Genomic DNA, 71,827 nt, shown 5'->3' on the forward strand with positions numbered 1-71,827 from the left:
GGGAGCTGCAGAGAGCAAGAGAAGAGCATGCTGGGAAGCGGCCGGCAGGGCAGCCCAAGCTTGAGGACGCGCCCCGTGCGGCCAGCGGTGCAGAGGAGGGTCCGGGGCTGCGCTGATTGAAGGGGATGAAGAAAGGCATCATCTAGGCGCTGGGTAACTGGGCATCAACTCCTGGATGAAGCCGTTCTCACCCCCCACTTATGGACGGTGGCCGCGACCCTCCTCCAGGAAGTGCAGTGCAAGCAGAGGGACGGCAGGTGGGACACCCGCTGCTAGCGTTAGAGCAGCCACAGCAAGAGACAGCCAGCCCAGGATCACAGCCTGCTCTAGGGAACACGTGGTGGGGGAGGAGCTCAATGAGACACTAGGGTGGGAGCAGAACGCAGTGCGACACCCCGGTGAGACGCCCAGGGAGGCTCAGCTACAAGGGGTGGAGGAAGAGCCTGACGGGGGATGGGAGGGAGTGCAGCTCAGGAGAGGGGGAGGGGCTCAGGGTGACGCGTGAGTGGGGAGGGGCTTGCTGTGACACAGGAGTGGGGGGTTCGGTGTGACACAGGAGTGGGGGGTCCAGTGTGACACAGGAGTGGGGGGTTCGGTTGACACGTGGGTGGGGAAGAGGCTCTATATGACACAGAAGTGAGCAGGGGCCTTGGTATGACATATATGCTAAAGGACTTGGATGACACATGAGTGGGGGGGACTCAGGATGACACATGGGTGAAGGAAGGAATCTGTGACATGAGTGGAGGATCTAGAGTTACACACGGGTAGAGGGTGTGCTGTATGTGACTCATGAATGAGAGGGGAGCTCTCTGTGACACGAGGGGGGAGAAGCTTACTGCAGCAGGTGAGTTGGAGAGAAGCTGAGTGAGACACATGAGTGGGGGGAGAGGCTCAGTGTGACACATTGAGTGGGGAAGAGGCTCAGTGTGACACATGAGTGGGGGAAGAGGTTCAGTGTGACACATGAGTGGGGGGAGAAGCTCAGTGTGACACGAGTGGGGGAAGAGGCTCATTGTGACACATGAGTGGGGGAAAAGGTTCAGTGTGACACATGAGTAAGGGCAGAAACGAGAGTGACACATGAGTAGGGGTAGAGGCTCAGTGTGACACTTGGGTAGAAAGGGGAGTGCATGAGCCACGTGAGTGTGAGACATGGATGACGCAGGCTCCACGTGACACATGACAAGGGGAAGACCTTATCACGTATCACTCAGGTAGAAAATGAGTTCCGTGAGACAAAAAAGTGGCGCAGGAATTGAATGTGACGTGAGGGTGAACGGTAACTTAGTGTGACACATGACTATTACAGGGGCTCAGTGTGACACGGGAATAAAAGAGAAGCTAGGTGTGACACATTCGTGTGACAGGTCCTCAGACAGACACATGATAGGGGAGGGATTTGGTATGACAAATGCTCGTTATAGAGGCACAGGGACACACCTTAGTTCAACAACAAGAGTCTGTGTTATAAAAGAGTGTGAAAGAGGCCCTGGCTGCTGTGGCCCACCGGATTGAGCGTGGGCTATGAACCAAAAGCCTCCAGTTCGATTCTCAGGGCACACGCCTGGGTTGCAGGTCCCCAGTGTGGGGCACACGTGAGAAGCAACCACATACGGATGTTTCTCCCCCTCTCTTTTGCCCCGTCTTTCTCTCGCTCTAGGAATAAACAAATAAAATCTTTTTTAAAAAGAGTGTGAAAGAGACCGTCTATGACACAGGAGTCAGTGAAGTACTCAGTGTGACTCACAGGTGTTCAGCAGGACAGGTTGACAGATGAGTAAGCAAGGGGGTCACTGTGACACAGGATAAGGGAGGGGCTCGGTGTGACACATAAGTGACTGAGGGGCTTAGTGTGAACATGAGTGAGGGAGGGGCTCAGTGTGACCCGTGAGTGAGTGAGGGGTTCAGTGTGACCCGTGAGTGAGTGAGGGGTTTCATGTGAACATGAGTGAGGGAGAATTTCAGTGTGACGGAAGAGTAAGGGATAGGCTCAGTGTGACACAGGAGAGAGGAAGGGGATCACTGGGACACACAAGTAAAGGAGGGGTTCGGTGTGACACACGTGTAAAGAAGGACCTCAGAGGAACACATGAGTGGGGGTTGGGCTCAGACTGACACACATGGGAGGAGGGGCTGAGTGTGACACACGTGCAGGGGAGGGAGGTGCTAAGTGTGACCCATGAGTGACAAAGGGGCTAAGTGTGAACATGAAAACAGAGGGACTCAGTGTGACCCATGAGTGAGGGAGAGGCTTGGTGTGACACATGGGTGAAAGACGGGCTCAGTGTGACCCATGAGTGACAAAGGGGCTAAGTGTGAACATGAAAACAGAGGGGCTCAGTGTGACCCATGAGCGAGGGAGGGAATCACTGTGACACACAAGGAAGGGAGGGGTTCGGTGCGAGACACGGGTTAGCGTGGGGCTCCATGTGACATCGTTTTGTGACAGTCATTCTGTGTGACATATGAGAGGAGGCTCAGCCAGAGTGTCATCAGAATGTTGGACGAGCTCACTGTGATCCATGAGTGGAGGAAGGGCTTCGTGTGACCCACTTGAAGGAGGAGCTTAGTTACTGCAGGGGCCTGAGAGTGACCTTTACCCTCGGGGACATTCCAGAGCTGCCGGCCCCCCCCACACAGGGCAACGTCCATGCTGGTGTGAAGCTGGGACACCAAGGGGGCCACCTCGTCCCTCCGGTCCCGAGGCAGTCTGCACACACCACGCAAACCCTGATGCATCATCACTGGACAGGCCCGGCTACTCCCCAGCCCTAAATGTCACCAAGTCCCGTCTGCCGAAGGTGGCATTCCAAATACACAGTCCTGAAACATCCCGAGAAACCAAGGTCCCTAAAATGGAGTCCACCCCAATCCTTGAAGGGACCTTTAAAGTCATCTGGGCCATCACCATACTCCGCAAGCTCATGTCCCCGGCCCCCTAGAACACCCACAGGGTCTCATGGACACCAGGGGTCCCGCACTCTAGCTCTCCGGGACCTACAGATTCCAAACTAGACACTCGCCAACCAACTCTCAGCCAAGCAATGACCTTAAAATAACAGTCCCAACACCATCACAACCACCACCATTTTAGAGAGCTGTAGCAGCCCAAAAGAGCAAGAACGTCCCTCAGGATTTACGAAGGAATCGATCAATCCTGCTTTTGGCACAGCATTCCCTGCCTCCTCCACCATTCTCTGACTGTACCCCAAAGCAGGCCCAGCTCCATCCCAGCGCAGCCCACCCCCACTCCTCTGTAACTCCCCCGCCTCCACCCCACACTCCTGCTCTCAAACCCTGCCTTAAACACCCCCTCCAGGGCGATGCCAGGAGAAGCGAAGGCCTACCTCTCCCACAACTTCCTTATTCATTCATTCATTTGTCTGTTCATTCATCTCAACTTTGGTGAAAAGAACACAAAATCTGGCCCTTAACCCATCTGAGCACCAGTTTTACCATCTGACAAAGGAAAGACGTGACCCATATCCAAGGGTCCAGGTAGGATGAGGTGACCTCTAACCAAGGGACAAGAAGGAGGCTGGCCCAGACAATAGGGTGCAGAGTGGGCAGAGCCAGGGCTCAGGGAGGGGCAGGAACTGTGCCAGGGGCCTGGGAGAGGGGACCCCATGAGAAAGCGGGGAGAGACTAGACTCCTGGCACGGTTTCGGAGGTGTCAGCCACTAGTGGGAAAGAGCCGAGACACCTCTTCTTCCAGGTGGAAGAACCTCTTCTTCCGGGCCCCCCTCAGAAGGACTTGGGCAGAGCCCCCCAGCCCCCCCAAAGCAATCCAATTCCCCGTCTCTGCCCCGCCTCCCAGGCCGCCCCCCTGGCCCAGGCTCTCTGCCATCCGCCGTCTCGTGTCCGTCTCCCCGAAGCGTGCAATTTTGAGGGCCGCGTCCGCTTCCTCGATGCCTGGCGCAGGGCCTGGCACACAGTAGACCTTCACCGGATGTGCAAACGAATGAATGAAAGCCTACCATGTACAAGGCCCTGGAGGCCAGAGGAGCCTGAAGCGAGGATGATGGAGGTGAGGCAGATGATGCCTGGGTGATGGCCAGGTCCACAGAGATGGAGATGAGATGCTGTGCCCGGGATGACAGAGGCCAGGTGGGGGGAGGGGAGCCCGAGCTGACCCACCCACAGGAAAGGATGGGCCAGTCCCTGGGACATGGTGGTTGCAGGTGACAGAAAGCAGTGCTGGGTGATGGGAGCCATGAGGATGGAGGCCGTGGTGAGCGACATGCGTGAAATGGACCCCCCAAGACTAGAGCGGAAGGAGGAGGAACCCAGGACCCACGAGCAGGACCTGGAAATCTCTGAGAGTGAGGGCGGGACACATGAAGGCCCTTGAAGGTCACGGCCCAGCCCCACGTCCCATCCAACACCCCTGCCCCATCTCCTTGCATTTTCAGAACACCCATCATGCAGGCAACGTGGAGAACAACACCGAGCCCAAGAACACTGTCACCCAGGAATGGTGGCTGCCGTAGAACGGGGTCCACAAAACTTCTTTCTTGCATGCCCCCTAAAGCAGCTTTGGGAAGCCACCTACCACCCTCCCCAACAGCCCACTTTTCAGTTAGCAACAGAATGTTCACACCAAGCTCAAAGAGTTGTAAGGATGTAACCAGCACACCAAATAACATGTATGTGACATGCCCACACATTTGTCACAGACGCTTGTCAACCACAGCTGCAAATGAAGCTCACTCTGAATGCACTGGCAAACCCACCAGGCAGAAAGTCTGATGTCATTTTGGGCACTTTTCAATCCAAGTCACCGTGTGCCTACGCATCCATTGTGAGGACAAACATCACCCTCTGGATTCTGAATCTCAGGTAGACGGTCACCTGGGTGATAAAGGGGGCAGGACACCATAGGACGCAGTGGGGACTGACCTGCATGGTGCAGCACGCGGGTCCAACACACAGCCGTCCTCCAGTCTGAGGCTCCATCCAGGGCGTGGCACAGCAGCCAGGGTCTGGTCCTGAGGTCCCCGGACAGCGCCACCCGGTGGCAGGCACCAAGGGCAGCGTCTGGGGAGGCTGGGGAGGCTGGGCACCCAGCCACACCAAGCTCAACCCACTCTTGTCCCTCCTCCATGAGGTGGCTCATTATCTGCCCAGAAGCTAAAGGCTGGGGAATAGGGGATGGGCCAAAACCCCAGGCAAGGGGATAGGAGCTGGGGGGTTGGGGAGCTGGTCAAAATCCCAGGCAAGGGGCTAGGAGTTGGGGGGTTGGGAGGCTGGTCAACACCTCAGGCAAGGGGGTAGGAGATTGGGGGCTAGGGTCGGGGAAGGCTCCACTCCAGGACACAGGAGGGAGAAACTGACTGGGTAGAGTGGGCTGAGCTGATGAAGGAGTGTCAGCAGCTCCAGAGGGCAAGGTCCCCATCTGGGGCAGCAACGCCAAGAATCGGCAATGATGGGGACAGTGAAGGGGAGGGGCTTGTGGCTAAGGCTGCTGCTCTCCTGCCCACTGTGGCAGAATTAGACCCGCAAATGGGCTCGTGGCCAAAACTCTGAGGGTCTGTGACAGGGGCGCCCGTGGGCAGTGAGAAGTGGATGTGAAATCCACAGTAGGGCATCTGGGGTTAGGGAGAGACCACTGTCTCTCACCTCCATTCACTCACCAACATGTCTTCCTCACACGCCCAGGCCAGCACCCACACAGGCACAGGCCAGAACACGCATGTCCACTCACACGACACACGCACACATGCATACGCCAAGGCACACACTCACAGGTACACACACGTGCACATATATTCACACACACACAAGCCCCACATGCACATGCACGCACACAGGCCGCATGGGCATGCACACTCACATGCATGTGCACACGCACACACAAGCACGTGCAGGCAGTCACAGGCACGCATTGCCCCCAAGCCAGGGTCCCTGCACACTGAGCCCTCCCTGGGCTGTGCTAACACCTGAGCTTAGCCTGGGGACATCCCTGAGCACCAACACTGGGTGCCTAGCTGGTGACAGGGTGCCAACTAAATCCCCGGACCAGGCTCCCGGGTGGCAGAGACCCCCAGGAAGCAGCACGCTGGCAGGTGATGAGCGCAGGCTGCCTGGGGGGGTTGGGTTAAGGCCTGGCCCTTGGGGTCACAGTCCATTCTAAGTATCTAGAAGGAAGCAAGCTCCAGCCTGGACAACAATCCCAGAGGGCCAGGTCGGGGATCCCCGCGCTGCCAGGCTCTCCTCCTAGCTGTGTGGTATCCCAACCCTGGGCACTGAGGCCCCAGCCATGGCATCACAGCAAAGGCGCCTCTGACCCCAGAGGGCGGACGCCAGGCCTCATGGACCCGTGAGTACACCCAAAACAGCCTCTGCCCCTTGCAAGCCCAGCCCGACCCCGACCTGGGGGCACCAACACATACCCAGCCTCACCGCCAGGCACACTGACACTCACTCCTTCCACCACCAGCCAACACCAAGCAAACAGATAAAGTGCTTTGTAAAGTGCAGGTATATAGGTAGTATTCCGCAACACCCCGCTAGCCCCCGCCCCAGCCCACCCAGCCCACCCAGCCCACCCGGCCCACCCGGCCCACCCGGCCCACCCGGCCCACCCCAGGGTGCTTTGGGAGCCACTCGGCGGCAGGAAAGCCAATGGGCACCACTATAGGCACTATGCTGAGTCCACAGTGGCAGCCCCGGGAATTGGGTATTTCCCACTACCCAGGTAGCCTAACAAATGTCTCCCAGGGGTGGGAGGGTCCCCCTGCTCTGCCAAGGAATCTAGTGACACCTGGCTTGCATTGGGCTGCCCTCTCAGTGCCGGTTGGCTGCTGTCCTGCTCCCACTGCACTGCCTGTCCCCCACCCCCCACAGCCCGCCCAGGGTGGGCCCAGCCTCAGCAGACAGACTGCCCTCCTGGGAGGCCCTACCTGAGAGCTGGGTGCCCTGGGAGGGCACTACTGGGGCACAGCCCCCCGGGACGCTGAGAGCTGCCTTCCACGTGAGGAGGCCACTTCCATCTCCGCCAGGAGGCCACTTCCATCTCCGCCAGGAGGCCACTGGTGAGGAGAGGGGAGAGTTACTGTAGTCTGGGAGGACACAGAAGCCTGGGTGTCTCCATCCCCTGCTTCCTCTCCAGGCTAAGCTCGGGGTGTCAGTGAACTTTGGAGTCTCACTACTCCCTCCTGGGAAGGAGGGAGGCTAGGACCTCCTCTCCCTAGGTAACCCCCACCGCCCTGCCACTGGTCCATTTTGCCCAGTGGGCACAACTCACACATCTTGAGTAGTGACTCCCCCGAAAGAACGACCCTCCAACAAACAGGAGGACAACGTACATGGCAGGGAAGCGAAGCCTCTGAGAGGTGAGTTGGACACAAACGGTGGCTGGGCCTGGTCCCCTGGCTTGCCAGACAAGGTTCCTCAAGGAGCATCCTTCTGGTCCTCTGGTCGGGTCTCCTGGTGTGACTCCAGGGCCAGGCTCCTGGCTCCTGGCCAACAGGTAGCAGCAGTGATCCTGCCCACAGGGGCGGGGGGGGTCTGGAGTGAAGACGTCCCATTGCCGCTCTCGTGATGAGTGACTGCAGGCAATTGCCTCAGCCTGCTGGGCTCTCCCCGCAGCTCAGTAAGATCAGAGGCGGTCTCTGTGACAGGGCCTAGCTAGTGGCATGGCCTCCAGGGAGAGGTCGGGGCCCAAGCACATGAGGAGCCAATCCTTCTCTCAGCCTCAGTGTCCTCGTCTGTCCACTGGGGGAGCTGATGAGGGGGCCACCATGGGCCCCCACTGGAACCTCAGGAGCACCATTTGGAACTTGGGGGGCAAGTGCTGAAACGCCTTCTCTGTCCCCAGAGCCCCAGCACAATGCCAGCCACACTCCAGCGACATCTTAGAGCTCAGTGACCTTCCTGAGATGGGCCGAGTGATACCCTCTGAGTGACCTTATTCAAGTCGGGGGCAGTGCCCAGTGCTCTAGAAACGCTGTCCGTCCCTCCTGCCACCACTGTGCGCCCACTCGGAGCCCGTCTGCCGGCCCTAGGGAGCCTCTTTCAGTGCTCTTCACCAACATGACAAGCCTGGCTCATCCGTTTTGCATTTGGCTTCAGATTTCGTTGTCGGGATTTCTAGGAAATCAGTAATGAGTGATTCTAGTAATTGTTTGTTCTTGGAACGCTCCTAAAAATAACTTGGTCAAATGAGGGCAGGGTTGGGCTGGGACAGCTCTCTAAAACACTGCTCCTCCATTCCATCCGAGGCCTCAAGTTCCAATTACTCATGAAAGAAGTTTGTGTGTGCACAGTCCCAAATTCTAATGAGTTTCCAGGAAATATCATCAAAATGATGTTGGCATCGACGAGACATGTTTTTTCAAAAACTCTTGCAAGCTGCTCCCTTCCCCTGCAGACTCCAATTGCAAGAACTATGTCAGTTTCTGGGATGCATTGTAGCTGTGTCCACGTGCCACAGCTGAGGGTATCAGAGTCCGGAACCGCCGAGTCGAGCGAGTTTGAGTCAGCACACCCAGAATAATGCTCAGCAGTCTCTCCTCCCACACTCAGAACTTTTCACAGCTTCGCCTCTATCGACCCAAGACATCCTCAGGGTTTCTGAGCCACTCAATATTAGTGGCCTTATTTCTTTGTCACCCCCTCTCTCCAGCTTAGTCAAGAGTCTGGTGCCAATCAAGTTCCTGAAGGACCACAGCTATACTCGAGGTGCCCAGGGTCCCAGCATATGATGCAGCTGTATCTGGAAAGTGGTCACCTGGTCCCATGTGTCAGGGGTGAGGGGCCTCCTCCGCCGCCCATCTCATCTCTGTGCCCATCATGATGGTCCAGCCCTGTCCCAGTCCCAAGCTCAATGACCTTCCGTTGCTGGAAAGAGGCAACCAGATCTGACCAGCCTCAAGGCTGCAGCTTCACACCAGGCTGGCTAGTGGGCGTTTAACACCTTTCCCTGGCAGAGAGGCTAAGCCGCAGAAATGAGCTTGGGTTACATTCCAGCATCCAGCCAACTTGGCAGCCCCATGGGTCAAGGCTGGTGTACAGCCAGACGTGAGTCCAGTACAACTAAAGGCATAAAACAGTGCTTTGCCGCAGTGGCACACACTCACGGGCAGGCTTTGTCAACGGAGCCTCACCCACAGTCCGTGACTTCTGCTACCAAGCTCTTCCTGACACCCTCTCCTGATAGCAGTCCCCACTTCCCATCTCCTCTGGGCATCCGGACCCCGGCATCTCCAAGACGCTGCCTCCGATGTTGCCAATGAGGAGGGCTGCAGGCTGTGGATGGACAGCAGCCTACAATGCCAAGTCTAGTCCCATGGCAGACCTCAGACTAATCTAACCCTGCCCAGCTAGTCCATGGCTCTGAGGTTGTCTCACCAGTCTTGCATTTCAGAGCTTCATCATAAGCTGGAGCTTGACTCAAGAAGAGCAAGAAGATCCCTCGTCATGAACATCTGAGCTTCCATGGAGGCTGTGCCTGGGATCTTGACTCTGGTACATCAAAAATAATCTTCATCATAAATATCTGAACTTCAGCAAAGGTTACAAGAGTTCTCAGCACTGGATAATCAAATGGACCCCTCACTGTAGACATCAGAGCTTCACTGGAGACTGGAGGTGGGATCTTAATTCTGAACATCAAGAGTCCCACTCATCATGGGCATGTCTGCTTTATCGAGGCTGGAGCTGCAGTCTCACTTCTGGAACATCAAGAGGACCACTCATCATGGACATCTGAGCTTCGTCAGAGGCTGGAGTTGAGGTCTCAGTTCTGGAACAAGAAGAGGGCCACTAATCATGGTCATCTGGGTCTCACTGGGGGCTTGAGCAGCAGTCTCAGTTCTGGAACATCAACAGGGCCACACTCATCATGAACATCTCAGACTCATCAGAGGCTGGAGCTGGGGTCTCACTTCTGGAACATCAAGAGGACCACTCATCACGAACATCTGAGCTACTTGCAGGCTGGAGCTACAGTCTCACTTCCAGAACATTAGGAGGGCCACTCATCATGGACATCTCAGGCTCATCAGAGGCTGGAGCTGGGATGTCAGTTCTGGAACATCAACAGGGCCACAGTCATCGTGGACATCTCAGGCTCATTAGAGGTTGGAGTTGAGGTCACAGTTCTGGAACATCAAGAGGGCCACTCATCACGAACATCTCAGGCTCATCAGAGGCTGGAGCTGGGGTCTCAGTTCTGGAACATCAAGAGGACCACTCATCATGGACATCTGAGCCTCATTAGAATTTGGATCTGGGGTGTCAGTTCTGGAACATCAACAGGGCCACACTCATCATGGACATCTCAGGCTCATTTGAGGCTGGAGTTGGGGTCTTAATTCTGAACATCAAGAGTCCCACTCGTCATGGGCATGTCTGCTTTATCGAGGCTGGAGCTGCAGTCTCACTTCTGAAACATCAACAGGCCCACTCATCATGAACATCTCAGGCTCATCAGAGGCTGGAGCTGGGGTCTCAGTTCCAGATCAAGAGGACCACTCATCATGGACATGTGAAGTTCTTCACAGACTGGCGCTGGAGTCTCAGTTCTGAAGTTCATGAGGCCCACTCATCATAGACAATTGAACTTCTTTCGATGCTGGAGCGGGGGTGTCAGCTCTGGACAGTTTAGGGCCCCTCATCCCAGAATACTCAGTTTCATCAGAGGCTGGGACTCCAGCCATCTTACACACGCCTCTCCTGGACTGCCAGGCCTATGTGGGCTGGGCACGGACGGGTCTGGGTGGAACCGACTGTGGAGGCCTCCTCCTGCTGGTCTCACTGCTGCGTAAACATCACTTAGCAGTATCCAAATCTCTGTCTCCATCAGAGACTGCGGTCAGGTCTCCAGGGCAGGACATAGCCACGGTTCCCTGGTGGTTCTTCATCTTTGAGAGGTAGCCATGCTCAGCTCCATGCACTAATGGCTGGACTCACTTTTATTTCTCTTGAGGTACCTCATTGGGAGAAGGGAGAAAAGAGGAGGGGAAAGAAGAAGGGAAAAGAGAAGGAAGAGCAAGGAGGGAAGGGGGGAAAGGAGAGGAAGGAGGAAAAGGTGGCAGTGGCGGCGGCTCTGACGATGATAATGGCGATGGTGGCAGTCAGCACTTCCTTCCCACGGGCTGTGTCCAGCTCATCTGCTCCAGGGATGCCAGCTGGGCCACCCGAAGACTCCACACAGACTAGGATCCTAGGATCCGAAGCTCTCTATCTACCCCTGCTCCTCCAACCCTGCTTCGGCCCCAGCCACACGCTACCAGCCAATAGCTGGCGAGTCCAGAGCTGCTCTCGGGACCCCTGCCATGAAGCGGGCACAGCTGAGGCTGGGCCTGTGCGGTCCCCTCAGGGCCTTCCTCAGTGACCACCTTATAGAGGAAGTGCTGGCCCAGGGTCGCAGGCAGGCCGGACCTGTTTGGCCACCTGCTTGCCATCAGTTCAAGAATAACAAGGGCTTGGCCAGGGCCTGCCATGACTCTGGGGATGTGTGAGGAGAGGGACAAAGAGTCAAAGCCTAGTGGCAGCTGTGGAAGCCAGGACAGTGAGCTCAGCTCAGACGTCCTCCACCACCTCTATACCTTTCTTTCTGGAAAGACACCCGGCATCCTACCACCATAAGAAGAACAAGGACAAGCTGGGCTCATTCATCCAAATGGGCACCAGTCTTGGGGCCTTCACAAGGCCAACCCTGCTTTGGGACTTCCTACCACCCCTCAGTGCTGGATGGACAGGGGACAAGGCAGACACCAGAGTGGACTCCCCTGCCCCTCCCACCCATCACACTGCCCTAAGTGAGGGGAAGTCCCAGTGACAAAGGATGTCCAACACGCATCACCCCTCATATCAGCAGCAGATCCATCACTGTGTTTGTTAAGGCAAAAAACACATTTATTGAGAGCACAACAGGGTGTGTGTCACACCCCAGGTCAGGCACAATCCAACACATCACAGGCCCCTCACAACAACCCTGTGAGGTAGGTGTGGGAGCCCCAGGTCACAGATGCAGATGTCGAAGGCACAGCTGGACCCCTAAGTCTCAGGGTTCATGAGGCTGGGCAGGGGTCAAGCCCGTGTCTGGCCCTCTGATCAGTGAAGTCCATCAGTCAAAGGGTGGGTGGCTACTGCAGGGGAGGCCGAGGAGGGCATGCCCCTCCTCGCAGGGGCAGCCCAGGTCCAGAGTCTTTGGGTCCAGCCTGTCCCGCGGGAGTGTGTGCAGGGCGTCCCCGTGGCTGTAGAGGCTGAGAGAGACACAGGTGCAGATGAAGACCACCTGCTCCCCCTCACCCTGGCTAACACGAGTTCTCAGGCACACAGGGAGGCCAGGAGACGGCCAGGAGAGACACCCACTGGACACCAGAGAGCTCGGACAGCTTGGGAAATGTCCCAGTTGCCAGCGCCCTGGGTGGAGAGCCTCCAGCCACCAGCCCCCACCTGTCTACCCAGTGCCTTTCAACCTCTGGTGTCCTGCACACCACCTGCCCCCGCGTGGACTGCCAGAAGCCTAGCCCTGGCCACGGCACCCTAGCTCCTCTGGCCACCCACTGCCAAGTACATCTGACTGCTTTCTAAAGCATCGGCCTCATCCTCCTCTAGTGCCTTCTAGAACTTCTCCTGACACGCCCCATTTTGGCCTCCACCCCCTCCTCTCCAGACCTGTTCACTCTCTGTATTGAAAGCACACCTTGCCCTCACCATCTCCCAGGGTTTGCCAGGAGCTCCTCTCCAACCCTCTACCCCATCCCACAATCCCCTGGGCCACAGAGTCCCAGTGGGCACAGGGCTCTGTCAACAGAGCACACACCCCCCCGCCGCCAGGAGAGGAAGGTCAAGGGTACCTGTGTGCCAGGTAATGAAGCCTTTGTTTTTCATATAAATAACCTCACTAAAGCAGCAACCACACCAGGTGGTGTGACTAGTCCCTGATTACAGCACAGCTCACACAAACGCGACATCCAGCCCCGCAATGTCCCCCACACGTTCGTCAAAACCTGTTCCCACCGACTGCAAATCAGCCTGCCCTGCCAGCCCCATGTCCTCGCCCCAAGCCCACCCCCAGGGGCACATATAGCGTCCTTTCCAAATCACAGTTCTGAATCCTGTTTGCGCAGATACTCAGAACAGCCCTATAGGGAGGGTGCTCGCTGCCCCTGCCACTCCTGCCTGCCCCACAGAAGACAGACCACAGCTGTCACCATTTGAAGCCTCACACATTTGTCCAGCGCCAAGGTCCTGGCTATGCCCAGTCTACCTGCAGCCCAATGCAAGAAATAAAATGCCCCATCCTCTGCAGGGCCCCCAAGACCCACGCCTTGTCCCACACAGGCAGCAGCGGGCTAACACAGGGCCTGCCTGGCCAGGGACCTGCATGGATGCTGGGTGCTGTCCCCAGTATGCGCAAAGTGCCGTGTGCCTTGGACGCCCTGGTTTGCTGATGAGTCGTCTGTGCGGACCCCTCACAGAGCAGGATCCTTGTCATCCATGTGAGCAATCATCTCCCCCGATTTTCTCCAAATGGAGCCGGCATTAACTCAGCCCGAATGGGACGGGAATAGCTCTAAGATCCCCTCTGGGCGGCCAGGCCAAGGAGCGCTAATGACTTGAAAGCCAGCCCCCCCCGCCCCCCGCCCGCCCCGGGCAGCAGCCGCTCCCCTCACCCCCCTGGCTCTCATCGGGGCCTCTTGAGGCTGTGGCCTATGATTCGGGCCGCGCGGGGAACTCAGTTTACTGATTACTAATCAACCTGGTTCTGTGAAGAACAAAGTTGGAGAAGACGAACTTTCAACAGAACACAGACTGGGAAGTGGCAGCTGCATCCAGGGCCTCCCCCAGTAACTGCAGCACAGACGCAGGTCCCTAGTGAACTGGCTCGGGTCCCTTTCCGAAGGAAAGGGCAGGACGAGCCCTGGGCACCAGCCCTGGTGCAGCACCAGCTGGGTTTTCAAAACATGTGCTCACCGTGGGGGGCGAGGGGGGCGAGGAGGGAGGGGCCTGGGGCGACAGCTCCGCTGGCGTGTGGTGCACGGGACAGAGCCGGGGGGAAAGAAGTCATGTGTTGGCAGTAGCTGGGGGACTTTGCCCCTTGCAGGGTCGAAAAGCTACCCCTGCTCCACCAGAGAAATGCAGGGCAAGTCCGTAAACCATACGTACGTGAGCCTGCCCAGAGGATGCAGCCTTCCAGGCACCAGGCTTCCAAGTGGAAGATGTCACCGCCACAAAATACAAACATACCTGAAAGGCCATCTGGGCCAACCGCACTCCCACTATTTGAATCTTCTCCAAACTACCCTCGGTGAGTGTCTACCTAGCCTGCCCCTTGTATGCCTCCAGTGATGTAGGGCTCACTACATCCCCTGAAAGCCCACTTCATCATTGACCAGTCTTATTAGAAAGCTGTGGCCCAATGAACCTGGATGAACAACCAGCTAACAGAAAATAAGACACACTCTGTTAGCAAACATGTGTGAAAATGGCCAACCTTCATTAGTGATCAAAGCAATCCAAGCTGAAATGACAGGGGAAAAAAGCCTTTATAACAGAAATAAACAAGCAATACCTTAACAAAATGCTAATGCAGTACTAGACATTACACAACGCTGAAAGCCTCCTGAAATTAGTATTCCTGCAAGAAGCCCTGGCCTTTCATTCCAGAAGCTCAACCCTAGGAAATGCCATTTCTTCACTCACCAACACACTTTTTCATCCTTACATGCCCTCAGCCATCAACCACTGACCCACACATTCACATGTCACCCACCTTTTCATCACCACGGCATCAGCCAAGCACTGACCCACTCACGACATCTCCATCCAGCCTCTGTCCTCTCATCCATCTGCCATTCGCTGACTACTCCATACATCTTAATCCATCCCTCCATCTTCTCCTGCACTATCCAAATTCACACACTCACTACACCTTCATCCACCCCTCTATTTCCAATCAGCCAACAATGCCCCCACATACTACATTGAGTTGATCCTCCATTCTCTCGTCTATCAGCCAACCCTTCGCTGACTACACCATGCATCCTTCCATCCCCTCGTTCATTAGCCAATCACTGATGACTCACTGCATCTTCATCCATCACTCATCCCTTAATCAGTCAACCAATTACTGATACAGGACTGCATCTTCATCCATCCTTCCATCCTCACATCCATCAACCAATGACCCACACTCACATCTTTGCCATCACCACACACACCTGCTAACCAACCATCCAGTCACTCTGTCTTCATCCATCCTTCCATGTCTATCCATCAACCACCCACTTCCTACTCACTACACATCCTCATCCCGCCTCAAATCCTCACTCATCAGCCAAAACACCCACTCACCCTCCATTCTCTCATTCACCAGCCAATCATTTATTCACTCACTACACACTTCATGCATCCTTTCATCCTCTCGCCCATCAGCCAACCACTAACCACACTTACATCATCCATTCCTCTGTCCTCATCATCAGCTAATCATTCATTCGCTCACTGCAACTGTATTCATACTTCCATTCTCTCATCCATCAGCCAACAACTCACACTCATTATCTCCTTAATCCATTCTCCCATCCTCTCATTTATTAACCAGTCACTGAACACTCACTGCATCTTATTCCATACCTCCACCCTCTCATTCATCAGCCAATCATATTCACTCACTATACCTCCGTCCAAACTCTCTTCCATCAGCCAACCAATCACCCATTCATTGTGTCTTCACCCACCTTTCCATCCCCTAATCCAATTATTCACATCTTCATTTATCTTTCCATCCTTCCACTCCCTCATTCATCAGCCTATCATTCCTTCATGCACTATAACTTCATCCACCTTTCCAACCTCTCATCCATCAGCCAACCATTGATCACTCATTCATCTTCACTGATATCGACATTTTCTCATTATTCAGCAAGTCCCTCACCCACTCACTGCACCTTCATCCACCCTTCCATTTTCCCACCCATTAGCCAGCCACTACACCAGTCATTGATGTCTTCACCCACCCTTTTATCCTTCCATTGCCTTATTCAACCAAACAATCACCTACTCAGTACAACTTCAGTTATCCTTCACTTCTCTCATCCATCAGCTAATCATTCATTCACTCAATACACCTAAATCCATCTTTTCACCCTCTCATTCATCAGCCAACAACTCACTCACTCCATATATTATTATCTCCCCTTCTGTCTTCTCATCCATCAGCCAACCCCTCACCAACTAACTACATCCATCCTTCCACCTCCCATTTATTAGCCAATCACTGACCACTCAACATCTTCATCCATGCCTCCATCCTCCAATCCAGAAGCCAACCAATCACTAACCCACTACATCTTAATCCAGCTTTCCATCCTTTCATCCATTAGCCAACCACACACTCATTCATTCATATCTTTATCCATCATCCCATCCTTATACTCTCCAACAATTAGCCAATCACTGACCACTAATTGTATCTTCATCCTTCCATCTTCATCCACCAGCCAAGCATTCACCCACTCACTACATCTTCATCCATCCTTCCACCCTTTCATCTAACAGCCAAACAATGACATACTTCCTACATCCTTGGTCATCCCTGAATCTTCTTATCCATCAACCAACAACCAACCAACAACTTGCCCACTGACTACATCTTCATTGATCCTTCCACCCTTGCATTCACTAACTAATCACTGACCACTCACTACATCTGCATCCATCCCTCAATTCTCTAATCCATCAATCAACCACTAATGCACACTTGCATCTTCATCCACCCTTCCATTATCTCAATCATCAGTCAACCAGTCACCTACTCATGACATCTTCATCCATCCCTTAATCCTCTCACCCACCAGCCAATCATTCATTCACACACTACACCTTTTTCTATACTTCTATTGATATATTCTCATTCATTAACCAACCACTCATCCACTCACTACATCTTTATACATCTTTCCATTTACTCATCCATTATTAGCCAATCAACAACCCCTCACTACATCTTCTTTCATTCCTCTGTCCTGTCAATCATCAGCCAGTCCTTCCTTCACTCACTACATTTTCATTCATTCCACAATCCTCTCAACAATGAGCCAACCAGGACCAGTCATTTACATCTTCATTCAACCTGTCATTCTTCCACCCTCCCATCCATCAGCCAGGAACTCGTCTACTAACTACACCTTCATCCATCCTCCCACCTTCTTATCCATCAGCAAACGACTGACTCACTCACTACACCTTAATCCCTCCTTCCATCCCTCATCAATCAGCCAACGGCACTCACATATTCATGCATGCCTCTGTCCTCTCATACACCAGCCTGCCAATCAGTCAATCATTGCAACTTCATCCTACCTTCCATCCTCCCATGCATTTGTTCACATCTTAATCCACATTTCCAAAGTTCCATTCTCTCATCCATTAACCAATACTGACCACTCCTTATATCTTCATTCTCCCCCACCCTCAAATCCATCAGGCCAACCAATCAACCACTCAGTATATCTTCATACATCTTTCCGTACTGATCCATCAGATAACGAGTAGCCACATAGTACATCTTCATCCATCCCTCCATCCTCTCATCCATTAGCCAACCAATCACCCCACCACTACATCTTCATTCTTCCATCCATCAGAGAACCACTGCCCTATTCACATTTTCATCCCTATTATCCTCTTACCCATTAGCCAACCACTGATCATAATCACATCTTCATTCATCCCTCCATCTTCTCATCAAAGCCAACCAATCACTCAGACATTACATCCTTGACCATCACTCCATCTTCTCATCAATCAGACAACCAATCACCCACTCACTGTATCTATATCCATTCTTTAATTCTCTCATCAATCAGCCAATCAATTGTTCACTCACTACATCTTCACCTATCCTTCCATCCTTTCCTCCATCTGCCAACAAATAACATGCTCACTACACCTTCATGTCCCTCCAGCCTCTCATCCATCAGCTAATCATTCATTAACTTATTATTCCTTCATCCATTTCTCCATCCTCTCATTCATCAGCCAGCCACTTGTCACTCACTCACATCTTTATTCACCTTACCTCCTCACAATCAGTCACTTCTTCACCCACTCGCTTCACAATCATCAATCCTTTCACCCATCATCCAACCTCCCACCCATGCAATACTGCTTCATCCCTTCATCATCTCACTCATCAGCGACTCACCCACATTTATGTCTTCATCTCTTATAGCCTCTCATCTTTCAATGCATCAATCATCTGTGGCCTACATCTTATTCCATTCCTCCATCCTCGCATACATCAGCCAACCACTGACCCAGGCATTCACATCTTCAGCAATACCTCCATCCTTTCATGCATCATCCAATAAGTCATTCACTCACACCTTCATCCATCCTTCCATCCTCTTATCCATGAGCCAACCACTGACCCACTCACTATATCTTCATTCCTCCTTCCATTCTTTCATCTACCACCCAGTCACTGACCCACACTCACAACCTCATCAATCTCTCCATTCTCTATCCATCACACAACCAACAGCCTATTCACTAAATCTTCATCCATCCTTCTAGTGTTTCATCAGGCAATATTTCATTCACTCACTACACTTTCATTCACCCTTTCATTCTCTCATCCATCAGCCAACAACGGACCCAGTTTCTGACATCTTCATCCATCCTTCCATCCTCTCAACCATCAGCTGTTCATTCATTAACTCACTATATCTTCATCCATCTTAATATCCTCTCATCCATTAGCCAACCAATCACCAACTCACTGCATGTTCATCCATCTTTCTATCTTCTCCAACATTCATATCTTCACCCAACCTTCCAACCTGACACCCTTTCATCCACTGGCCAATCACTGACCACTCACTACACCTTAATCCATCCTTCCATCTCTTATCCATAACCCAACCATAACCCATCCAAGGTGCACTCACTACATCTTCATTTATCCCTCTGTCCTTTATCCATTGACCAACCACTGAGCAACACTCACATCTTCATTCAATCCTCCATTTTCACCATCAGCAAATAAATCAACCAGTCATTACATCTTCATCCATCCCTACATCCTCTCATCCATCAGCCAACCAATCACCTACTCACTACATATTGATCCTACCTCCATCCACTTATCCATCAGCCAATTATTCACTCACTCACTACACGTTAATCCATCCTTCCATCTTCTCATTCATCAGCCTACCACTCACCCACTCACTACATCTTCATTCATGCTGCTATCCTCTAATCCATCATCCAGCCACTGACCCAGTAATAAATGTCTTTATCCATCCTTCCAATTTTAAATCCCCTCATCATTCAGCCAAACAATCACTCATTCACTGTGTCTTCATCCATGCTTCAATTCTCTTGTCCATCAGACAATCATTCATTCCCTACACCTAATTCATCCTTCCATCCTCTCATCCATCAGGCAACCCACTGACTATATCATCATTCATCCTTCCACTCTTCCATCCTCTCACTTATTACCCAGTCACTGATCACTCATTTGAACTTCATCACCCTCAAACCTCAGTTCCATCAGGCCAACCAATCACCCATACACAACATCTTCACCCATTCTTCCATCCCTATCCATTAACCAACCAATCACCCAATGACTACATCTTCATCCTTCCATCCTCTTAGCCAAACAATGACCACTCACTACATCTTCATCCATTGTTCTGTCCTTTCATCTACCAGCCAACCACCTCTTCCCTATGTTCATCTGCTCATCTATAAGCCCATCACTGATTCATACTCACATCTTCATCAATTACTCTGTCCTCTCAACCATCAGTCAAAACCAATCATTCACTCACTCACTATTCCTTCACATATCCTTCCATCCAGTCATCCATGACCCAACCACTGACCACTCATTCACATATTCATTCATACTTATAACACCCCATTTGTCAGCCAATCACTCCCTCACTCACTATACTATCATCCATCATTCCATCCTCTCATCCATCAGCCAACCACATACACCTTCACCACATCTTCATCTATCCTTCCAGACTCTCATCCATCAGACAACCACTGAAGCAGTCATTCACATCTTCATGTCTCTCTACTCTTTCATCCTTTCATCCACTGACCAATGATTCATTTATCCCCTATACCTTCAATTATCCTTCCATTTCTCATCCATAAACCAACCACTGACCCACTCACTACATTCTCTTCCCTTTTTATCATCTCATCTATCAGCTAATCACTGATGCACACTTTCATCTTCATCCATCCTTCCTTTCTCTCAGCCATTAGCCAACCAGTCATCCACTCACTACATTATCATCCCTCTGTCCATCCTCTCCTCCATCAGCAATTCATTCATTCACTCACAACCTCATCCATTCTCACATCAACAAGCCAACCAATCAACAACTGCCTATATCTTTGTCATCCCATCCTCATATCCATCAGCCTACTACTGATCCAATTATTCACATTTTCATCAGTCCTTCAATCCTTCGATTCTCTCAGTATCAGTCACTCATTTACTCACTACATCTTCACCTATGACACATCCTCTCAATCATAAGCCAACCACTGACCACCCATTCACATCTTCATTCATACTTACATCCTCTCATTCATCAGCCAATCACTCACCTGCCAACCACTAACCCAGTGATTAATATCATCACCCATTCTTTCATCCCTCTTGGCTCTCATCCATCAGCCAAACAATCACCTACTCACTACTACTCATCCATCCTTCAATTCTCTCATCAATCACCCAATCATTTATTTACTTACTATACATAAGCCTCCCTTCCATCCTCTCAATCAGCTATTCACTCACCCACTCACTACATCTTCATACTGCCCTGTCACCACTCGTCCATCAGCAAACCATTCATCACCTCACCACATCATCCATCCCTCCATCCTTCCAGTAATTCACGCATTAGCCAATCACTGACTACTTACTACATCTTCATCTTTCCCTTAATTTTCTTATCCATCAGCCAATTAGTTCATTCACCACACTTCCATACATCCTTCCATGTCATTCATCAACCAACCACTCATCTTCACCTACCCTTCCATTTTTCCATTCTCTCATTCATTAGCCAATCACTGACTGCTCACTGCATCTTCACCCATCCCTCCATTTTCTTATCCTTAAGTCAACCACTGATCCACAATCATATCTTTAACCATCCTTCCACCCTCTTATCCATCAGGTAAAAGATAACCCACTCACAACATCTTCATCCATCCCTTTCAGCTGTCAGTCAACCACTGTACAACTCATACATCTTCAACCCCACATCCATACTCTCATCCATCATCTCACCACTTACCCACTCACTATTTCATTCATCACTCCATCCTATCACCCATCAGACAACCAATCACTCACTAACTACATCTTTACCTATTCTTTCTTCCTCTCATTCATCTGGAAACAATCACCCACTCAATACATCTTCGTCCATCTCTCCATTCTCTAATACAACAACTAATCATTCATTCACTCACTACGCTTTCAACCATCCTTCAATCTCCTCATCTACCAGCCTGCCACTGATTGACACTCACATCTTCATCAATCCCTCCAACATCTAATCCATCAGGCAAACAATTGTGCAGTTACTACACCTTCATCCATCCTTCCACATTCTCCTCCATCAGCCAGCTAATCACCTATTCACTACATCTTAATGCATACCTCTCTTCTCTCATCCTTCAGCCAACCAATCACCCACTAACTACATCTTCATCCATACTTCTATCTTTTCATCCATGTGCCAACTAACGACTTGCTCACTATGATTTCATCCATCCCCCCACCCTCTAATGCAACAACCAATTACTCATTCACACTCTATATCATCCATCCTTCAAACCTCTCACCTGCCAGCCAACCACTGAACCACACTCACAACTTCATCAATCCCTCCAACTTCTCATCAATCACTCAGTCACTACATCTTCATCCATTCTCTCATCCCTCCATTCTTTCATCCATTAGCCAATCATGCATTCACTTACTACACCTTCACCCATCCTTCCATCCTACCATCCCATCAGCCAAACAGTAACCACTCATTCACATCTTCATACTTACACCATCTCATTCATAAGCCAATCACTCACTCACTACATCATCATCCATTATTCCATCAACTCATCTCTCAGCTAACCATGCACACATTCACTACATCTTCATCTCTCCTTCCAACCTCTCAGCCGTCAACCAGTCACCCACCCACACTCACATCTTCATTCATCCTTCCATCCTCTAATCCATCAGCAAAAAACTTAGTCATTCACATCTTCATTCTTCCCTCTATCTTTCCATCCTTTCATTCATCATACAATGACTCATTTATTCACTATCCTTCCATTCTCTCATCTATCAGATAACCACTGACCACACTCCACTATTCATGCATCCCTCCAGTCTCTCATTCCAGTCAACCAATCACCCACTCACTACATCTTCATTCATCCTTCCATCTTCTCATCGTTCAGTCAACCATTCACCCACCCATTCATTCACATTTTAATCCATCTTTCCATCACCTCACCCATTACCCATAACTGACCACTCCCTACATCTTCATCCACTTCCTTATCCTCTCATCCATTAGCCAACCAATCACCAACTCACTGCATGTTCATCCATCTTTCCATCTTCTCCATCATTCATCTTCTCCATCTTTCCATCTTCACCCAACCTTCCAACCTGACACCCTTTCATCCATTAGCCAATTACTGACCACTCACTACATTTTCATCCATCCACCCATCATCCTTCCATCCTCATCCATCAGCCAACCAATCACCCACTCACTACACCTTAATCCAGCCTTCCATCTCTTATTTATAACCCAACCACTGACACACTCACTACATCTCCAACTCTCCTTCCATCCTTTATCCATCAGCCAACCACTTACCAGCAATCACATCTGCATTCACCCCTCCATTTTCTCACCATCCACAAACAAATCAAACAGTTACTACCCCTTCATTCATTTTTATCACCTCATCCATCAACCAATCAACTATCCACTCATTACATCTTCAAATATTGCTCTGCTCTCTCATCTATCACCCAGTAATTCATTCACACAGTACATCTTCATCTGTTCTCTATCCTGTCATCCATCAGCCAACCACTGACCCACTCATCCTCACCCATTCCTCCATTCTCTCAAACATCAGTTAACCAGTCACCAACTCACTACATCTTCACCCATCCTTCCATCCTCCAATAAAACAACCAATCACTCATTCATACACTACATCTTCATCCATTCCTTCTTCTTCCACTGCTTCTTCCAGGAAAGCAATCACCCATCACTACATTTCATCCATCCTTCCACCATCTCATCCATCAGCCAACGAATCACCTACTCACTGCCTCTTCATCCAACCTTCCATATTTTCATGCAGCAGCCAACCTCTGACCCAGTTATTCGCACCTTTATCCATCCTTCCATCCTCTCATCAGCCAATCATTCATTCACTCACTACACTTCACCCATCCTTTTGTCTTGTCATCAGCAACCAACCATGTACTCACTGCATCTTCATTTATCCTTCCAATCACGCAACCATCAGCCGACCACTTTCCACTCATTCACATCTACATTCACACTTACATCATCTCCTTTATCAGCTGGTCACTCGGCCACTCAGTCCACCTTCATCCATCCTCCCATCTTCTCTTCCATCAGCCAACAACTCACCCATTCACTCACTGCATCTTTGTCTCCCCACCCATACTCATGCAACAGCCAACCAGTGACCCACAATCATATCTCCATCTTTATCCATCCCTTCATCCTTATATCCATCAACCAATCACTCACCCACTCATTCACATCTTCATCCATACTTACACCCTCTCGTTCATCAGCCAGTTACTATCCACTCACATCTTCATCCATCTTTTTACTCTTATCCATCACCAACCACTAACACACCCTCACATCTTCACCCACTCTTCTCTTCTTTTTTCATTAGCCAGCCAATCACCCATTCACTGTATCTTCATCCAGCCTTCCATCCTCTCATCTATCAGCCCACCACTCACCTACTCATTCAGATCTTTATCTATCCTTCCATCCACTCATCCAACAAGAATCCATTTAGTATTTACATTATGCACATTGCAGATGCAAACATCCATTCAGCAATCCTCTTGCCCTCAGGGGTTCACAGTGTAGCCTGAGAAACTGACATGCCTTAAAGCAATAATCATTTCTGGGTGTAGGAAAATAATTCTTAAGAATGAAAAAAAACGTGGGCGTGCTAAGCCATTAGCTGTGAAATAATATATGACATTAAAAAGAAAGATGCTATGCATAACAATAGCAGGTAGGTGTTATGAATAATGGGTCACAAGGCATCCAGCGAGTTGATGAAAACTATGGAAAAAGAAAAATGTTTATGACAGAATATTAAATGGAAAAGATAGGACTAAAAAAGTGTATGTGGTGAGGAATGGCAGGTCACTAAAAGAATGTATGTTCGTTTTCCATTGTGCCATGTACAAGAATTTGAAGGGGCGAAAGAAAGATGAGTGATAGATATGTCTGGGTGATGGATGACCTCCTGCTCTAGGTCATGTGCCAGTCACACTCCACATTAGGAACACAAGGGGCCCTTGGCTTGTCTTCCCCAAGGCCTGGCCTCCATCCTCCATCCTCTGCAAGGCCAGTCTTGGAGCCAAGCTTCCCGGGGAGAGATTGGTGGTCTCAGGGGCACTCAAGGAGGTGAAACTCGGTGTCATCAGCACAGAGATTTGTGCGCAGGGTGCACACAAAGGTCAAGTAAAAGACAAAAGTTGTCCTTATTTTAACAAATTAAGAAAAAGAAACACACACTGAAGATCAGAGAGATGGGCTGAGATCCCACCTGGGCTTTGTGGGTGGGGCCCAGAGAGAACCAGATGGTGGTTCACCCAAGATTTCTACCCCTGGCCTCTGTCCCAACTCTCAGCATCTCAGAACTGGAGACCCTTAGAACTCCAGATCCAAAAACCCAAGACTCTAAGAACCCTGACCCAACGACCCTCATGCCCTCCACATTCCCAAGACAGAAATCATCGAACCCCAACCCGCCAACCCATCTGGACACAACGGAGTCCCCCTGGAGCTTCTCCCATTGGCCTGTCCCCACCCACTGTGATGCTCAACAGCGTCACTGGAACTCTTCTGTGGGTTCTTTTGTTCGCCCATGTTTTCCCTGGGCGCATTGCTAGGACGCCATCCCCGTCCCCATTCCAAACCCAGCACTTTGTCTTCCTGAGCCTCAGCTAACTTTTTAAAGAACCAAACAAGGGTCCTCAGAAGGAGCCTCTTAGTGCCTTCCTGCTCCAGGCCCCTCCCGTCCCTACTCTGGTCCACACGGTGCCTCCTGGGCTGCTGGGGAGGCTCTCGCAGGACCCCATCTTGGCAGGTTATCCCAGGGGTAAGTACCAATGCACCCCAGGCTTCAGGCCCACTGAGGCAGAGCCTAGAGCCCCCCGGTTCTGGCAGAGGAAAGGAGCGAAGCCCCAGCACTACATCCAGCCCACATGGCCCTGTTCACGTGGCCCAGATACATGGCGCAGGAGGTACCAAAGGGTGGCTCCTGACACAACGAATCCCATGTTCTCCATCTTCTAAATGCCATTTTCATCCATTCAGGGCCCAAGCTAGAAGCATGGGAGCCCCCAAACCCCTCACATCCTGTCTGCAAATCCTGCAGCTGACATCCACCCCTGACTTTCCTGGCCCCCACACACCCTAGCATTGCTGGCCTGCAGGAGAGACACAGAGCCAGCCCCACACACACCAACCACTCCATTTCCGCCCAGGGTGCAGAGTCACCGCAAGTGCAGCTGCTCCGCCCCCCACCACTATGAATGACCCCTGCACGCCCGTCCCCATCACCAGAACAAATACCAGCTCCCTCTCCACCCCGATGACCCTGGGCTCCCTGCCAGGAAGACACCACATCAAGGGGTCAGGGTCCCTGACCACTCCTGAAAACCGGGGCTGAGGTGCCCCTGCTGGGGACCCCCAGATGGAGATGGGCGGGAGGGCCCCCAGTAGAAGCCTAGGTGGGATGGTGACCAGGGACTAGTTTAGAAAGTTGCAAGCCCTGGCTGGTGTAGCTCAGTGGATTGAGTGTGGGCCTGAGAACCAGAGTATCGCGGTTCGATTCCCCGTCAAGGCACATGCCTGCGTTGCAGACCAGTTCCCAGCAGGGGACACACAAGAGGCAACCATACATTGATGTTTCGCTCCCTCTCTCCTTCCCTTCCCCTCTAAAGATAAATAAATAAAATCTTTAAAGTAAAAAAAAATTTTAAATAAAAAAAAGAAAGTTGCAGAAACAAGAGTTCTGGTGGTTTGCCTCTGGGCACTGGGGTCACCCTCCTCAGGCCACTCCTGGCCACCACTGGTGAGCCCGCCTGTGGGGCCCCTGGCTCCTAGATGCGAACGGTGCCAAAACCAGGCCAGGGCAGTGGGCCGTCCCAGTGGCCACTCCTGCTCCCTTACCCTCTCTCTGCTCACCCCTGGAAGAAGAAAACCGCCCCCTCACTGGGGACCCATGCCCAAGGAGAGGCCCCAACACCCCTCGTTCTTGCAAGCTGCTGCAGAGCCCTCTGCCCATGCTGGCCACAGACGGAGCACGGCCCACGGGCAGGCGGCCTTCGCCCATTTTCAATTCATGATCAGTCCAAGTGGGCAGCTGATGCCATTCCACGGCTATGGGTGGGGACACGGGGGCTGAGAGAGCTGAGGCACAGCGGCCCACGCACCAGGCACTGACGACCACCCACAGCTTGCTGAGCCGGCGCCCCCCTGCCAGAGAAAGGGCATGTACCAGGCACATGGCCCCCCAAGGGCCATCCTCCCTGGTCCCTACTTTACCCAGCTGGCAAGGTCATAGGAAGCCCCAAACAAGAAGGAAGGTGTCTCCCTCCCTCCCCTCTCCTCCTCCCTCCCTCTCTTCCTTCCTTCCAGTCACTCATCCATTCATTCACTTGAACTAAATTTGATTATTTTATTTATGGACTCAGAAGCACAGCTTTAAATTCATCATAGCCCTCAGTTCAGGAAGTCCTCCTGGCAAAGCCCCGTTTATTCATACATATAGTATCTTTATTCTGCATTCCTTTATCATTTCTCCCCAAATTGCACCTTTCTCCCCTTCTCTCATTCTTCCTTATGTTCTGTCGTTCTTACAAAGTCAGGTGCACAGAAGGGCAAACCAGGTGCCCGTGGAAGGTCGCCTCCGCCCATGAGGCTCGTTCCTCGTCCATTCGCTCCCTCCCTCCTTCACTAGCCTGCTCATCTGTCCTTTTCTTCTTATTTACAGTGGGTTTTCCTGTTCTTTTTTTTTTAACCAGTTAGGTTTCCCATGAAGTAATTGTATTAGTCAAAACCCCATGTGCAAAAGAAACATTACTGGCCCCCATACTTATCTGCATTTGCAATCTTTCTTCCCTGCACTTAGTCACCTTTTCCAGTGAGCACTTACTCTTTTATTTATGGGCCTCGATTGCATGTATTTTATTGCAGGGCTTGTTCTGGGGCTGGTGCTGCCTCAATTTTTCACTTATTCTTTGAAAGGTGTATTTATCTATTTAAGGAGCCTGCATGTAAACCAATTATAACCCCTGTTCAGACAGCCTCTCCTAACTAACCATTTATCTCTCTGCTTGTTTATTATCTTGCCTTTTTCACTTTTTAAAAAATTCTCATCTTCCCTTGCCCTGGACACGGGATGGAATGGCCTCCTCCATCCTGAGGACAAATGATGCCCATGCTCCAACCCCAACAAGCCCCTCTATAAAGGCCCACCCACGCTCCCTTTCTGTGGGTTGTTGGAGTTTCTTCTTCCCTCTCACTTGGCTTTCCCTTGCCCGTCCTCATCTAACTCTGGGGCTGATTCTTGCACCTGCTCCCATTTGGGAGGTGCAGGGGCCTGGGGTGGGTGCTCCCAGGTCCAGTCATCCTTCCTGCCTCCCCTTTTCTGTAGCTCTTTATTCTCTTATGTAGGGGCCTCTGGGGCACAGAGGTGGACTGTCACCTGCGGCTCTCCAGCCTCCTCTGCACCCAGACGTGGGATGTCCTTTTGCTCATTAATTCCTGGTACCGGCACTCTGCTTTAGGGTTTATTCCATGATCTCTATCACAGAATCAAGTTTTCAATCAGCATGATTCCGGGTCATAGTGTCATCTCACTTTTTTGTTCTAGTGTGGCCCTCTCTCTCGTATATTTGTATTCGTATATGAATATGGAGAAATATACACAGGGTCTGCTGGACCCTGTATATATGTGAATATTCATATATATACACACTTTGACTTTGCTTATTTCTCCCTTTCACTCTGTCCTTCTTCCTTTCTTACTTACATTCTTTCATTCTTGGAGCTCAGTTCCCGAGGACAGAGAACCCCACCGCCACCTGCCAACACCCACCCTGCCAGGCAGCTCCAGTGCCATTCACTCCTTCTGTCCTGCCTTCCGGCCTTCCTTCCTTTGTCCGTTCTTCCTTCTTGTTTTCTTCCTTTTTCTTTGTTTATAATTAATATTTTTATTGTTATTTTAGTACGGTTGCCTCCATTGTCACCCGACCACAGCGCCCCCTCTTCCTCCCTCTTAGGTGTTCACTCCTCTGTTAAGTGGAGGGAACACTCAGCCTGGGACCAGCCGTGACCCACAGCTCGGGAGGGCCCCACGTCACGACTCCTAGCCTCATCCTCTCCTGTGGATCTACCCATCTGTCTATTTGGTCATTGTCACTTTTTACTCTTCCTGTCTCTCTTTCGCCACAGCTTTCTACATGCCCCCACCCCGTCTCACCTGCCTTCTCTCATTCCCAAAGAGCCCCCACCCAGAGGGAACTGAGGAGTGCAGCCCCCCAGCTCCCGAGGAGTGCAGGGCCGCGCCTGCCCCCACCCCATCCTGTTTTGGTTTCCATAGTCTCCCTACTTGTTTATTTTGATATTTACTGTATTATCCACAGTACGGAGGCTTTGGACTTGAACTTACCCTAACCCTTAATTCCTGCCCCTCCTCAATCCCTCCTTCTAACTTCAATACACCCAGTAATGTACTTCTGTGCCCGATATTTGGAACTTTTTCTCCCATGATTCTGGAGTTGTATTCAGATGCTTTATTTATTCTCTCCTACCACCCTCTCACATAACGAACTCAGCTCCTGGGACCGACGACTCACCCCAAGGCCCTCCCGCCACACTGCCACGCAGGGCCAGGCGCCCACTTCACTGCACACTGGGCCACTATTTGGGGGGTTGGGGGAGCTTTTTTTCAGCAGTGATTTTTTTCTGTGTGCCCAGAGCTTTTAAAAAAGCTTTTGGTTATAGTTAACTCTCCTCTTTGGTCCCCTGGTTCCTCTTTTCCTTTCTCACTATCTTTTTTCCTTTTTCTCGGTTTCTTTTTCTGTGTCAGAGCGCCGCCGTGGACGGCTGATCCCAGCGCTCACCTCACCAGAGCCCAACCCGGCGCACCCTCCAGAGTTACCTCACTTTTAAGAACCCTTCTTCCCGTTATTTATTATTTTGCTTCCTCCCGTCGCCTTCTTCCTCCCTTTCAGTCCCTGGTTCCTTCTCTCCCTCCTCTTTTCATTTTGATGGGCGCCCTAACCGCACCCCCACCTAGGGGTGTGGCTTTTCTCCGTGATTCTTCCCTCTCTACTTTTTTACTTTTTATTTTTCTGACAAAAAGCCACACATAACACATGCACCCACACACACCTTTACCAGTTTGGAGATGTGTGTGCACAGAGAACCCTTCAGCACAACCTGCCTCGTAAGCCTGGTGAACATCAAAGAGTTTCCTCCCACCCTTTTATCTATTGTTATCATTGACAAGAAGACTTTACATAAAAGATATGCCTTTAGCAAATGTCCACACATACAACACAGTATTGTCACCATGGGTTTGTGCATTTCAAACTATTGATTCTTCCTTTCATTTAACGTTTATTGAAAACTTGAGGTGCTCTGTATTTACATTGTACACACTCCTCAGTCCAGGCCAACTCAATATTGGTTCGTGTATGGCCTTCTTGACATGCTGATTTCGTAGTTTATGGACGCACGTACTGACTGATCCGTGCATCTCACGGGACCTCGTTCAGGGGACACGCTCACGCCGGCCGACTCACCTCTTTACCTACCCGCTTGTGTGTTCACCCCTTCGTGCTTCCGTGCACAAGCTCTTTCACTTATTTGGACCACGTCGTGGAGACAGTAACAGCAAAATGGCCCCCCCACCAACACCACGAATGATCACCGTGTTTGGGCCCCCCACCCGAGTTCACCACCAGGACCACGGTGCACACGGCGCACGGTCCACACCATGGCAGGTGCAGGTGCAGACAGCAACCACGCCCCCGCCCCGGGGCTTGCACCCTAGATCAGCCGGGGGCACCCTGTGAGGGGCCACCCTCGTGGGAAAGCATTTCCAAGACCAGGGAGTACAGAGTCAGCCAAGGCCCCCCCAGTGGGAAACACCAGGGATGGAGGCCGCGTTTAAACAGTCAGCTTTGTGTGCAGCAAAATGAAACCATTGGGGCCTCTCGGGGCTAACACAAAAGGGAGGGCCCAGCACCATCCCTGAGGGTCTCCGTCCCAAAGGACAAAGAACTAGAAGAGGGTTAGCCGGACGTGCGAAGGCAGAAAATCGGCCCGTTCTGGCTCCCAGACATTGCGAGGGGGTGAGTGAGCACGTCAGAGCTGGAAACCCGTGTGCAACACAGGTGCCTCAACCCAAGGGCTGTCCTTGGCCTGTGCAGGAAACTCCCATCCTAGCCTGCCCTGCGGCACAAGGAGTCCCAGGGACTCTCCAAAACGAAAAGACCATTCACTTGGGGGAGCGAGAGAGGAGAAAACCTGTTGGCCTGAACCCACCTGTAGACCCTCTGCTACGACACACGGGTGACAAGGTGCCGAAGGCCCTGCCTTAAGACTCGAGCCCCCAGGCCCACACCGGACTCAGCTAGCTGGGCATCCCCTCCCAACCAGGCGCAGACCGCCCACCCGGGCCCACCCATCCCTCCCACAGGCGTGCCTGGCAGTGTGCCTCCCCCAGCGTTGGCAGATGTGTGCCACACTCTAGGGACTTACGGTTCTACGGGGGCAGGGGGCTGGGGTTGCGTCCAAGGTCCCTTCCCACGAAGGATTCCAGGGGTGGCTTCGGCTGCAATGACAAAGCAATTGTCACTGGGTGGAACCTCACCCAACTGACCAAAGCAGGGGCTCCCCAACTTCCAGCAACTGTGGGCTGGAGACACTGAGAAGCTCTTGGGGTACACAGGGTCACGTGCTCTGGGCCTCCCAAACACCGTTTTCCCCTGAGTAGTTGCTTTTATGTATTTAAAAAAAAAACAAAACTAGAAGTCTTTTAAAACCAAGTGCTGATAGGCAGTTACCAGCTTGCAGGTGACGGTGGGCAGACCCTGGTTATCCGAAAACTGTGGCACCTCCGTTTTGTGCCGGACACCACCTGAGGCGTGGCCGTCCCAACCCAGGAGTGCCTGTGGCGACCCTGGAGCCAGAAACTGCAGCAAGAGGGACCAGAGACACTGCCACTTCCTACAACAGCAGGAGCTGGGACAGTACTTCAGGAGTGTGTTCTGACTTAGTCTCTTTGGTATCTTAATGGGGCGAGTGAAATCCAAAGCAGCCCCCTGCTTCTGTTCTGGGGCCCCCAGAATTCCTGACTGCCCACATTAACTTCCCCGCAGACCACAGGCTGCCCACTGAAGACGTAGCCACGGTTTCGAAGACGTGGCACACCCCGGTCCCGGGTCTGCCGCACGTGTTAATGACACGGTGCCGGCTGCCATCTTAGCAAATGTCAGAGAAGTGGCAGAGAGGAGACCCCATCCGGGACCAATGGGGAACATGAGGTCTCCTTTCAGGGTCCAGACGAGCAACGGCCACACACACGTGCTCGGAGACCTCACAGGCGCGTGCCCACTGAGTGCCCATCCACGCAGGGAACACTGGTGGGTCCAGCGACTCCACCCTCCCCGGCTTACCAGCATTGGAACATTCTAGCTTAAACTCTCTCTTTTCTAGAGGCAAACAAAGCCCCATTGATCTGACCCTTCTTTGGTACGAGTAACTGTGGACATTTAGGGATGTAAAGACACGAAAAGACCATTTCTAATAAAATGGTCATTTCCAGAAAGAGAGCCTGCCGTTCACACAAACAACCTTGCCTGCTTCCTACCTGTGGGTGAAGACCGCCCTGTTAGGACCTCCCCAACCAAGGAGAGGTCTTTGCAGAGCTAATTTCCTGTCCCTTTGTGAAGACTGGGGCCCTGGGCATTACGGGCTTATTTATGAAAATGGGAGAGGTAATTGGAACATCTTTTGAAATCCTGTCCCCTCTGCCTTGCCGCCACCCCCTCCCCGCCATCTGATTCCACTTGGCTGGGCTGCACAGGGTGTTTACATGTGCCTCTTCCTGGAACCTCACTCTCTGCTTCAGGGGTGGGCAATTAGAGGGAACCAGGGCCTGTGCGGCACAGGGGGCACTGGTAACAGAGAGAATGGCCGAGGCAGCCTGGGAGAGGCTAGCTGCTGGTCTGAGTGAGGCTGGCAAGGCTCTTGGTCCCTCAATGCAGCTCACAGGTATTGGAGTCACCAAGGTCACCCCACACCGGCGCCCCCGTCCCAGGCAGTGACACGGCACAGGCCTGGCCAAGGAGCTGGGTGCTCTGTGTCACCGCACACAGAAGCACGGAGAGGCAGCAGAGACGGCTGCGGAGCCAGGGCTGCCACGGGCACACCGGCTCGAGTCCGGTCACGGACAGTTTTCCAGAAGCTGCCGCTCGGATGGCTTTTTCAGGAAGTCCTCAGCCGAGCAGGCCAGAGCACCACCGGGGGCAGTGCCAAGCGTCTTGTGACCCAAAGGCACAGGGTGAGCCACAGGGAAGGGTGCAGCCAACCACACCCTCCTGGGACGGCGGCCATGGGCCAGTCTCATGACACACTGACCGCTCTACAGCCCAGAGGGGCTTTCCAGGCCTGGCCGGTGGCCCACGCATTCGGAAAAACGCTCCAAAAAACGCAGTCCTGGCACCCAACTTCCCCATGGAGCCATGCGGGGCGCCAGCATTAGGACGAGCAGCATTTGCAAGGCCAACCAGGGGCCTGCTCACCACGGTGACCTCAACCACAGCCAGGGCGCGCCACGCTGGGCTCAGGTTTCCTCGTCTCTACAGTAGACCCCCTAGAAAGCTGGAGAGCAGGGATCTCAGCTCCTAACTCTGAAGACCCGGCTAATACACAAACAGGTGACCACTGAGGCTGCCAGGAGAGCCCAGAGCTCTTAAGGCCCTCCAATGGCAGTGATATGGCACTGGTCCACTCTACAGATGGGAAAACAGAGGCCCAGAGGGCTGGAGACAGGGGCCAAGGTCACCCATAGTTGGTGCTGTGCGTGGGCTGTGACCAGGCATCTAGAAGGCCTCTGGGGCTGCTACCTGACCCTGGGTCCCAAGTAGCAAGTGGTATGACCTTCACCCCAAAGCCCAGCCAGAAGACTAGCGGGGCCCAACCTGGACACTTGGGACCTGTGTCACCCCCTCTGGAGAAATGGGGCCCTGGCCTTTCCAGCAGGGACATCCAGCCTCCTCCTGCCTTACGCAATGGGCAGGCCCAACAGGCTACTGTACCCATTTCACAGACGGAGGGAGCGGGGCCCAGAAGCCGGTGCTAGCCGAGACACAGGGCAGAACTGAGTCTGGGGCCTCCCTCCTCTCAGACAAGCATCGGGTCCTGGCTCCCAGGCCCTCGGGGCAGTGCGGGCAGCGGTGGCACTAACTGTCCTCCCTCCACCTCAATGGGTCCCTTGCTCAGGATGCCCGTGGAGCCCTGGGCCCCAACTTCTCAGCCTGGTGGGAACGACTCTTTCCACCCACAAGGTGGCCCTCAAAAGAGGGCCAGAAAGGCAGCAGGAGCCCCACTGCTGCGGCCCTGGGTGGCCAGCCCAGACATGCGGTCAGCCTCTGGCCCCTGACGGAGCTCCTTCCCCAGCTTTCCATCCTGGGCTCTGTCCCTCGGCCCCGCTGGGTGTCCTCGGCTGTCTCCCAGGCGTCAGGCCCGGTTTGATCACGTTCTTGTTTACAGGCACAGCCGCAGCTCCTTCCTCCTGAGAAACTTGCAAAGCGAAAGCCCTCGAGCCGGGTGCAGGAGCTCGGCCAGGGCCACGCTGCCGGGGCGGCCGGTGAAGCGTGCCATTGTGCAGCCTCTTGTCTGGGCCTCTGAAGGCACACACAAGGCCAAGGGGCCCCCGGGGGCAGCGGCCCCCACGGGGGACACACACACACTCCCACACCCTCCCTCTCAGGGGAAGGTAATTGAGGTTTGCTTCTTTTCATCTGAAGAAAAGGCACCTTCTATTGAAAGAATGCATTCAGAGACCTGGGAAAGCGCGTCTGCACTCAGCCCTCCCAATTATCCCCAGGTGGCTGTTCCCCACGGGGGCTCCCCCACATTCCTTTCTGCCCACGCCTTTGTTCCCATCTGAACAGGCCCTGGGAGCTCCCAGGCTAAGAGCCTCCTCCTTAAGCCCCTGCCAAAGACCCTATTCACGGCGCGGAGAGGAGCCAGGGGAAAGGTGGTGGGGAGCCTCCCTTTGCCCCGACCCCAGGGCGGAGGACTTAAGAAGCCTCCATCTGGGTTTTTTTCTGAGCCCAAAGAAATTGGAGAGCAATTAAGAGAGTCATGACTACACCCTCCGCCGTCCTCTCCCTTAATTAACTCCTCTCTCACACACATCCCCCCAAGTCGGGGCCCACCCCAGCCTCAGCCACCCAGCACCTGCTCCACTCACTGGTCCCCATGACCACCAAGGTCTTAAGGGGGAAGGGAGCTGAGGAGACAATTACAGATGTGCCTGGAGACTTCCTAATCACACTTAGTTCCCAAAACAATGGCTGGGGCGATCAGTTTTCTACTGAAGGCGGGAACACGAGACCCAGGGTCTAAAACCCGGAAAGCACAAGACATTCCAGGATGTCCGGGCACCTCAGAGGCGCACCTGCCAGGCGCCTGGCACCTGGCCCGGGCAGAGCCAGGGGGTCCCTCCACTCCTGCTGGATCCAAATGAACTTGGGACCCCTCTGCCTGCTGTGAGACGGTGGCTCAGTCCACGCCCAGGAGGGGGGGCACCTGCCCCTGCCACCCCCTTCCCTCAGACTTCCCTCCCTCCTGCCCTACACCCAGACTTTCACCTCTTTCCAACTGGGAACCCCACACTTGAGATGGCCTCATCTAGAGAGATAAACTCTTTTCCGGAACGTTCCATCTGTTCACATCAGGGACATACACCCTTATTCCTGTCTGTGGGAGGGGACAGGGCTCGAAGGAGCAGAGGGGAAGGGCCTCCAGTTCTGGGGACTTGGCGACCTCGACGTGCTAAACCCCAGTCCTCCAGGAAGAGAACCAGTGTCCTAGACCTTGCCCGATGCAGCCGATGACGCTGGTTTCTACACTGGCCGCTGCCCTCTCACCCTGTGGGACCTTAATTTGTGTCAATTCTGTGTAAAACTGGCCTCCTCTTTCCAAGGAAAAATTCATTAGCAAGCTCGTTAAGGACAAGCAGATTCTTCTTTCCTTTCTGGAAGTCAGATTGCATATAGAAACACGCTCACATCGCTTCACGTAAACGAGCGAAGAAGGAACACACGCATCCTGTCACCCTAGTCCTGCCAGGCTTTGACATGGCTTCGAGATATGTGCTTGGGCAGACATCTGGGGATGGAGTCACCAGTCAGCCCAAGGTCAGGGACCCTGGAGGCTGCCATCAGCCCCACGAGGAACCCTGCAGGTAGGACAACGGGGGGATAAGAGAGGGGCACCGTTTCCCTTTCCACGAGCACGGAGGCTGTGACACTCGGCGGCAGCGGCGGCAGGACAGGAAGGCAGGGCCAGCCCGTCCCCTCTGCCCTGACCTCCGTGCCCATCCACACGCGTCCCGCTAGAAGCCAGCCCTGGGGAAGTGCTCAGCACAGACAAGATGGCCGGAGACACTGAGCAATGGCCTTTCTCTGCAGCTCCTGGGGAGGCTGGGCTGCGAGGCTGACTCGGGATGCTGCTTCAACTCCTGCAATAACCCAGGACTGGCTCTATTTTCACATATTTTATGCTGATGCCACACAAAACGCCAAGTGCATGCTGGCCTGACACTGGACATCCACAATGTACATACATGAAGCCTGGCTGGGCCAACCCAACTGCCGAGCAGGGTGGTGGGTCAGAGAACGACTGGGCACCTGCCCCCCACCTGACTCTGCCCTCAGCTCAACCTGCCCTGAGTGCTGAGAAGTGCCTCTAACGAAGTGCCCAGAGTCCCGGGACGGCTGGCTCAGACTAGCTCCACGGATCTTCCCAGTAAGCGCTCTAGCCATAAGCCCGGGGGTCCTGCACGGGGGTCCTGCACGCTGCTCAATGTAAAGCTCCCATCCAGGCCGCTCGTCCACGTCACCGTGTTTGCAGGCAGCTCGGCAAATGCCAGCTGGGGAGTAAATGTCACGGGGCACGGTCTTCCCAGTGCCCCCCCGCCCAGCTTAGCCCTGGGCACACACTCTCTACCTCTCTACAGTCCGCGGGGCTCCCCGGGGGGGTGGGGCAGAATAAGCAGACAAGAGCCCCCAAGGCCTGGATCCCTCAGCCCCTCTCTACCTACACTGACGAGTTTTATTCGGAAGTCATATCCGCACCCCATTTCCACGTCAGTGCAGGAGGTGGGGCTGCTGCCTCTGAAAACCCCCACGAGGCTCAGCCTGGGGGGACCCCTGAAGGGAAGATGCCTACCACTAACTAGGCCTCCTCCTCTCGTACTGTTGCTTTGCTTATCTGCCACATGGCCAATGTCACTGCGTGGGACCTCCCAGGACACCCAGCTTGACCCTCTGGTCCTGGAGGCAAACCTGGGCTTAGGCCTGAGTGCCCAGGGTGGCATGAACGCACCCCAAATAAGGGAACCCTCAGATTAACAGATGACACCCCCGGAGTGAGGGTGTGGCGGGGGTCCCGCTTTTTTCCTCCTCTTCCCTACCGTTACTGATTTTGTGTAAACAAACAAAACATCCCCATCTCACTGTCACTGCAGGGGGAGCAAGGGGGGCCAGGAGAAGAACTCACTCAGAAACCACTATTTGATTAAAGGACGCCAGCAAAGCCTGGTGTGGGAGAGGCCGGCGTTCTCCTGGGGGCTGGTGTTACCCCAGCTGTGGGGAGAAGCGGTTTTCTAGCTACAGAGCAGACGAGGGTTCTTGTGGCCATGTCTCTGGAGTGGAGGGTGTGTAAAAGAGCAAATGCACTATTTTCATCACGAACATGCTCAGCAGCACTTTGTGGAGGACCTACCATGTGCCTAGGCCAGGGCAGTTCTCAGGGCCCGGAGGTGGGAGCTCCCCACTTACCGTGCGGGGCCCACAGCATGCCGCCCGCCAGGGTGGGCCCCAGGTGCACAGGCTCCATGAGGCTAGAGTCGAGGCTCCAGGAAGCTTCCAGACCCCCAGACCTCCAAGCTGGAGTGGAAGGTGGCGGCCCTGCCAGTTCAGCGTGTGTGTTTGTGAACAGAGGTGTGTGCTGAACCTAATGAAATGTTGCTATTCCAGGAAAAGCAAGAAACTCACCCCAAACAGGAGGGAGGTGGCAGGCCAGTCAGGAGGAGCCAGGCGGCCACCTGGAAGGAGGGCTTGGTCCAGGGCGGTGGTCCTCGGGGGCTCTTCTGCCTCTTCCATCCAGTTCTTCAGCCAACCCAGCCAAGGGTCAACCTTGGGGAGGGACAGAAAGTCAGAATACAGCAATGCCCGCAGCCCGAAAAAGCCACACGCTTTCCAAGGAAAGGCCCAAAGCCCAGTCTCACCTGGGGTCTGGTTCTCGGTGGAGGGAAGTGGCTCATGGGGATGAGTGGTGACAGGAAAAGCTTGAGGCTTGGGGTGGCCAGGGGTGGGCAGAGCCTGGGGCGTGCAGGGACAGGGCGGGCTGCGGGAACACCTGCACAGCAGGACAACAGGGGTCTGTGGGAGAAGGGCAGGCACAGGGCCCTCAGACCAGGGGAACCCAGGTCATTGGGAGGCGGCATTTGAGGACAGTTGGGAGAGGTGGCCGACCAGCAGGGGATTGATCGTCCCTCAGGCACTGGAGATCTGTGGGCAGCCTGGGAGCACTGGGGTAGGGGCGTGGGAGGGCAGCTCCTTGGGCTGGAAGGGGTGGGGGGTACTTAGGGCCAGAGGCAAGAAGGTGAAAGGTGGCTGAGGCGGCAGGCAGGGCCAGGTGACAGGTGTGGACTCAGTACAGCAAACTGCCCTGTGAGAGAGGGCTGGGCAGCAGGGCCCAGAGGGTCACGAGCAGGGTGACCTGGGCACAGAGGAAGGGCAGTGGGTCAGGCTGAGCAAGAGACTGAGGCAAGCGGAGGTCGGGGGGGGCAACCCACCCAGACTGTGGGGGCCAAGGGAGGGGCCCCAGGCAGAGCAGACAGGTAGCCAGCCGGGCAAGGGCGCAGCCTGCAGAGCTCCCTGGAGGTTCCCGGCCGCAGTCTTTGCTGAAGGCCAAAGGAGTTGGGTTTTGCCCAAAAAGGAGGAAGGTCATCATGGAGGGAGGGGTCCAGGTCATAGACCCCAACTCAAGAGGGAGACCTGTGTGGCCAGAGCCCACAGGGACACACACCACTGTTCCGGGTCCCGAAGAGCCAGCATTCAGCTACAGGCCGAGTGTGGGACGCAGGGAAGGCAGGAGGGGCTGGCTGTGTCACAAGTCCTCAGCCACCTCGCACCGTCTCACCTGCCGCTACGGAGCAGGAGTCACTCACTGCCCCAGTGCTGGGACAGCAAGGCTGTCCTCAGCAGATGCAACCCCCCGGCCCATCCTCCTGGGGGCAGAGGCCATCAAGGGACAGGCTAGTGTGGCAGGTGTCCAGCCCGGGGCCGGGCGGTGGGCCTGTTCAGTAAGGATCAACTGTTGAATGACGGAATGGACGCACGAGTGAATGAAGGGGCGAGACTGGCGAGACCCCGCTCCAATGGGGCTCAGGAGGGGCGACGCCCACTCCTCCCTACACAGAAATCCATCCCCCCACCCCTTTGACCTGCCTCTAACCCGGAGCATCCCCTCTAGCGGCCTGAGTGTAAGTCGAGGTCCTTCATTGACTCGTCTGTCCAAACATACATCCCACATACTCTTACTGAACCCCACATGGTGCCAAGCTGGTGCTGGGACACCCAAAGGAGGTGTGGGCTGGCCTAGTGCACCCCCAGAACACCGGATTAGGAAGGGGTGATGGAAGGGTAAGGGAGGAGAGCAGGGGGCATGGAGGACAAAGAGGCAGGAACAGTGGGAACAGTCACAGAGAAAAACCAGAGCTCACGGCCAAGCCTCCGAGGCTGACTTAATGATGCATGTTGAGATCAGTGGGCCCTGGGGGCTCTGGGGCCAGCACAGGATGCCCTCCAGGACCTGTGGCCAGTAGAGTGGGACGCAGGGGTCCCCTGCACAGAGGCACACGCGTGGATGCCATGCCTGCATTCAAGGCAACCATGGGCTCAGACCCCTTTGCTGGTGAACTCAGAAAAGCTACAGACGGGTGACTCCTGTCCAGAAACCCACCCAGAGAGGGCAGGAGCCAGGCTGTTGGGGCTCAAAGAATGCACACAAACCGCCGAGGTCCCCGCCAGCTCGAGGCTCCCACCCTCACAGGTGCCCAGCTGCTGGGTCTAGATGGCCTGGGGATTGGACGTTCCTTACCGGGATACGTGGGAAGGGAGAAGGGACATATGAGTTTTGTTTTTTCTAAAATGCATCCCATCATGTAAAAACATCAGAAATGGCTCTATTATTTCCCTCTCCAGTCTCCTAGTCTGGGCGAGAGCAGCCTTCGCTCACTGGGTCAGGGGCCAAAGCTCTGAGCCACGCTTTCAGCAGAGGTCAAGGGAGGCCCTTGAGTTTCCTACGACTGGTTTTCTCACTCCGACCACCTTGCTTAGTTCGTTTTATTTTCCCTTTCCCGTTTGGCTGCAGGTCTGCTCAGAGCCTGGCAGTTAATCGACTCATCTGCCTCGGGTGAGAAATGCCCCTAACTGGGACACCCAAGGGCAAGTTTCAGGCTAGGCACACCTGCAGGCACGAACGGGAGCTGAACCTCACTCTGCTCGGTCCCTGGGACCCTCCTCAAGTGAGTCCTGAGCCACACACACCCTTCCACGGGGAGGGTGCCGATGCCCCCTCACTTCCCGACCTGGACAGGGCATCTCGTGCCTCTGCGCTAATCCCGCGGGTGCTACACCTGTGACCTGGCACCTGTCTGCCTTTGGTGAGCTTGTTTGTAAGTGTTCAGTGGGTCCTGAAACAAGTCAGGTGCATACTGGGCTTGGAACCGCACTCCGTTTTCCTGGGCTCTGGGACCACGAGCCCCACACGGAGTGCCCCTGCCCGGTGGTGCATCTGCCCGTGGGCCCAACAAAGGAGCTTTCTGCCACGCAGCCCCATCCCCTAAGCAGCCCTCCACTTTCCGCCCAGCTCCCTGGGCCTTAAACGAGGCGCAAAGGGAACCTGGGCCCTGGGCCCGAGATCACAAGTGTGGGCTCGGGACCCTGGCCCCTGCCCTGCAGACGCCAGTCCGCCTCATTATGATAATCAGTGTTTTTTTCCTTCACAGACAAAGAAGGCTCCTTACAAGAGGAATCCTGGAATCCAGCAGCTACCTCATTAGCGTCTGCAGCCTCTGCCTTGACGAGGCCCAAGCCCAGCCCTGTGTTCATTAAGGGAAAAGGGCGGAAAGTGGAAGAAAAGTGAAAGACGCAGCTGGGGGGAGGGAGCGGGCTTTCTGTCGGCCATTCATTCATTGAAAGACTTCAAGCACCTTCGGGATTTAATCACCAGCCAAGGGCCAAGGGTCTCATCAGGGTGAAGGAGGTAAAGAGGTTAAACTTGATAGGAGTTACAACCCCCCCAACTCGGGGCAATTTGATGTGAAAGCTTCCTGGGATTTGTCACTAGGATAATTAATTTAAACCCTTGTTCCTGTTTATTTTAGCCCAACCTGACACCAGAGGACCCTTTCTCTGGATGTGTTTTCGGGAGCTGCTGAGATTCTCTCAGTCTCCCTTCCCCTGCCATTGCCTTGGTGCCTTTTCTCATTCTCTTCTCCTTTATCTCCCCCTCCCCCGCCCCCTCCCTCCTCCACTTCTTTCTTCTCTCTGTGGTCCTCCCCGTGGGAACTTAACCTGTAAGAATATCTGATGGCGACTCTAATTATATTTTCTCACAAATACTTTAATGACCTTATTTCAAGCCCCTCCGACAGTGTCTGGTTCTTACCTGCAAGATAATCCCACCTGAACCGCCAAGCTAACATTATTAACTCTATTTCGCAACTGAGAACAGGTGGCTTGGAAAACTGACCCCAGGGCCCTCACACTAGGTGGGCTGGCCAGGGCTGCAGTCTGGGGCACGTCAGTAAGAGGCAAGTTCCAGAAGCTGGGAGCTCTGGACATGCGAGGTCCTAAGGAGAAGCTAAGAACTAGGAACGCCGGGAGATGTCCCGGTGTCGTCTACAGAATGTGCGTGTCCACAGACGTGGCCAGGGTACCCCCCACGAGCTGTGTGAGAGGAAGACCAGGAATGTGTCCGAGTGTCCGTGTGTCCCTGAGCCGGAAAGGTGTCCGGGTTTAAGCTACAGAAAAGTCATTACCTTAGTAAGAGCCACTCGACGGAGCAGAGAGGGCAGGAAGCAGTGGGTTGAAGAGGAAATGGAGGTGAGGAGGGAAGACAGCAAGTGGAGACAGGCCTTTGGAGAAGCTTGGCTGCGAAAGGAAAGAGAGAGACGGTAGTGGCAGGAAAGGAGACAGGAGGAGCCCGGGAGGCTCAGGCTGCGGAGAGAACAGTTAGGAAATCGGGGGCTCTGACTGGTGGCCAGAGGGGGGACATCGCTTCCTTTCCAACGGGGGTGCGAATGTGCCAGGGGACCCCAATCTGAAGGGCCACTTGACGGCGCTGTGCCCTCGGGAGGAGGCAGGCCAGCCCCGGGTTGGGACAGGGAGTTGTGAGGTTCCAATGAATTGCCAGCTGCAAAAGGGCCTTTGCTGAGAGCAAAAGGAGTCGCTGTGATGACTGGCCGGTAGTGGGCAGCCAGGTTTTCCGGCCCGCTCCAGTCTCACCGGGGCCTGGATTTCACTGACCATGAATTATGCGTCCTTACACGCATGACGCAAAGAGCGCTGGTAAAGCTCTGCCCGCCTCTGGAAGACAAAAGGTTCCCGCCTAATAGCCTGGATTAACTCAAAGCAGGTCTCCGCCCACTGCATTCGTCACCTTCCAAGTCACCCTTCCACCTTCATTTGCCATATAATCCAATCAGGCCCTTTCAGAGGCCCGGGAGCCATTGTCCAGGCCAAGCTGGGCTTCTCAAAGGGGCCTGAGTTGTTTTGTCTTGTCTGGACAAAACTGGTTAGCTTAAAAGGGGACGAAAAAAAAAAGCGCCGGTCAAAGGAGGGTCCCAATTAGCTTCCAAGAGACTGTTTGCATCATCTTTGTATCACATACCAGGCCTGGTGTGCTGGGCACATTGTCGCTGTTCCAGAAAAGGTTTGTTGGATTAATTCTAGTTTTTATTCATTTCGAAATTCCTTTATTGGGCGCAAACACTCACAGCACCTACTGGGTGCTGGCCCAATTCTGACGAGAGAGAACAGGGCTGGGCATGCAAATGATGAGGGACAAGCTCGGCCTGTTAAGGACCCTGCAATTTCCACAGCAATTTACAAAGCACTTTCATAGTCGTTTCATCATTTGGCCCTCAAAAGCACCCCGTGGGGGAGCTAAAGGCGGGTGGGTTTTTTGTTTTGTTTTGTTTTGTTTTGTTTTAATCCTCATTTAGACCATGAAAGGAACTGAGACCTGGAGGAGTTAAGCGACTTGTGTAAGGTCACATGATTATTGAGAGGTGCAGCCAGCACATGGGCGCGGCATTGGGGCCACCCAGACCCCCAAGACCACCCTGGGCAGTGAGGAGTTCAAATAGACTGTCCCGCTGTCGGATGCTTGATTGGAAATCAAAAGCTCTCAGTGTGAACTGTGGGCCAGGGGGGTAATGGGCAGCTCCAATGTCACCCAGGGTCCAACTCCGACCCCCTGTCTTGCCAGCAATGCGACAAAATACTTACATTCCTCCAGCCTCAGCACCCTCACTGTAAATGTGAATAAACGCTGTCCCCTAGGATGCGTGTTTGACACTGAAATAACGTATTTGAACAACATAGAAAGTGCTCTGGAAATGACCGCATGCATGATTCACGTTCCTATTCAAGTCAGCCCATCACCCTTCTTGGCGGCGCCCCTACCTGTGCAAGGAGAGCCCCGGGGAAGGGGCCGTCGAAGCGCTGTGGGAGAACAAATGAGAGGCGTTAAGACGAGTGAGACACACGGGGATGGACTGACCTACCTACTGAGCCTTCAACAAACATCTGTCGGCCGCCTCCTGGATGCCCAGCCCTGCCTCCCCGGGCTACTTGGGCTCACTGGATACTCACAACAACCCTGGGGGGCTGCTCTTCTCATCGCCACTCCCCAGAAAGGACGGGGAGGGTCCCCAAAGGGGCGGGGATGCCCACGGCGTCAGGGCTCATGCTCATTCCAGAAGCCCACGCGGGCCTTGGAAACGCCAGAGAGATGCTGGTGGAGCCCTTGGCCCAGGTCCCCCTCCTGAGAAGTCCCCAAAGGGATCCTTCCATTCAGGACATTGTGTGGGCAACCACAGGGTCAGCTGAGGAAGACTGGCCCCTTCTTGGGGGGGGGAAACACTCCAGGTCGCTGGCACGTTAACACAAGCAGAGACTTACAGGAAAGTACTCAAAGCAAGAGGCACAAGCACAGCAAAGGTCGGGGGTGGCAGCCAATGCCCCCTCACTAGGGCATTGGTTTAAGCCTTTCGTCAGGAGGAGCAGCTGACTGCTCGTGTCTGGTCCTCTTCAGCTCCCGTCGTCCTGATCCAGGGAGTCGGGGGTCTCCGCCAGGGGCTGCTTGGTACGCTGGTGGGAACCCAGGAATCGGCACTCCCGTGTCCTCTGCAATGGAGCCAAGGTCAGAGGGCCCACTTAAAAGTCCCAATCTAGGTATGAATTAAACTTTAAATGAGTAATTACAACTAAAACTAATTAGTTACCATTTAAAGTCGTCCTTTAAATACTAATAAGCCTGGGCTTGGTGGGAGGAAGGCGGCAGTGGGGGAATCCAGCCGCCAAGCCACACACTCACCACCTCCAGGAGGGGTGCCTACCGGAAGGTGGGGGTGAGCAGCAAGCACCTCGGCAGCGGGGCTGGGCATCGACAGGGCTGGGCATCAACAGGTGGTCCTTGAAGGCAAGGAGGTGAACGGTGATGTCATCCCTGAAAAGACAGGGGAGGGGGCCAGATTAGGAACCATCCTGAGGCCCTCTGCCGGCCAGTGCGGGAAAAGCAGAGGGAGGGAGGGAGGGGGCAGTCAGAGAAAAAGGAGGGGGGAATGGGAATGGAAAGGAGGGGGAGGGGTTAGGAGGGAGGAGGGAGGGGTGTGGAGGGAGAAGGGAGGGGTATGGAGGGAGGAGCAAAGGGAGAGGAGGGAGGAAGGAATGGGAGAGAGAGGAGGGGGAAGGAGGGATGAGGAAAACAGAAGGGGAGGGGGCAAGAGGAGAAATGGGAGGGGGAGGAGAAAGAGCAGAAGTGGGAGGGGAGGAGGGAGAGAAGTGAAAGGGGAGGAGGGAGAGAAGTGGGAGGGGGTAAGGAGGACTTGATTGACAAGACCCAAGTGTTAGCTATGTGCGCATGCGCAACCTCAAGCCCAGTTTGGCGGGCTGAGACCATTTGCAGGCATAGACCGCTAGGGGGCGCAGTCAGCACCCAGAGCCCAAGAGCACACCCACCTGCGGAGCGCGCGCGCGCGCGCCTTAAGAGTCTCTAGCGCCCCACCCGCGCCTGGCCCGCAGCTGCCAGGGGCAACAGCTGGCAGAGGATGGGCGGGGGGCAGCCCAACAGGTCTCAGACTAGGAGGATGGGCACAGTCCACCCTTAGTCCAACGCACAAGCCACTATGTCCCTTAAAACACATGCCCACCGTCACCAGCCAGAAGCCACCTGTGGCAGCAACCCCACGCAAACGCCCAGAGGGACTTCGGCACCCCACAACTGTGGGGGTCACCTGAGAGATATCAAGAAGACAATTGCCCTAAGGGTCTTTCCAGAACACCATTCCACTTTCAATAAGTAAAAATACAGAAAGCTTGGCCTCGACCTTCAGTAAATCCAATTAAACAAATAAATTAAAATTAAAAAGACCAAGTTCTCAATACAACGCTCTCACTCATATCTGCGGTCTCTGGACACATGATATAAAATACTGCATCGCTAGAAAATGATATGAAGGCGGCCTAAACCACCTAACGTCATCAGACCACCATTCCCCCCGCCCCGCCCCGCGCAATCTCACCTCCCTTTTTCACAGCAAGAAGTCCAAGACCCCGCACGAGGGCGTCTAATTAACTATCTATGGCCTCTTCATCCTGCTCAAATGAACCACACCTTCCTAAGAACCCCCCAAAAACAAAATCGAAATAAACTAATGCGCGGCCACGCACTTCCACGACCCTCTAATGGTCACGACCACTGCAGATCACGGCGTCGCTACCCAGCGCGAACCCTGCAGCCGCTCCCCAAGGAGCCTAGGAATCTTAAAACATTTCCCCCTTAGGTAAACAGAGCTAGAATTCTCCAGTAAATCTCAAGCCTGACCCCCTCTAGCAGAAGAACAAAGGCCACCTCCCCTCCCCACCCCGCCCCCCAAAATTCCGCAGTGCCTTCAGCGCCCTCTGGCGGCCATCAGGAGAACATTCCAGAAACCTGCCACGTAGCAACCCGCTAGCGCCCCCCCTACACAGCTCCTTGGCCCAGAGTGGGGAGGGGGTGGCATGGGGGGGCTAGACAGGGACAAAGGAAACGGCACAAGGCTACTATCAAAAATCGAAAGCCCAGAACACGTCAGAATCTTCCAGAGACCATCACACAATGCTGAAAGGAGCCCCCGACCTCCAATTCCCAGCTCCCAGCGCCCAGACGCCCCCCCCAACACGCCCTCCTCTCTGCATTTTTCTCTTTCCTCTTCTTTCCCAGACTCAAGGACATGGCCCACTCTTCATGCCAAGCCATCCCCTCCTTCTACTCTGCCAGTACCCCCAATTACTTGACCCCCCCCACCGCCCTTCCTACAGAACTGATCCTAGGAGGCTTCTGGCAGGTTTGCACTTGAGCGCCATCTCTCTCCACCGTTAAGGAGGTTTATCAGGGTGAAAACAGATACCAGAAATTGTACTCAATTTTGGCCTGGGGTCGACTCTGCACTAAACCTGTACGCCTGCACTGGGAATCCCTGATGGGTAGGAACCTCTACTCCTCACGCCCACGGGCAACCAAGAAGCTGGCCACAAACTGGGGGGAGGGCGGTATACCCAGGAGACCCTTCTCTTCGGGTGCTTTCCCCTCTGATCTGTGGGGCACACAGAATGCATCTGCCGCCATATCTCTCACCATTCGTGATTCTAAAGGTAGCTCCTTCAACACCGAAAACCTAAGTTTTGGACCCCAGTGACTGCGGGACATTGGATTCCAACACGGGCTTGATGTGATTCCTCCCGCTCCTCCTAATTTAAGCCCCCACCACCCTGCCCACCCTCAAGGGCTGGACAAGAATGAGGCCCTGATTCCTCCCCTCCTCCAGGAAAAAAAAAAAAAAAACAATGTGCCTCGGGATTTTTCTTTCTGACAGTATTTCGTGGCTGACGCTCGCAACCAGGCGAAGTGGCCACCTTCGGGAGAGGGTCCCGGCGTCTGTCCTCGGGCATGTCTAGCAGGACAGAGACCAACCCAGACACGGGTGTAGCCTTCGTTTTCGCACATCCTTCGTGCCGAGGATGGCCAACCACTTACCTGATGGGTAGATTCTCGTGTGGGCGCCCAGATTCTTCGGAGGAGCTGCGGCCAAGGCCAGCAAGCCAAGGCGCGCTCCATCCAGCTCTCCGCCGTCTGCGCTAGGGGCTGGCTGGGTGGGGTTTATATGGAAGCGCAGAAGGGGTGGTCTCTGACGTCAGCGCATTCTGCTGCAATGCGCTCATTTCTCCAAAAGTGATTGGCCGGAAAAATGAGCCCCCCAGATTCTATGACAAATTGCTCCAGCCGCACCCAGATTGCAGCAAAGAAGGGAGGAAAAATTTCTGCCGCAGTGCCCCTCGCCGCCATGACCAACACCCTGCGCTCGCTGGTGTTTTCTCCCCTCTAAGCACCCCACTCGCCAAGGCAGGGCGGGTCGTGGGCACAACTCGCTGGGCGAGTGGAGGCAGGGATTTTCTTCCCTCGGGCTGGCCGAGGGTGAAGCTGGGCTCCAGGGGCAGCTGATCACGCACCTGGCTGTTTCGGGACCTCTGTGAGGAGATGTGTCTTAGGGAAAGAATATGATGCTTTCGGCTTGTTGTCCCGGAAAATAAAACCCACGGGCAACGTGACTGGTACCCAAATGTCAGTCGGCGGCTGTCACCCCCATTTAGCCCACCCATCCATTTCTGATTGGTTACCTTTGACACGGGGTACTCGGCACAGCACCTTCAACTGGGGTGGGGTAGGGGGTGGATTTTGAGTCCTGGCTCTGCTGCTGACCACCTGGGTACCCAGAACACTGCAGTGTCCCCACCTCTGCGAGGGGGTCCGTTTCCTCCAGGTTAACCAGAGGTACCCCCTAACGAGGTTGTGATAAGAACCTATGAGTGAGTGCTGTCCCTCTAGGGAAAGTACTTTTCTAGGTCCGTGTCCCAGCTGGAGAGGCATGGGATACCCCCCCCAACTGCGGTGATTTCCGCACACTCACACTTTGAAAACCACCACACACACACACACACACACACACACACGCTCGCGCGCCCGCACACACCTCCCCGCGCCACCCTGGGGAGACAGGCAGCGACACATGTTGCGGCAGAGCGTGGCCGCGCGGCCTCGCGCGCGGGACTTGGCAGTGGGGATTCGATCCCGAACAGGTGGCGCCTTCGGCAGCTCTGCCCCGGGCACCGAGTGGCAAAGCGGGCAGGGCCGTCAATCAAATGTCCTCTCGCAAAGGTCAAAACGCCGCTGAAAGGCACGGCGGGTCTATCTTAGGGTGACAGGTGGGTGGCAGCCGGGAGGGCAAGGATGAAGCGCCTGGTGACAGAAGAGGGGTAAGAATGAGTGATGGGCCCCAAAGGGGGAACGGCAGAGGGGCCCCGCGGGGCTGTCCAGCTAGAACAGCGCCCCCCCACCCCCCGCTCTTCCTGAAGGGGCTGGAGAGCAGCTGCACAGAGAGCCCCCCCCCCCCACCCCCGGGCCCAGTCGTCCCTTGAGGGCGCGGAAACCCGGACGGGGGCCCTTCGGGGCCGCATGGAAGGAACCAGGCTCTTGGTAAAGCCAACCACTAGTGACAGGCAGATGAAAGTGGACCACCAGGCCGCAACCTCGGGCGGGGGGCTCCTTCGTAGATGAGCAGCGCATCTGGGGAGAGGAGGACAAAGTGGGCTTTGGGGCTCAGGGCCGGGAACCCCCTAACATGTCAGATAATGTAAGGGAGACTGCGAACACCCCGCTGACAGCTTGGGGAGCACGCAAGGCACCCCAGAGACTCGAGCCCCCACCCGCCAGCAGGACATGCGAGGCCGGAAGGCCCACACCAACGACGGACGTCAAGAAAGCTTCAAAAAATCATGGCTCCGAGCATCCCAGTCAACAGAAGAACATTTATTAGCCACGGTATTAATAGCTAGGAAACAGCCAGAGCCAGTCAGGACCAATCAGTGGCCAGGAGCCCCTGTCGTCAAGCCCGCGCGACCAATCAGACACCAGCAGGCTGGGTTGCTAGCCTCCCGGGGCAGAGGCGAGGGGCTCGCATTGTCACGGGGGCTCCCACTCGCCCTGCATGCGTGGGAGGCCTGCGTGGGACCCCAGGCAGACACCAGAGAGCGTCACTAGTCACGCACTCGGGAACCCTGGAGTCTGTCTTAAACACAGTGCCTTCTGGCATGAGCTCTGCAGCCCTAAAGATCACGAGTTGACACTCTGGGAGGAGCCCCTGGCCTTGGTTGGGGTGCCCCTGGGAGGCCCTGTGGAAGGAGAAACTCCAGACATGCAACGCGCATCTCTCTCTTCCAGGCCGGGCCCCACGAGGGGAGCGGGGCCTCCCAGTGCCAAGTCAGCCTCTCTGCTTTTTTTCTGAATTCCCTGGCTCCTCCGCCTGCTGCTCTGAGGCCCCCAGCACACCACACTCCTCTCTTCCAGGGTCTTCACTGACAGGCCAAGGCAAAAGACCCTGGAAATGATGTGTTTCTGACAAAAGTGTGGTGGGTTTGAATCCCAGCTCTGCCCCCTCCCAGCTGGGAGGCTGAGGTCCAGGCCCTTCTCTCTGGGCCCCTATTTCTTCATCTGGAAAAAGGAAAGAGTTGGACAAGATGGTCCCCGAGGAGCCTTGCAGTCCTGCTTTGCTTGATTTGAATGTATACATCAGGCGAGTCAAATGTCTTCCAGAACATTGTGCATGACAGTAATTAGTATCAGGTGTGCCCTGCAGCCCATGTGGTTACTTCATCACTCTGCTTTTCTTTCCATTGTATTTTATTTTAAACAGAACTCCATGGCAACATGTGTATCCTTCTGGCTTCCTTAAAAAAAGGAAGAAAGAAAGAAAAAGATAGAAAAAGAAAAGGCAAAGAGAAAAAGAAAAGGCTGCTGTAAATGAGTCCTGCCGAGCATGGTTTAACCACAATACAAAAAAAAATCCATATGTTTAAATGTTTTCATTGGCTTTTCTGGAGCTCAGAAACTAACTTTTAAAATATTTATTGGTCCAAAGCAATGGAAGAAATAGCTTGAAAGAGCCAATCTATGGCAATCTTTGGATCCCAACCGTTTCTCAATCCAAGAGGTGTCAGGCTTGCTATCCTCGCTCCAGAAGACATTTGAGGGCTCAGATTCGTATCTATAGGGCAAAACAGACAAGGAAATCCAGGTTGAGGAATGGCCTGCTTTCTTCTCTGTACATGCTGAAACCCAACTCTCCTCAAGAGCCTGGAGGGAAGCCAGGGTCCCAGACGCATGGCTTAGCCCGCTGCTTTTTTTTCTTTTTTCCACGTAGATCTAATTCAAAGCACACATTTTTCTTCTTTTTTTAAATTCATACTTGGGAGCCCTCAAAAGCCATGTGAGCGGTCTCCTATCCACATGTGCATACTTGCGGGCAAGCGTACAAGCGTCCTCAGATTCAGCCAGGAAATGAAGACAAGGTCCTCCTCTATCCCTCTCCCAGGCTCAACGTGCTCTCCTCTCAAAACCAAACTGAGAGCTTTTACAAAACGGCATCCTGTAGGTTGCCTGTGCCTCTCTGCGGGCTTTCCCAGACTTCCAGGTGCCCCCCACCAAAATTGTCATGGTCCCCAGAGACCTCCCTGGGCCCATGGGACGGCAGAAGTGAGGCTGACCCTGCTGCTTTCTAATCTCTATGCCCCCTTTCAGGGGTTGGGCTAGGTGTCAAATGACAGTCACAGCTCCTGGGGTCCCAGAACTGACAGAGGACCTTCTAGAATGCACACCAAGGCTCAGAGCCCTTCAAGAACTTGATTTGCCTTCAAAAGAAAGTTTGACCTCTTTAGTTTGGCATTGAAGGACATGTGTGATGGACTCAGTTTTTACTGCCATTCGCTTACCCAGATTCAGTTCACACCCACAGACCTTTGAGTTGGATGTTCTGAGGGTCCCATGATCCTGGGGTTGGAGAGTGACAAGAACTGTGGCTGCCTGGGTACTTCTGGGCTCGCCACATCCAGGCCCCCCACTCTGCTCCCTCTGAAGCCTGGAGTCAGGCTGGAGGCTGCCCCCAGCTTTGCATAGAGGAGTTTGCCAAACTGTAGATGTAAAAAGACACATAAAATTCAGCCTTTTGCAAAAGGCCAAGGACAAAGATCACTTCCTGGTAGACTGCTGGGCTTCCAGGCAGCACTCATGTCGTCTGACTCTGGGGTCCGTGGTGTGTGGGAGAGGGTAAGCATGGCTCCTTAGGGACACTTGTCGTGACTGGAGCCAGTAAGAAAGAGCTGGAAGGTAACACCCCAAATTACACCCCAATACTTCTAAAAACCATTAGTTGTTCAGGGCAAATAGATTCTGGCAATTTTCCTTCTACTTTTATGGATTTCTCTACTGGCATATATTGGTTTTATAATGTACATTTAAAAAAATACAATCCAAGAACACTGACCATTTGAGCCTCTTCCTTAGGGACCTCAAAAATGTAATATTTTTCCAAATAAATAAAAATCCAGAGACTCAGGACTCCCCTCCTAAGTAGCTCGAGGCATGGTCCCCAATAGAGGCTGAAGCTCGGGGCGCGAAGGAGCCCAGGGGCGGCCCCGCAGCCCTGCTGGGGCCCCTCGGCGAAGGGCTCGCGTGAACCTGTACAGAGGCGAACGATTCCAAGCTGGGAACAATGACAACAAAAAATGAACTTTGTTGGTTTCATTCCTGCAGGAGGGGCCTAGAAAAATCCATTTACTAGGGGAGGAGGCCGGCCAAGAATGGGGTCTTGGCGAGGCAGGCCACGCCCACGGGCGGGGTTGTAGAAGAAGTCACATCCTGATCCAGGAAAATGTGGCCACGTCGCCGCACCCCACCCTCACAGGGCCCCCCAGCTTTGGGCGTGGGCCAGCCCCGGATTCAAGCAAGGGGTTTTCTTGGCCCGACTCCATGGAAATATTTCCTTCGTTGGAGCAAAGAACTGCTTCATTCAACTGCCTGCGGCTAGGGAGGGGGCTGGCTTTACTGTGTTGACAGAGAACGGCAGAGGCCTGGGGAGGGGCCCTAGAGGAGAAAATGTATTCCAGGTAGAACAGGACTGGAAAGTTTGCTTTTTTGAAAAAAACACCTAAAAGATTGCTGACAGTTGAAAAACTGCCACCCCACCCAAGAGGCTCCAAGAGGACATTTGTTTGCACTAGATTTCAGGGAGAACTACAGCAGGGGCCTGTCTTCTTCCCAGCAGAGGGGAGGGGGCCAGTTCTGGGCACACTTTCAGTTTAAACATTCGAGGCCTGGATCCTTCCAGAGCCCACAGCCAGCCTCCCTGGGCCAGGCCTGGTGACGGCTGCATCAGCGCCGACCCGGAACCTACCAGCTCACTAGTAGAGAGACAAGGGTACCCCGGGGACTCTACGATTGGGTGCCCCGTGCACAGAGAGGCAGTGTGCAGGTTTCAGGGCCACGCGTCTTCCCTCCTTCATCTACCCGAAGTCCCTGAGATGGGGCCCAGAGCTCATCTGCAAGTGAGAGGCTTGGTGGGAGGGACAAAGTGTGTCTTTAAAGAGAGATGGGATGGTTCCTTCCACCACCGCGTGCCATCCAGGGCGTGAAAGAAGATGAGAGACCAACCAGGGCAGAGCATGGCATGCAGGCGGTGCCGCTGTGTGCAGCGGCCCATGCTGCCCTGGGTTGGTAACACCTGTTACTCCTGGCACCTGAGTGGAGAGGATGGCTTCACAGGCAGGCTGCTGGCTTTCTTTCCCGGCTCTAGGGGCGACCCGCAGTCCTGCCTGGTGGTGGAGGGTTTGGGCGGCAGTCTGCTTGCTCCCTGTGTGCCTTTGGGATGGCCGTTTCACCTCTCTGAACTTCACTCTCGTCATTTCTAGAATAAATGCGTCCTTCCAGCGAGAAGATTAGCGGGTGGAGGGAACCGTGTACTGTACGAGGTGTGGAGTACAGTGCAAAGAACACTGTCACTAATAGTGTGGCAACTGTGGAGGGAGCCAGATGGGGACTGGAAATGTCGGGGGACCCTTTGCAAAGTGTGTGGGTGCCTGACTCTTATGCTGTGCGCCTGACACAGAAACAAAATAACATCGAGTGTCAACTGCAATTGAAAACAAGAGAAAATAAAGAAAATGCATAAAAATAAAAGTCATCCTTCTGTTAAAAGCTCCCTTGCCCGCCCCCCCTTCTTCTTGTAAATTCCTTCTATTTTGCACAACCCTCAGGAGGGCCCTTCTGCTTGCTAGACAGGATGCTGCCCAATAATAAAGCCAATCTGATCTTCAAAAACAAACAAAAAAAAACCCTGTGCTGTATCCACTGCGAGTCCCAGCTGTATGAAATGGAGGGCGGGTGAGGAGTCCTTCGTGGTTTCAATACTGTTTGCATTTATTTTATAAGAAGCATTCGTTTCTTTTGTAGTTTTAAAAAACGCATAAATGGAATATAACTGCCAGGTCACAGAACACAAAGGCACCCTGCTGCCCGGCCACTGACAGGCCCACGCCCATCTCCAGTGTGCAGGGCAGCCTCGAACACCATGCTCTCCAAACTGCCGAGCCCTGCAGACAGGCCCTGGCAGCCCCGCCACCAGTCTGAGAGAAAAGAGAACCAGGCCGCCCATTCAACGCCTCTTTGCTGAGCCTCGGGGCCCCCCAGCACAGCGGCCCACCCAGTGCCCTCTGTGCCCACCACCAACAAAGGCCAGCTCTCTGCCTTGGTCAGGCCTCCTGACTCAGAGTCTGGGGTCTGTGATACAGTTGTCAAGCCCAGTGGGAAAATAGCTCTTCCAGACACAAATGTTTTCAGCACACTGGGCCTGCCTCCTCCCCCTCTTCCCGGGGTTGTCCTGTACCTGGCAGGTAGAGCACCGAGCTCTGCAGCCTGGCCAGGAGGCCGCTAGCAAGGCGGGTGGGCCAGAAGACAGGCTCAGATCCCCGTTCAAATTCCAATACCACCACTCACTAGCCGCATGACTTCCAGTGAGTGAGCGATGTCTCTCTGGGCCTCAGTTTCTTCATCTCTAAGGCGGGGATAAAAACGGTACTGGCATTCCAGGGTTGTTGAGACCATTAAAGGGCAGCAGAGCCTGGGTACCCAACACATGCTCCGGACGGAGTCAGCACCCGCCCGCCCCCAGCAGACAGCCACGCTGCTGGGAGGGCCCGGACCCGACAGGCATGCAGAGCAGAGACCTCTGCCAGTCTCTGGGTCCAGGAGGGGCAGCTCCAGGCCTGGAAGAGGAGAGTGGCGCTTCTCCCGGACCAGAGGATCCCGGGGTGGGGCGGGGGTTCAGGGGCTGCTGGGCGCCCTCCAGGCCAGCCCCTGCCATGGGCCATGTCTACAGCCAGGATGCAGAGGCATCCTGCAGCCTCAGCACCCCCAAAAGCTTTGTTTCCCCCTTGGGGGGGTAACTTCACCCCCTGGGGGTAACTTCACCTGGCCTAGTTGGGGTGACTGCATGTCACCATAGGTCGTTTCAGAATGCCACAGGTCACCATGACGCTCTGCACCCCGCTCTGGTCTACCAACCTGCTCAGGCTTTTGCCCCACAAACGCTTCGCCCTCCGCCGAGACTCGGGCTCAGATGTTCAATGTACCTTCAGGTGTTTGCAGAAAGGATGATCCTGAAGGCGCCTGCCTCTAGGTCAACGGGGCCGCCCTGATGCTTTGATAATAAAGAAAAGCAAACAAAGCCGCCTTTCCCGGGCCTGCCTGGTCCCACTGGCTCCCAACCTGGAGACCCCTCCGCCCCCCCCTCGTGAATTGTTGAGGGGTGGAGGGCTTCAAGTGGGCCCCTGGGACCCCCGCCCGTGGAGGAGGGTCCTGCCCTCTTCACCCCACTGAGCCTCCGTCTCCAAAACATGCAAAAACGTGAAAACCGTGCTCACGCTGCAGGTTAGCTCTGGGCCCCGGGCGAGACAGACGCAGACTGTGGAAGACAAAAAGCCGCCTGTGTTGCTCAGCAGCACCCGAGGGTCACCAGCTGCGGCGGGAGCCGGTCCCCTAGCAGGTGACACCCCAGGCCAGGCACACTTAAAACCAGCTGCCTCCCCCCCAAAAAACCAGCTGAGGGTTTTCACTTTCAGCCTGCCTTTTGTCACCTTTGAAAAGTGAAGTCCAGATAGTTTTATCCAGGCATTCATTCCTTGAGTTCAAGAAACCCTTCCTGGTAGGGAACATACTGGTCAGTGATATTGTAATAGCCGCGTGTGGTGTTGGGTGGGTACCCGACTTATCTTAGGGCATGATTTTGTAAGTTATCCATATGTCAAACCACCGTGCTGCACACCTGAAACTAACATAACATTAAATGCCACCTGTAATTGAAAATTTAAAAAAATAAAATAGGACAATAGCTCAACGGGAACATAAACCTGAACAAAGTGTCCATAAAGAAATGAATAATAACAATAAAGAAAAAGAAAGAAAAGAAACCCTGGTGCCTGGGGCTGACATTGCCTCTGGTGTTGGGTAAAATGCCTAGCGGAGGCCCCGGCGCCCTGCCCCTGGGTGTCCAGGGTGCAGGGTGCACCCTTTCGGCACCAGGCAGGGTTCTGGCAGCCTGGGCCCCATCTGAGGTACACAGCAAGCTGGGCCCAAGCTCTGAGAGCAGAGAGGGGGCCCCCACCTCCCTGGGGGAGGGATCAACAAGCCATGAATTGTCACTGACCTAGAAGGAACAGCTGAGGAGGGGGCTGGCCCCTCTGTCCACAGGCTCTGAGTATCAGGAATTCTGGGGCCACGTCCCTTCCCGACAGTCTGGCCTTGGGTACGTTTCCCAGAAACCTCACTGTTTACCCTGCGGGGCCTCCCACAGCCCAAGTCCATCAGATCCTGCTTTGGACTGTAAGTCACTTTCTTGCTGGCTCAGGACACAGGAATCTCAGAGCATTGAATGTATGGCCACGTGGCCGCCCCAGAGATCCAAGCAAAACTGTCTGGCTGCCCGGCCTGAGCCACCCGGAAAGGCTGCAGCTCCCATCCCAGCCCAGGGCCTCGGGGCCTCACACTGGGCCCTCACAGGAACCCCGAGTAGCCAACGCAGACCCAGGCCGCAACCTGAGGCTGCCTTCCACAGCCCCAGTCGGGGCCCGAATTTGGAGAAGCCTGAGTGGCCCTGGGCTGGGGGGTGGGGGTGGGGGGTCAGGAAGTAACCAGGCTGTGTATAAGCTGCCAGTCCCACCAGGCTGGAAAGGAGGCCGGGGGACCACAAGGAAGACAAAGCCAAGGGGCAGAGGGGTCCAAGTGAGTGGCAAGCCCACTCCAAGCCGGCCCTGGGGGGGCGTTTCCCCAGGGAAGAGTATCCCCATGAAACAGGGGGCTGCTACCATCCTGTCCCAGGGCCTTGTCTGAAGGACACGCTGACCAGCGTGACCGGGGGTGAAATGACCACAGCTGATGAAATGGGGACCCACCGGAGGGGCCACAAGCCAGGCTCTCATTCATGAGAGAAGCCCTTCTGTTTCTGGCGTCCCCAGCCCTGCAGTCTCAGGTGAGAGTGTACCCCATCACTGGGCTCCTTCAGGACACGAGGCAGTGCTCCTGAGAGAAAACAGGCTCAGTGAATACCCAACTGCAGAAAGCAGAAGACAGAACAAGTGCCAGGGGGCCTTGGGGCGGAGGGGGGGGTGGACACATCGCCCCTGAGTGTGCCATGTCTCACCCAGTAGGTGACAGGGGCTGGCCTCCCTGGGTGCTTGCACATTCTCTTAGATTATATTTATTTGTTTAGTTAGTTGTTTGTTAAGACACTAGTTAATAACATTATGTAGATTTCAGGTACACGACAAAACCCAACATTTGTATAGTCTCTTGCACGCTCACCACCGAAAGCTCAGTCTCTTCCTGGTACCAGGGATTTGACCCCCCTTTCCCAATTCATCCTCTCCCCGCCACCCCGCTCTGGTGACCGCCATGCTGTTCTGTATCTATGAGGTTGTTGTGAATTAAGAGCCTGATTTGGGGTCCAGGAAGGCAGCCCAAAAGGCCCTGCCCCTCCCGCTCAAGAAATCTATGAGGGTCTGTGTTGGGCCGGAAGACACTGCCTCCTTTCAGGGACACTCCTGGGCGGCCTCAGCCTCTCTGCAGGTCTCCGGAAGGGGGGCTGGGCACTCAGCCGAAGTTGTTGCCACATTCCCTCGTTGAAGGCCACGCTGTGCCTGCATTTCAAGCCCCTCGGGGAGGCAGCCTGAGGCAGAAGCAGGATGCGGAGAAGAGCTTTAGCGTCTGCTCCTGACCCCTGGAATCCGTCGGGGTGGCCTCGGCCTGGAGACTCCCCTCCCGGTAGCGGCGGGCCGGGCACCCAGAGCGCCCCGGGTAGAAATCCACGCCGAGCAAAGTACAGATGCAGAGCTGTGTTTCCCGAGACTAGGGTTTCATACTTGAGCCCATATTCCCTCTCAAGGAAGTGAAAAGCCCGGTGCCATCCCTCCAACTCAACCAAGCCAGGCTTCCCTTGTCCCGGCAAGACCAGGCTCCGGCTCTGTCTGGGTGAGACCCTCCCACACAGTCAGCTCCAGCTCTGTGATTCCCCCGCACCCCAGCCTGCAGGCCTGGGGGAAGATCCATGGGCGTCTGGGTCCCAGAAGCCAACACCCCCAACAGGGGGTCTGCAGAGAATAAGCAGTAATGCTTGATCCAGGCCCCGTCACAGTGGGCCTGTAGGACTTCTGTTTATTTAAGATGCACATTCTTGTACGGAGAGATTAGAAGGCTTTACCTGGAAATGCTACCCTCACCCCACCACCCCCAGGCCCTCTGGCAGGCTCGCTGCTGCGCTGCGATGGGAACACAGCCTCCTGGAGGGCTTTCTGGTGGCCCAGAGCAAACACGGCCACACGCACGTGTCCCAGCCCAGCCATTTCCTCTAGAAGCGACTCCCGCTGTGTGGGACGATGGAGGGCCACAGGGTTCCTAGGGCTTGTTCATTCCTCCTAACAGCTCCTTACTCTTCCCCTGGGAGGCGTGTGCTTTATCATGCCCATTTACAGATAGGAACACTGAGGGACTTCTCAGGCCAACCCTTCAGCAATATCAGGGTGGACACAATGCTGCCCCTAGGACCGAGCTAAAGTGAGGTGTGTGCCACACCACAGGGAGTCACAGTAGGCGCTGAGGACCCCAACCCCACAATGTCCCCAACACTAAGGATCCATGTCAGTCTCTGAGGGTACACAAAGCTTGGGGCGATGCAACCCGTGCCCATGCACGGCAAAGCCCGGGACCACAGGTGGCAACAATGAACTCGGCTGCGCCAAGCCATGGTGCTCCGGATTCTTGCAGGCCCACAAATAGTTTGACACCACTAGACCATTCAAACTATCCCTTTTCAAAGCCACCGAGCAGCCAAGGATCCCACTTCCCTGCCCCAAAGTCATCTTTCCATTTGCTCAAGGGATAAGCGTGGCCAGCAAGAAGTGCCCAGGAGGCTTCGGGCGGTTTTGGGGTGAACCCCGCGGACGCCACACCTCCTCGGAGACTCGCAAATCCTTGAGCTCCTTCCTCTGTGCTCAGGCTGAGCGGGAGAGGGGGATGGGCAACCTCCAGCCTCACCCTTTGCCCAGTGCAGACAACAGTCATTTGCAAACCAGCAAGACCAGGCTGGGGCCTGAAAACTCCAGGCTGGAGAGCTCTTCCCTCTTCTTAAAGGAACAGAGCAAACCCAGCTGGAAGCAGCCTTCACCAAAGGCCTCCGCCCCTGGGGGGAGTTAGTTCTGTTCACTTACTGGGCTAAGTCACACCATTTCTTGCTCCAGGCTGGGGCCTGGGAAGGGGCTGCCCCCCATCTGACACTACTGTGAGGAGGACTCTTCGGGGGTTCCCAGGGAATGATTTCAGCCTTCCTCTTACAATTTATTGTGACGTTGGGGATCATGGCCCACTGCTGTGTTCTTATTTTTACCCCCAAATCCTTCCCCACAGAACTTCAATTCTTCACTTTGACAGAAGCCTCGGTTGGGTACCCAGAGGCCCAGAGTCTTGCCCCCACTCAGCTCTGACGTGGTAGCCTCCGAGAGGGGCCAGTTTGAGAAGAGCCCAGCCTTCCTCCTCGGTGCCCCAGGGCAGTCGCTGACCTGGGGAGTACGTGAGAATGCTCAGGGCCCGCAGTGCGGGTCCTGCGTCATGTTCTTGTCCTTCCTGGTACCACTGGCAAGAGGCCAGTTACCAAAGGCCTAAAGGGAAAGCACACTTCTCCAGGATGACTGGGGTCTTTCAGGTCTGTGAAGTTGGGTCAACAGTGAGCCGGCAGAGACCCCGAGGAATTGAGCTTAGAGCCAGGGAAGTCTCCCAGGCAGGACTTCGCCACTGAAGAGACTCCTGTCCCGACACCATTATCCCAATGAAACAAGCATCTCGGGGGCACAGAACCCCTTCCCAGTAAACCCAGTCTTCCCTCTCACCAGCTTTTCAGTCTACTGACAGCCTTCTTGCCCCCCTTTCTGGAAAAGTAAGACCCAGGGCTCTGCCCAGTCCCGGGGAACAAGAATCGCTCCTCCTGAAGTAATACAAGGCCCAGCTGGGGGCCCAGCTGCTTTGTGTCTACAAAGAGTTCAGGTCCACCTCCTGGGCAGGGAGTTAGCCCAGAGGGCCATGTGCGTGAGCAAGTGTGTGACTGTGAGCCTGCTTACATGCGTTGCGTTGGGAGCAATGCTGGCTCTAGTTTATGACACAACTCAGGCTCATACTGGCCAGAGTAACACACGCAGCTTGGCATTGTACCCAAGCACTGCCAGGACCCCCAGGAATGCACCCGCCGCTGCCCAGATGCCGCAGAGGGCTGAAGTCCGCCAGGAAGTGGAGGACGAGGCTGAGCCACCCTTTGACTCCACCATCCCCCACCTTGGGCCGGTGATTCACTAGTAACCAGGAGCCTTGGGGGAGGGTCAGCTAAGAGTCAAGTATCAATTCCTCTTGAAATGCAGAGTTTCAGATGGGGGAGGTGCAGAGCAAGGGCCTGGAGCAAGGTTGCTGCGGCCTCTCAGCAAACACTTGAGTCTTGCACAAAGTTGCCCGAGGCCCATAGATAACTCTGGAAACTGGGGATTGTGGAGGCCCATGAAATCACGAACCACGGCAAATTATGGTGAATCACAGTTAACTTTGCCACAGAGAAAGGGATCCGGGAAGCCAAGGGGTTAGGGCAGATTAGTGTGGCCAATTACAATGCTAAAGGATTACAGCGCAGCGGACCACTGGCAAATGGTGGTGAATCACCAGCAACTGGCGGACCGCGGGCAACGGGCGGACCGCGGGCAACGGGCGGACCGCGGGCAACTGGTGGACCACGGGCAACTGGCGGACCGCGCTCAGGCAAGCGGCAGCCAACCACCGGCAACTCGCGGACCGCGGGCAACTGGTGAACCTCAGCACAGCCCCTCCTCTCCCCAGCTCGCACACTCTGACCATCCCTGATGTGAGTCGGGGCATGAATTTCACCCTGGCTCCCAAGCAGCCCCGCAGCCCACCTCAGCACAGTGGGGTTTACTTTCTTTGCTCGAAGAGTCGACACAGGGGTGCCTAACCTCAGACCCCCAAACTGAAAAACCTAGCCCTCAGCCTAAAAGCTGGGTGTCACAGAGTGCATTCTTAAAACAAAACCTCAGGCCAGTGGGAGAGCCATTTGCAAAGTGCTGGGCCAGGTGGGGGCCAGCCCCACACTTGGAATTCAGGAGATGAGTTGGTTTTTCCAATTCTAGTCCTTCTTTTTTTTTCTTAAAGGAGCAGAGAGTCCCCAGGAAGACGGTGGGGACAGCTCTGTGGGTGAAGTGTAGGAAGCTCATCTTGGCTGGGAGGCCAGTTATCGCTCTCCTTGTCTTCTCCCACACCCAGCATGGGAGGGTCACAGAGCAGATGCAAGACATTTAGGAGCAGTCCCAGCAAAGCCATTTTGGTGACACTGTCACTCCACGAGTTGGAGAAAAGCCGGTGTGATCAGCCATACCTTGCACATCAGGGACTTTAGGGTTCCTGAGGGGCGATTCTGGCACACTCAGACAATTAGTAGTGTTTTCAGGAACTGTACTGTGGCACTTATTTCATTTACTCGATACAACAATGCTAGAAAACAGGTCTTTAGCCCTCCAGTTTTGAAGAATCCCAAACTGGCTCCTCTCATACACTGAGTGGGCATCAGATCCACACAAACTATAACAGAAAAGAACTGGGGGTACAGATGGGATATCAGCAGGAGAACTGGATCTTTGGGACCCCACAAACAATTTTGCTAAATTAGGACAAAGATCTGAAACACTTTCCACTGCAGAATTTCAGCAAATCCTTGTGCATGTAATTGTGTGCCAGTGCCTCTCATGAGAACCAGCAAATCTGAGAATCACAGAGACCCAAGAACGGGATTCGGAGGGCAGGGGGGGCGTGAATCACAATAAACTGTGTTGCAGAGAAAACTGCCTCCAAGCAAGGAAGGGCCAGGAAGCTAGGGCTCAAGCTTACTTGGTGTGGCAATCACAAAGAGGCAAGGTGACCGTACTGCGGACCGCGGGCAACGGGCGAACCGCGGGCAACGGGCGGACCCCAGCCGACGGCAGACTGTGCTCCGTCTGCCCGAAATGGTAACTAATGATCTTGGAGAAGGTTGTAAGTGCCCACCTTCCTGAGGCCCCAAACTCAATTTCTCAGACCCCCAAGACTCCAGGAAGTTCTCACTCTCGGGGCGGACCCGCCTCAGGCAGAGAGAGTCATTTGCAAAACAGTAAGGGAATGCGTAGCCTCTCCGGAATTCAGGGGCTTTGAGTTCTTCTCTTCTTAAAGGAACAGGGCATCCTCAGCAGGTTTCAAGGAGCTGACTTAAGAATGAAATCTATTCAAGTCATCCTGGAGAGGTGTGGTTGTTACTACCCTAACCTCGGGCAGGATCGTCACTGAGCAAGCCCCAGACACATTGGCGCACCCGGCAACTGGTCCTCCAAGCCAGGAGAAGGCCACTCGCCACTCCAGGAATCAGAGATTTGAGCAAATGCCAGGGAAACATGGCACCACGGTGAATCATGTGAACCGTGGACACAAACCGCAGTCTGGCAGATGTGGGGCAGGGAGACCAGAGGAACTGTGGTGAACCTCAGCACACGTGCAGGATTACAGTGCTGGGTGCTGTTGACCACAGGCCACTGGCAACCATGGGCCACCAGTGAACCACGGGCCACCGGCGAACCACGGGCTGCTGGCAACCGCGGGTCGACGATGAACCGCGGGTCGACGATGAACCTCGGGCCGCCAGCGAACCTCTGGCTATGTGCGAACCACGGGCCGCCCGCGAACCATGGACCCCGGGCGAACCGCGGGCCACCCACGAACCGCGCGGGCCGCCAGCAAACCACGGGCGAAGGGAGAACCACAGGCAGTGTCGAACCGTGGACCACCAGCTACCCGTGGTCCATGGGAAGTCACCTCTCAGAGACCAACAAGTTTTGCAATCCCTCTTTAGGGGTTGAGTCATGAACGTTTTTTCAATCTCTAGCCACTGGCAGCCCCATTTTGCACCTAGGCTCAGCGATCTTGGGGGAGACCTGTGGGAGCCAAAGCTCACTGGGAATCCCAAAGCTCAATTCTACAGTCCCTAGGGCCTGAAAGAGGGATGGGTCTGCCCTCATTCTTCGGAGACACTTTGCCCCTCCCAGTACTCAGTCACTGGCAAACAGCCATTTACAAAGCAGCAGGAGGGCAGCTCGGTAATTCGGGAATATGGTAATTATTTTGGTGGTTTAGTCTTTCCCAACCCGGTGGGACTCCTCTTAAAGGAGCAGAGGCCCCCCAGTAGGCTTAAAGGGGCAGTTTCAGGGTGAAATGTACTCGGTTCTTCTTGGGAGCCAGCACGTATTCATCCCCCGTGGTCCTTGATGGGGCCCACCGAGTCCTGGAGCGGCCCTAGCTAAGTCATTCTGGCTAACTCGTCCTTCCCTCTCGCGTAGGGAGGGGCCGACATCAGGGGTCTGCTTCCTGTGCACTCTCGCCAGGTCGAGTTCTTTATCGGACCACGCCATTTAGAACACAGACCTAGGCAGTGGGTCTTCCAGTCTCCGATTTAGCAGAGCTGCAAACTGGTCCATCCAGTGCACAGAGGGCGCTGGGCCTCGCAAACCTGGGGCAGAGGTCACAGCCTGGCTGCTGAGGATGATTTCACAGCAAAGGCCCGCAGCAATTTCCATGCCCCAGGCTTTTAGAAAATTCACGAGACACAGAGGAGCCACTAGGATGCAGGGGCCACGTTGTCCCATGTGGTGAACCACGGCACATAGCCATTCAAGGTCACAGTGTCACCAGTGCACCACGATCACGTGTGGACACCAGAGCACAGCCAGTGACAAGAAGCCAGGCACCCAGGGCGCCACAAGCAATGTGGGACTACGCCCCGCGCCCCATGCGCTGCGCGCCACAACCCTCGGCACTGCCAGGGGGAGTGAGCCCCTTCTCGCTACCTCCCCAGAGATTTGGAGTCTGGGACCTTCAGGGCCACCAGGCAGCCCGGCCAGGCATCTGTGCATCAAGAGCCCTCTGCTCAAAGGGGGAGCGTGGCGTATGAAAAGCACCCCCGTCGCCCCGGACCATACGTTAGCACACTTTCCCAGTCCTCAGCGCTCCACAGGCCTCCAGTCCTGCCCCCTAACATTCCCAGGTCCTCATCCTCGGACATTTTCAAACCAGCTCAACCAGGTAGGGGCTGGGAAATGTAAATTGTGTTCATCTTAGGCTCCTGTGCGTGCCTAAAAGTTGTTCCCCCTTCTTAAAGGACCGCCCTGCCCTGGGGATGTTCACTTCCTTTCACTTCCTGGGCTAAGCCAACAGCCCTCAGCCTGGGCTGGGAGACCCCCAGGCCATCCCCTCGACTCTTTCCGGGTTCCAGAGCTCTGGCCTGGACTTGCTGCCTCCCAGGCCAGGGAGGCCATGTTCCTGGTGAAACCACTGCGGAGGACCCTCAGGGACCCCAGGTGTCTGACGGCTGCCTGCTCTTCAATTTACTGTGATCTCGGGGGTCTTTACTGGACATTTATTTCATTGAATCCTGCCAATGCTCCCTGGAGGTCTGTTTTTTTGTTGTTGTCATTGCTTTGTTTTCTTTGTTAGTTTTTCAACACCCTGGACACCTAAACCGGCAACACGAAGGCACCTGACTTCCTGCAGTTGCGGCGGTAAGGTGGGATCCCAACACTGTGCCCATCCCAGGTCTTGGTGCCGCCCAGAAGGTGAGGCAGGGGGTGCAGCCCCCCGCCTCTCAGCACAGGCCCCTGCAGACAGAGACTGGGGAGAGCCAAAGTGGGGCACGGCGTGAGGCCATCGCTGAGGCGGCGGGGCTGTGGCGGGGCTGCGGCGGGCGTCCGCACTCCGGACCGACATGGGCGCGTGGCAGGTGTGGTGCAGTGGAGTCCTGGGACGGAAATTGCACCCCGAATTCTTTGTGGCTGCAAATTCCAAAGATTTAAGGGGGCCATGAGGATGGAAGTCCTCCTGGAAGACCCTGTAAGAGAATCTGTCATGAGGAGGGTGCCAGTAGCCAGGATTTGATGAGTGACAAGCTTAGGGGACCAAACCACTCCCTGTGGACCACTGAGGCCCAGCGGTGACAGAAAGACAGTTCCTCCTCCTGCCTGATCAGAAAGCTCCCGAAAGCCGCCCCGACGGTCCCCCGAGCCTCATGTCATTTAATTCTCCCAGTAGCACAATCAGGGAACTGTCATAATATTTTAACCTTTAAGACAATTACAGGAATAACTCTTGTTTCTCGGTTAAAAAAAAGAGAGAGAGACAAGAACAAACAAGACAAAACAGAAGCAGAAGAACACAGCAGGTGACCATGACAAGTGCTACTCCTAAACGCCCTCCCCACCTGCTCCCCAGGGGAACCGGGTCCAGCTGGGTATGCGGCATCCGCTTGTGCTGGGGTGGGAAGGCTGTCTGGGGTGGGGGGAAGCTCCACACGGCTCCACCGGAGGGTCAAGGGATGCACTCAGTTTTAGGGTGCCCCTCCCACTCTTTGAGACAGTTGAGTGGGGAGCTGGAAGGGAGGGTACTGGCCAGTACTGGGAGCCTGTTTGTGTCCTGTGAAGGCAATTATTCATCTGCTGAGGGGAAAGCAAACTTCAGAGTGCTTGGAGTGGAGGGTGAACCCCAAAATGCTGGGAGAGAAGGGACATTGATGACCTAGGAAGGTACCACTTCCTCCTAAGCTAGTTCCCAGCCCCTCCCTCCCTCTAGCCGTGAAGGAAAGCCGTGAACACTCACAGGGGAGGTGGGGGCGGTGCTCAGGGTCAGTACTACATGGAATGGCCCCCAGGGGGCCAGCTTTTGCCCCACGTGGTCCTTTGCAGGATCCCTTTTAACCCAGAAGCAGCTGTGTTAGTGGACATCACTCTGGAAGCAAGGGTGTGGGGCGTGGGAATGGGGTGAGTGCGGAAGGCTGCTGCCCAGCTCTGTTCCCTTCTGCTCCAGGAGTCAGGACGTTGAAGTTGACTTAGACAAATGGAGACTTCATTTCTACTTCCCAGGCTCTTTATCACCTCTCCCTCTCCCTCACTCTCTTGTCCACCCCGAACCCCAGAGCCAGGGCCTCTGTGGTCCTCCCTCCACCCAGGGAGAGCAGGAAGCGAGCCCAGGTACCCCCAGACCTGACATCCTGTCCCTCCTTCTTTCCTAGGGTTCAGCCACCAGGGAGTTAGTTGATGGGGAAGCTGTTGTGTTGGCTGGTACCCACTCACCCTTTCACATGGCTGTGTGGTGGTGGCCCACGATGGTTTCGAAGGGGTACTTACTTAGCATTGGTATGTCTTTTTTGGTGAAGGGTATGCTCCAATATTTTGCCCAGTTTTAACAGAGTTCTTCATTTTCTTAGTTTTAAGCTGTGAGAATCTTTCTATAGGCCAGGTGCAAGTTCCTTTTCAAATATAAGTGTTGCAGATATTTTCTACAAGGCCGTGGCTCAAAAGTTGTTGAAAGAGAAGTGTTTAATTTTGATGAAGTTCAGTTTATCAATCTGTTGTGGGGTTTTTTGTGGTGTTCTAATTAAGAAATCTTAAACCAAGCTCACAAAGCCTCTTTCCTCTGTGCGGTTTTAGAAGTGTTCACATTTGGGGTTCGGCTTTCGGGTCCAGGGCCTGAGAGGCGTTTTGTGTCTGCTGCAGACAGCCCTCCAGCCCAGCATGTTCCAGAGTGCCCTTTCTTCCATGACCTTGGCCTGCGCTTTTGTCAAAACTCAGGCTCCGTGTGTGTGGAGGCCGGTGGAGGGGGGGGGGGGTCTCTTTCTGCATTCTCTATTCTGTTCCATTGGTCTATTTTGTCCCTCTTTCTACCAATGCCACACTGTTTTAATTACTACAGCTTTATGATAAGCCTTGAAATCAAGTAGTGGTGGCCTGCAGACTTCATTGTTTTGGGGGTTTTTTTTCGGAGTACTTTTCGGCCAGCCTAGGCGAGTTGCCATGTGAGTTCTAGAATTAGCTTAGAATAAGCTTATCAGTTACTATCATTAAAAATCCTGCTGGGATTTTGATCAAGTTGGTGTTTATTGGTTAATTTGGGGGGAAGCCACAACATCAAGACTTCCAATCCATGACCAAGGTACATCTGCATTTTTTTTCACCTTTAATTCTGTCAACAGTTTTGCAGTTTTCATTGTATAAGTCTTTCGCATCTTTTTTCAGACTTACCATATTCAGAAGTAGTTAATAAATATATTTTTAAGATTTTACTTATTTAATTTAATTTAATTTAATTTAATTTTTTAAAGATTTTATGTATTTAATTTTAGAGAGGGGAAGGGAGGGAGAAAGAGAGGGAGAGAAACATCAGTGTGTGGTTGCCTCTCACACGCCCCGCACTGAGGACCTGGCCCACAACCCAGGCATGTGCCCTGACTAGGAATCGAACCGGTGACCCTTTGGTTTGTAGGCCAGCACTCCATCCGCTGAGCCACACCAGCCAGGGCTAATTTTATTTTTTTGATTTAATCTGTATTGTGTATTTTTTCATTAACACTTAGTCCCCTTATACCCCCTCCCCCCAGTCATTAATATATTTTGATGTATTTGTCAGTGGAATTTTCATTTTGATTCCTGATTATTTGTTACTAGTGTATAGAAAAACAACTGAGTTTTTATATTGGTCTTGCAATCTGCAGTCCTGCTAAACTTGCTTATTAATTCTAGTAGATTTATTGTGCTAGATTCTGTGAGATTTCCAACACAGATGACCATGCAACCTGCAAATAAGGACAGGTTTACTTCATTTCCAGTCTGTATGCCTTTTCTTTCTTTCTCTCTTGTTTTAAGATGGAGAGGTTAGGAGGCAGACTGGAACTCCCAGTACAATATCTAATATCGAGGTGCGAACAGACACCCTTGTCTGGTTATTGTTCTCAGGGGGAGGCATTCGGTACCCCACCATCAAATATGATATTAGCTGTAAGGTTTTTATAGATGCTCTTTGTCACATGGAGAAAGTTCTTTTCTCTTCCCTGTTGCTGTGAGTTTTTAACACAAATGGATGCTGAATTTAATCAAACGCTTTTTCCATATCTATTGAAACGTCCTTACGGTTTTTCCTTTTTGTGTGCGTGAACGTGGCGAGCAGCGGCGATTGAGTGCCAAGTGTGAAAGAGACCCTGCGTCTCTGGAGCAAACCCATTTGGTCCTGAATGTTTTCCGTGGTATGTGTTATTGTTTTTTTTCAATTTCCTAAAAATGCGCTGATGTTAATGATGGATATTGATTCACAGTCTTCTTTCTTGTAAAACCTTTATCTGGTTTTCATATTGGGTTAATGCTGGCCTCACAAATAAGTTCGGGAGTCTTCCTTCCTCTTGAAGTCTGTAAGGAGTTTGTGAAGCACTGGTATTATTTCTTCTCTAACTGTTTGGTGTCATTGTTTGGTGAAGCCATCTGGGTCTAGCGTTCTCTCCATGGCAAGGTTTTAATTATCAATTCAATTTCTTTTTTATATATGTCTAATTAGGTTACTAATTTATTTTTTCATGAGCTTTCATAGTTTGATATTACGAAGATCTTTCCCAGGTCATCTGAGTTGCAGAATCTCTATGTAGACCTAATATTCTTCATACTTAGTATTCTTCATAGTATGAATATTCTGCCTACTATGTATGCAGGATATTCTCTTGTGCTCCTGGTTATAACTGCCCCTGGGCTGCACCCCCCGCCTCTGGTGCTGGTGGTCCGCCACCCCTGTGGTCCCTGCCAGTGGTGGTCTGTATTTCTTTTCTGTGTCTCCGGGCTAGGTTGACAGTTCTCGTGGGTTTCCAGAGGCACAGCTTCAGGTTACATTGATTTTCTCTATTGTTTTTCTGTTCCGTAGTTCACAGGCTTCTCTTGTGATCTCAGTGACTCGACTACTTCTCTTCTGCTTACTAGGAGTGTAACTTGCTGTTCATCATCCTTGTTGATTTGGAAATGGAAGTCGTTGCTTTTAGACCTTTCTTGTTTTTAAATTTTTGTTAAATTTTATTTTTAGAGAGAGGAGAAGAAAGGGAGAGAGAGAGGAAGAGAAACATCTGTGTGTGAGAGAAATGTCCATCAGCTGCCTCTCACACGCCCCCGGCTGGGGACCTGGCCCACAACCCAGGCATGTGCCCTGACTGGGAATCGAACTGGCAACCTTTAGGTTCACAGGCCGGCACTCAGTCCATTGAGCCACACCAGCCGGGGCATAGACCTTTCTCTTTTTTTTTAATTTATTTTTAAAAAATATTTATTTATTTATCTTTAGAGGGGAAGGGAAGGAGAGAGGAAGAGAAACATCAATGTATGGTTGCTTCTCGTGCATTCCCTGCTGGGAACTGGCCTGTAACCCAGGCATGTGCCCTGACTGGGAATCGAACCGCGATCATCTGGTTCACAGGCCCGCGCTCAATCCACTGAGCTACACCAGCCAGATGACCTTTCTTCTTTTTAATACAGGCATTAGGTGCTATAACTTCCCACCTTAGTACAGCTTGAGAGACATTCCATAGATTCTGATATTCAACATTTTTTCTTCAATTCAAAAGACTTTCTACTTTCCCTTTTTATTTCTCCCCGACCTATGAGTTATTTGGAAATGTGTTATTTAGTTTTCAAGTGCTTGGAAGTTTTTTTCTGTTACTGCTTTTGAACCTAATTCCACAGTGGTCAGAGAATAGACTTTATGTGACTTGTATCCCTTTAAATATACTGATACTTGTTTATGGCCCAGGATGTGATCTATCTTTATAAATGTTCCATGTGCACTTGGAAGGCATGAGTATCTGCAGTTGTTGGGTGGAGTGTTCTATAAATGTGAGTTATGTCGAGTTGGCTGATAGCACTGTTCACGTCCACCCGATCCATTCTGGCTCTCTGCCCACTTGTTGTATCAATTACTGAAAAGGCAAAATGGAAACACCCAACTCTAATCGCTGACTTGGCTATTTGTAGTTCTTAGCCTTTATTTCATGTGCTTTGAAGTCCTGTTATTAGAGGGACAGTTTTTCGCTGTTGTTATGTTCTCTTGATGAAGGACTGCATCTTCACTGTAAAATGAACTTCGTTTAGTCCCTGGGGCTTGTTTCGCCCCGAAGCCTGCCTGTCCAGCGTGACCAACGGCCACCTGAAATTGCTTTTGACCAGTGCTAGTGGCATCTTTCTTTACCCTGTTTGGGCCTCTGTGCTCGAGGTGTGTTTGTCGGAAGCGACATTTGGGTCTTGTTTGCATTATTCATGGGGGCGCTCGTACCACTGCCATTGAATGTGATTATCGATTCTATGGGTTTTAAACTGGTCACTTTCCTGTTAGCGTTCTATGTGACCCAGTGGGTCTTTGTTATCATTTTCCTCTTTTTTTCCGTGTATTCTTGGAATCAACTCTGATGTTTATTGTTCCAGTTGATGTCCTTTAGGGACTTGCTACCTCTGCCTCTTCATTTTGTCGTTTCGGTCATTATTTGGGGTTTTTGGTGTTCACCACGAACTTACCACCGTCTACATTCCAGCGAATATCACTTTCCACGCAGCATGCAGCCCTTTCCCACGGGACTTCGGCTTCTCCACCCCCAGCCTCCGTGATGTTATGACATCTTCTACTGTTGCATAGATCAGAAACACCACAACACATTAACATTTTTATTTTCACTGTCGACTATCTTTTAAAGACACTGGACGAATAAGACAGCCTTGAGTGTCGACCCACGAAGTTACCAGTGTGGGCGTTCTTTCATTTGTGGAGATTCGGGTTCCACTTCCCTTAGGCCCAGGACTTGACATTTCCCGGGGTGCAGGTCTGTCGGTGATGAATTGTCTCCACTTGTATCTGAGAATTTACTTCTCCCTTGTTCTCGGGCACTATTCTCACCAGCCGTGTCAGTGAAGCTGTTCTAGGGCAGCGGAACTGTTCTCACGCGGCTGTTTTGGGTTTTGTTCCTCCTGGCATCTTATAGATTGTCCTTCTGTTACCCTCTTGTTCACATTGTGTCCAGTAAGAACTCTGCATTCATTTTTAGTTTTATACCTCTACAGTGACAGGCCTTTTTGCCTAGGACTATGTTTAAGGTTTTTTTTTTTTTTCTTTATGACTGTTTTAAAAAGATGCCCTGGCTGGTGTAGCTCAGTGGATTGAGCGCTGGCCTGCGAACCACACGATCGCAGTTCGATTCCCAGTCAGGGCACATGCCCGGGTTGCAGGCCAGTTCCCGGCAGGGGACACACCAGAGGCAACCATACATTGGTATTTCTCTCTCTCTCATTCCTTTCCCTCTAAAGATAAATAAATAAAATCTTTTAAAAAAATAAAAATAAATAAAAAGAGTTTATGTATTTTTAGAGCAAGGGGAAGGAAGGGAGAAAGAGAGGGAGGGAAACATCGATGTGAAAGACATCGAGATTCTGCCTCTCACACGCCCCCCACCGGGGGACCTGGCTCGTGACTCAGGCCTGCGCCCTGACTGGGAATCAAACAGGTGACCTTCCGGTCTGTGGGACAATGCCCAGCCCACTGAGCCACGCCAGTCAGGGCTTCGGGACTGGTTTGAAGCTATTTCATTGTGATATGCTTTGGTGCAGTTTCTTCCTTGTTCTTGTACTTAGGGGTCACTGAGTTCCTTAGATCTGAGGGTTTATAGGTTTCATCAAATTTGGAAACTTTTTGGCCATTACTTCTTTTTTTAAGATTTTATTTATTTTTAGAGGGAGAAAGAGAAGGAAAGAAACATGGAGCGGTTGTCTCTTGCTCACCAGTCTCCCACTGGGGAACCTGGACCGAAACCCAGGCATGTGCCCTGACAGGGAATCCAACCGGCAAATGTTGGGTTGGGCAGGGCAACACCCATCGCACTGAGCTACACTAGTCAGGGGCCATTACTTCTTTAAATATTTTTTCTGCCCGCCCCCTTTAGGGTCTTCAATTACCTCTATATTAGGCTGCTTGAAATTGTCCCACAACTTACTGATATTTTAATTTTTCTGGATTATTTTCTCTGTGTGTTTCATTTTGAATCGCTTCTATTCCTAAATTGTCAAGTTAATTATCCTTTTGTCTGCAGTGTTTAATCTGCCAATAATCTTACCCGGTGCAATTTTCTTCTCACACGCGGCGGTATTCATCTCCGAAAGTTCAATTTGGTTCTGTTTTTATATCTTCCATTTCTCTACTTAACCTCTGAACATATGGGATACAGTTACAATAACCGTTTCTGCTAATTCTAACATCTGTGTAAGTTCCACGTTGGTTTTGAATAATTAGTTCCCTCCTTGTGGGTCATGTAGTCTTGACTCTTTGGAAGCCTGGTGGACTACGATCGGCGCTGGACACTGTGAGTTTTGCCCTGCCCACACGCTCCATGTCTTTGTCCTCTTATAAACGTTCTGAGCTTTGTTCTGGGATCCCGTCAAGTTACCTGGGAACAGTCTGACCCTGCCGGATCTCGTTTCTGTGATTTGCTAGGCAGGTCTGAAGCAGTCTTTAGTCTGGGCTAATTATTTCCCGCTGCTGAAGCCATGCCTCCTTGCGAATTCCAGTCCACGTCC

The 71,827-nt window shown here is 53.3% G+C and overlaps 1 long non-coding RNA gene across 3 annotated transcripts; it reads right to left on the reverse strand.

The window, feature by feature from the left end:
* Positions 1-11,841: 11,841 nt before the first annotated feature.
* On the reverse strand, positions 11,842-47,043 carry LOC118976595 (uncharacterized). Of its 3 annotated transcripts, none has more exons than XR_005064313.1 (6): positions 46,950-47,043; positions 44,250-44,381; positions 37,867-44,059; positions 37,634-37,774; positions 31,104-31,176; positions 11,842-12,215 (listed from the first exon to the last, which is right to left on the reverse strand). It is a non-coding gene; the product is annotated as an uncharacterized LOC118976595 (long non-coding RNA). The 3 variants fall into 3 exon arrangements; XR_005064314.1 differs by lacking the exon at positions 46,950-47,043 and having other exon boundaries at positions 37,867-41,800; positions 43,337-44,059; positions 44,250-44,386; XR_005064312.1 differs by lacking the exon at positions 46,950-47,043 and having other exon boundaries at positions 44,250-44,386.
* Between the last annotated feature and the right edge of the window lie 24,784 nt (positions 47,044-71,827).

Source organism: Sturnira hondurensis, unplaced genomic scaffold (genome assembly GCF_014824575.4).
Source record: "Sturnira hondurensis isolate 20B ecotype Veracruz unplaced genomic scaffold, ASM1482457v3 Scaffold0021143, whole genome shotgun sequence".
Classification (NCBI taxonomy): domain Eukaryota; kingdom Metazoa; phylum Chordata; class Mammalia; order Chiroptera; family Phyllostomidae; genus Sturnira; species Sturnira hondurensis.